Source organism: Nothobranchius furzeri, chromosome 9 (assembly GCF_043380555.1).
Source record: "Nothobranchius furzeri strain GRZ-AD chromosome 9, NfurGRZ-RIMD1, whole genome shotgun sequence".
Classification (NCBI taxonomy): domain Eukaryota; kingdom Metazoa; phylum Chordata; class Actinopteri; order Cyprinodontiformes; family Nothobranchiidae; genus Nothobranchius; species Nothobranchius furzeri.
The window spans coordinates 49,094,511-49,166,599 of NC_091749.1; the positions used below are offsets into that span (position 1 = coordinate 49,094,511).

General features: G+C 41.1%; 1 protein-coding gene across 1 annotated transcript; it reads left to right on the forward strand.

Annotated features, from left to right (window-relative positions):
• Positions 1-17,103: 17,103 nt before the first annotated feature.
• LOC129153153 (E3 SUMO-protein ligase ZBED1-like) lies at positions 17,104-19,251 on the forward strand. The gene is made up of 3 exons (XM_054732227.2): positions 17,104-17,211; positions 17,288-17,427; positions 17,762-19,251. The coding sequence occupies exons 1-3, from the start codon at positions 17,202-17,204 to the stop codon at positions 18,092-18,094; spliced, it is 483 nt and encodes a 160-aa protein (XP_054588202.2). The 5' UTR covers positions 17,104-17,201; the 3' UTR covers positions 18,095-19,251.
• The last annotated feature ends 52,838 nt before the right edge of the window (positions 19,252-72,089 follow it).

Genomic DNA, 72,089 nt, shown 5'->3' on the forward strand with positions numbered 1-72,089 from the left:
TGGAGATCATATATCAGATGCTCAAAACACCTCAGCTAGTGAATTCCATCATGAAGGACCAGATGTTCTCCTCTGAGCTCAGGATGACAGAGCCCATTGTCTGATGTGTAACTCTGAGTCCAAAAACTCAACAAAGTGCTAATTTCCAATGCTTGAATCTGGAAGATTATACTTTTGCTCACAATTCAAATCTCATTCCCATTGAGAAGCATTATAAACAGTAAATCAACATCTTTAACCTTTTGTCATGGCTTCTTGCTTTGAAAACAAAGTCTAAATGTGTCAGTCCAACACTTGTTCCATCCTAAAATTTCTCGTGACTAAAATACCAGGATTCTCTAGCAGAAAGGCCTTGGAGAGACTTCCTTCATTCCAGTTTATTCCAGTTAAAAACCATGACCTTAGACTTAGAGGATCTGAATATCATTTCACACACTGCACTCTCAAGCTGCAAACCACATCACATTTAGCTAAGGTCATGGTTTGAAAACACTAACACTCTTTCTGCAACAAGCAGTGATTAAACCCCAATGTGCTCAAATCAAGCACGCTCCTTTATCTTGACAGCCAAAACAAAAAACAGGGTCATAGAAGAGGGGCTGCATAGGAGTTCAACAAGACAGACTTTGTTCCAAGATTGTGACCCTGGCTGGCACCCTGTAGACCCACCTACTCTTTGTAAGATAAAACCTGTCCTCGTTGATATTAAATGTGACACATGTAAGAATGAATTCAGAATGACTTGTTTGATCACATTTGGTTTCTGCAATCACTTTCTCTCTGCCGTTCTGTAGGTTTCGTGGCAGTTTCCAGGTGGGATCAGAGCCAGAAGATTCTAAATGACAAGTAAAGATGAGACATACACAGTAAATTGATAAGTAGATACATTCATTGTCATATCTGGTGTTAGCACTCTTGGGTGTTTTACGGTAGGAAGCACTTACTACACCTATTATGTTGATATTTCTCTGACATAAAAGAAATGTGGTTATTTTCCGTCCTGCTGTTATTGCTCTGAATGACTCATTAAAAAACACGATTGACTCATTATTTACTTCACACACAAATTTCACATTCACTAATATATATATATATATATATATATATATATATGTATATATATATATATATATGTATATATATGTATATGTATATATATATGTATATATATATATATATATATATATATATATATATATATATATATATATATATATATATATATATAAGTAATGTTAATTCAAGGTATAATTCGTATACCTTGAATTAACATGTCCCTTTTATTCTGAATAAATACCATTTTATTTGTAAAATAAGAAAAATCACAGGAGTGTGGTTATTTCTTTTCAATGGGATGTTATATTATTGGAAAATTTATTAAAAATAAACCGAAATCTATCTAAAAAATATTACTTGTACTTTTATTGTCATTCTGTTGTGGACATTCTGTTGAAATTTTAAATGAAGACTCTGACAAACTGATTAAACCTGCACATTTTTTATTGAATTTGACTTACATTTTAAAAAAATGATTTCACTGTTTTAAAATGATTATAGCTAAACTTACTCAGAGCCACTGTAGAAGAGCCTGCGTTAACTTGGAACTGTCAAACAGCGTGAAAGCTTTTGCTGTTTAAGTTGAATTCAAATGAAATATATAATGATAATAACAATATTTACATGCATGTAACAGTGATGTTGAAAGGCAGGATACAACATTTTCACTTATGTCTGTACTTCATTTCGTTGCATTGGAATTTCATGATGTCCCACATTAAGTAGTCTCTGTCCCAAACACTGACCGAGTTACTGCTGGTAAATAAATCCTGGAGCCTCCCATGCAGATAACCCAGTACAGGAGGATCAGGACCCCCCACAAAAGAAAGTCCAAGCTGTAAGCCCAAAACTGCAGGACATATACTAAGAAATCATTGAGGAGAATGAACCCAGTGAAAAAGCAGCTACAGGGGAGATGGCGTCCGAGGTGAGTCAATAATAAATTGTATTAGTAAAATGACTACACGGTAATTCACATGAACATTTCACATGACGGTCAGTTCTTTGAGGACAGCAATACAGTTCTGTTTTTGTTTTGTACATTTGTCTCTCTTTAGGTGTGTGCACACCTGAGAAAAGCCTCCATTTTCAAAAAGAAGTGCCCTATCAAGTACTGGAGTTCCAACTGTTCAGTTGGCCGATGAAGTAATATCATGTTGAGGCAGCTTGACTCCAGGATGAAAGACACCACACTTCTATCTCCGAACATCCCGTGCTTTATTTAATATGCCCCCCCACCCCCCCAGCACATTCGATTCACACCACGGTTCCTACCTAGGTGTTTCGCCAACACTACATCCCCCTTTCTGAGATAAGCTCTGACTGCAGATAAGTGCTTAACCAGTAACTCTCATAATGAACCACATCAGTTAACATTCCCCCATTGCTTAATTTCTTACTTAACTTGTAAACAAGCTATGGACAAAACAAACTATAACTCTTGTTTCTCACCTAATTTATCCAACATGTGTTTCACCTTTTAGTAGCAGGCACACCGAACGGTAAATAATACACAAAACATGTATCACAATTCTTTTCTTTTCCTTTCGCTTATGTGTGTGTGTGGTAGTGTGTGTATGTTGGTGTATGGGTGTGGTTGGGGGTAGACTGCCCCATGCCACCTCTGAGTGAGGGGATTATTCTGCCCCGTCTTCACCCAGTTTCTAGTCTATGAACAAAGTATGTAAGGTGCTTGGGTGGTACTCTGATTCTAGGAGAGCGTCTCTCCGATGAAGAAGACTGCTGTCCCGAGTCCTTCTGGACTGCAGTAGTGTCAGACACTTCTTGGGTGGAAGAAGGAATGTCATCAGAACTTGACTCCTGCATGGTGGTGAGAGGATCAGGTGAACTGGGTGTCGACGAAAGGTGACCTCTGTTTTTTGCAGGGTGCTTCTTTGTGTATCAATAATATATGACCTTGGTGTCCCAGCAGAAGAGACCACTGTGCCTCTCTCGGGTTTATCCTTCACCCACACATAGTCGCCCGGTTTCAGAGTCGGCAGGTCTCGGGCCCTGTGTCTGATGTTGTAGTTCTGGGCCTGCTTTTGCCTGTATTTTTGCTTGGTCACTCTCAGCTCCTTCATGTCTGGCCACTTCAGGTTGAGGCGGGATGCAACGATAGGAAGTGGTGTTCTTATTTTCCTTCCCATTAGGAGTTCTGTAGGACTGTCCATTTCCCAACGGAGCCGCTCGGTAAGCCATGAGCGCCAGGTAAGGATTGCCCCCTTTCTTCAGAAGCTCTTTTATCGTCCTTACTGCACACTCCGCCTCCCTGTTGCTCTTTGGAAAGTGGGGGCTGGATGTCACGTGACTGAAGCCCCACTCGTGAGCAAACCTCCTGAAAGACTCAGATGCAAACTGAGGTCCGTTGTCTGAGCGAACCACTTCTGGTATTCCATGACGGGCAAAGATTGACTTAAAGTGGTCAATTACAGCTTCAGATGTGGTATGTGTAGCGGAATATAGTTGGTATATTCTTACACTTTATTAAGGTACAGAGATTAATCTTACCTTAGAATCAGAAGAGGTTGTTTTTACCACAGGGAATTTCATTCAAACACTTTGTATTGACTTAGAGACAAGAAAAGAGAGAGAGAGAGATGGGACGTTTAATAATATTTATTTTATAATTATTCAAAACAATCACCAGGACTAACTCTCTAATGATGGATGCAGATGAATGTGAGCTGAAGTGTTGGTGTGTGCGTGTCAGTTCAGAATCTCCATCTGATGCAGGCGAGTCTGAGTGTAAGATGTTGTTTTGACTAACTAACCACGAGGGACTTCAGGAGGAAGAGACATGAAACGCCATCTATGCCAAACTACGTACCGTTTCGGAGACCCCCGTGTAAGATCCGGATGCCAGGTCCTTGGACCCTCTTTTGGTGCTGGAACCGGTGAAACAGCGTCGCAGCACGACAGACCAGTCTAAGGAACGTCTCCCGGTACAACGGCAGGTTTCAGCGTCACGTAGAGAGTTCAGCTTTTATTCTGAAGGAACCGTCGTCTTGTTGATAAAACGACAGAGTTTTCCAGCTTGACAGTTCTCCGCTTAAAAGTAGAAAATACAGCTGGCCAGTCTGTACTTCACTTAGCGATGATGGATTTGAGAGCTGGTCGAGTACTTGGTTGGAACTGCGTTGAACCAAGTTGAACTACGTTGAATGCTTTGTTGGAACTTCGGTGGAACTGAATTAAAATGGCGTTGTTCTGCTTTATTAAGCTTAGTTGTTTATGAATCTTAACCAATCGGAGTGGACAGATTAACTAAACACCACAGAACTCTGCTCCGCAACAGAGAGGAAGTTCTGATTGGATGAGTGAACAATGTGTCATGTGTTTATCTTATGTGGATCAGGGTGTCTAGCTCAGTTAGTCCTGTTATTCATTAAACACATAGATCATAACATTGTGATTTCACAGATCAGTCACCTGATTATTATTGACCAACAGTTGTTTTGATTAGCTTTATTAGAAATAAAGTTCTTTGATTAACTAATGAAAAGCATTCTTTGTCCTTCTGTCTTCTTTGCTGGAATGTAAACATCACAAGCAAGCGCATGACCTTGTCAATTTATGCACACTGTCACTGTGTCAAAGGGCAGCTGTTAAGGGCAGAAATGGCATATTCATAACGCTACATATGCATAAGTTTAGCCACTTCAAAGTATCTAGAAAAGTAGGCCACAATGACTAAGTATGTATGGTTCCCCACATGGAACAGTTCCAACAGTTGACCATGGTCGGAGGGAGAACTCCGTGGGTTGCAGGGTTTCTTTAAAATAGGTTCTTTCCAGGCTGCAAATGTCGCAGTTCTCCACAAGCTTTGTCAGTTCCTTGTTTAACCCAGGCCACCAAACGGACTGTTAAGCCCTTCTTCTACATTTGGTGACGCCCAGATGTCCCTGATGAAGTTTGTTCAGCATGTCTTCTCTGAGCGAAAGTGGGATTACAATCCTGCACCCATACAGAAGTAGGCCATGCTTTACAGTGAGCTCACCAGCAAATGCCAAATAAGGCTGGTGTGTCCTGTCGACGGAAAATTTGTCTGGCCAGCTTTCCCCGGAAAACGTCTTCAGCTGATGAATGGTGGCATCTCTGTCCTGATGTATCTGTATCTCTTCTAGCCGGGCCTCTATAGCAGGAAGGCTCACCATCACAGAGTCTAAATACAATTTGATTTCCTCCTCCGGGAGACCAGCTGTTGTGTTGCTGACAGGAGCTCTAAAGAGCACATCTGCAGTTGCAATGTCCTTGCCTGCCACGTGTGATATTGTATATGAGAACCTCGTGAGCTGCCTGCAAAGTCGTTGTATTTGCGGTGGAAGTTCATCCAGACTCTTTGAACCCAGTAAGTGAATCAAGGGTTTATGATCCGTTTCAATCTTGAACCATTTTCCCAGCAGGAACTCTGAAAATCTTTCACATGCCCATGTTGTCGCCAGTGCCTCCTTCTCAACCTGAGCATAACCCTGTTCAGTCTCCGTCAGTGTCCGAGACGCATATGCCACAGGCTTCCATTCTGTCCCATCCTGCCACTGAGAAGATCTCTGAGTGGGCGTGTCTTCTCAGCCAGGTGGGGTAGAAATTTCCCCAGGTCGTTTGTCATCCCCAGAAAATGCCTCACTTCACTAACATTTGTGGGCTCTGGCATGGCTCTGACAGTGCTCACTTTGTCGGGGTCTGCGCTGACTCCAGATGCCTCGATCACTTGTCCTAAAAACTTTATCTTACTTTTTGAGAACTCACACTTGTCATTGAGAGTGACTCCAGCCCCCTGTAGTCTTGCCAGTGCTTGTCTTAATCTTTTGTGTTCTGTTTGTGTTGACTCCCAAATAAGTACACCATCCATCTGGCATACGACACCTTCCACACTCTTCAGGATGCGTGTCATGCGTTTTTGGAAGTGTTCCGGTGCAGATGAGATCCCGAAACACAATCGATTATAGCAGTAGTGTCCAAATGGTGTTATGAAGGTGGTAAGCAGAGAGGAGTCCTTGGACAACAGGATCTGCCAGAACCCAGTATTAGCGCCAAGTTTGGAGAAGACTTTAGCACCTGCTAACTGTTCTAGGGTGTGTTCAACCGAAGGCAATGGATGTTTCTCCCTCATGACGGATTTGTTGAGTTTAGTAAGGTCTGTGCAGATTCTCACCCTGCCCGTTTTTTTTCAGCACCACCACCATGGGAGCACACCACTCTGTGGGTTCCTCTACCTTCATGATTACGCCCTGCTGCTCCGTGCGATCCAGTTCCTCCTTTACTTTTGGCAGAAGAGGAAGAGAGCTCCGCCTGGGTGTTGAGAGAGAAAAGGGCTTTGCATCTGGCTTTAACACAATACTACATTCTCCCTCCATTTTCCCAAGGCCTGAAAAAAGTCTGGGAAACTCTTTTTTCACACTCTCTTTAAAGTCAAGCTTGAGATTATTCAATCTAGCTACCAGTTGCTAGTCCACTTAGCAGTGGCATGCGAAGTCCATCAACCACATAGACCTCCTCTTTCGTGGTTCTATTGTTTTTACTGAGATTAGCTGTAAACTTGCCTGTCACATTTAATGGGGACCCCCCTGGACCACAGTGAATCTTGGACGCGCTCATCAGTTTGTTGAACTGGCTTCGAACATACATTTGGCTGTAATTGCTGTAACATCTGCTCCTGTATCGATTTTGAACACTGTACTGTAATTGTCCATAAGTAGTTATGTCGTCCATTGGCTACCCGCTGTGTCCTCCAACACAGAACCAAGGAATGCAATGTCTTCCTTGCTGTCTGCAGTCACTATGGCAACGCTGGCTTCGCTCATTTTTTTCGTTCGGCAGACTCTGGCATAATGTCCATTTTTTTGCAATAATTGTAGTCTGCCTCTTTTGCTGGACATTGTTGTGGTGGATGTCCCTTAGTGTCCCCACATTTGTGACATTGAGTTGTTTTCCTTTATGGTGTCTTCTGAAAAGCTGAGCTGCTCTGCCTTTTGTACTGCTTAGTTTTGGTACCGCAGTGCTCTCGTACATGCACTCTGTCGAGCTGAGCATTCACAATTTCAGTTTTAAAGTTGGTTTTAAGCATTCCCTGCTGCTTTTTCACCTGTTCGCTTTGTCGAGCTCTGGTAATAGCTTTCTCCAAAGTTAACTCCGAGTCCATCTGTAGTTGTTCAGATAACCCTTTGTCTCTCAAGCCTACAACCAGTCTGTCTCTCACCATCTCATCATGAAGAGCGCCATATCCACAGTGCTCCGCCAGGCAGTGGAGTGCCGGGTGAAAACTATCTGCTGACTCGCCAGGTTCCTGATGTCTCAGATTAAATGTAGTTCTCTCAAAAATCACATTTCGGTGCACCACAAAGTGGTCATCCAGTTTCTTCATGACAATTTCTTACTCACACGCTTCCTGTGGGCGAAGATGGAGGGAAACCAGGATGTTCTCCGCCTCCTCTCCCATACAGTAGATTAAGGCATTAACCTGGTTCTTCGTCAGCCTGTGTCTCCAGGCCCGACACGATGCGGTATCTGTCGAAGCGCTTACTCCACTTCGCCCAGTCGTCCGCTCTGAATGAGAACCTCTCCGGCGGAGAAACCTGGAACTGGGACATGCTGCAGCCGTCAGTTAGCTTCCCGCGCTAACTCGTCATCCTCTTGCTGGAGAGCAAAACAATCACGCCCCGACCGTGTGACACTGTGTCGCCACGTCTCGTGAGCTTACATGCACATAACCGCCACTACTTCTGACACCATGTTCAGTTGGCCGATGAAGATATATCACGTTGAGGCAGCTTGACTCCAGGATGAAAGACACCACGCTTCTATCTCTGACTGTCCCCGTGCTTTGTTTAATATGTCCCCCCAGCACATGCCACTCACACCAAGGTTCCTACAGGTGTTTCCCCAACACTACACCAACCAGAACTGCTTCCATGCTGTTTCTTGAGTAGCACATAAGTACTTAACTGCACCCAGCATCTGTGTCACCCAAGTCATGGGTGAGAAGCGGAACCAAGTTTGTAGCGATAATGCTGAAATGTATTAAGCATGAGTGAAAAATAGTACAGGGACCCTGTCACATAGCCCAGTTGGTTTTTCCTTTAACTTTATTTTTTTGCACTTTATGAGAGGGTTATTTTTGTTTACTGGACACTTGTTTTAATTTGCATGTTTGCTTACTTGAAAGAGTAGGGCTGATTGAGCTTAGTATGTTACTTTACTGATTGTATTAATCAAGTTATGGCTACTAGCCAGTTTCATGTAGAGCTCAATTAGAGCAGGGCTTGAGCCCAGTTTATTTTAAAAGTTACTCCAAGTAGGCTAATTACTGGCCCTGCTGAAATGTATGCTGGAGTCTTTTATTTAACCCTTTGCACTTGTTTACCTTACAGTTGTAAAGTTATGTTTACAGTTTAAGGTTCAGCTGCAGTTGGAGAAAAAAAAATATGGCATTTTTTTCCATAGCCTAATTGTCATATTTTGCATAGATAATGTTTAAGTACGTGGCTAATCCAAGTTCCAACTGCTACAAGGCATGGCCGAGAGAGCGATACTTTTGCAACCTACAGCCACAGCCCTGCTAGGTAATGGTGCACCCAGCTACATTGGACTGTACAGTCTCAGCCATTGGCTAACGTGAATTCAACCCAGCTCAAAATAAATGTATTCCATAGTTTTGCGCTAAAGAGGGCACTAGACTGATGTTTTTAGGCAGAATTTTGAGTTTTCAAAGTAAATGCATCAAAATACAAAAATAATGACTACACATTATTTAAACACACTCATTTATACAAGTTGTCAGCAAGAACATTTTGCTTTTGGTGTGACTTGCTCTTTAAAGGAGCATGACAGGACGTTTGTGATGTTGGTTACATTAATTATTTTAGTTTAAATTTTTTTCATTATGGGGGACCTCGCATAAATCGGTATCAGTTTATCTCAGTACAGAAATGAAGAGTTAGTCAATATCCGATGTCGGTAAAAAAAAAAAAAAAAAAAAAAGCCAATATTGAGCATCCCTAATATATCTATCCAAATAGTGAAATAGTTACTTGGAAAGCAGGAAAACAGGTTCCAATATGTGAGTATTAATAATATGAAATCTAAACTTAGAAAAGTAACTTGTGGAGTTCCGCAAGGATCGGTGTGGGACCTAAGCTATTTTTATATTATATAAATGACATTTGTACAGCTAGTGATATTTTAAAATATGTGATGTTTGCTGATGATACAAACTTATTTTGTTCTGGGGATATTATAATGGAATTACAGAAAACTGTGGAGACACAATTGCGTCATGACTGTGGGGAGTTTCCTGACCCAAGACATGCAGAATCAAGGAGACATAGGTAGGAGAAAACAAATATTTATTAAAGGCAACTGAGGGTGCACTGCCAGACGTGGCAGTGATGCTGAGCACAGCTCCGGGACTGGTTCTGTAGAGATAAACACTGGTGAGGGGTTGGGCAGAGGAACAGAACTAGGAGGACTCAGTCTCTGTGGTTCTTACTGTGGGCAGAAATCCTGGAGCTTGGGAGGGCAGGCAGGACTGGGGTGGGCAGTGTCTGTGGTTATCCGAAATCCAATGGGGGTGAGCGGTGGTAGAGCGGGTTGGTCCAGGCGTGGAGGGAGATCTGACTTGAAGGTGATGTCCAGGTTATAGCAGAGGTGGTCTGAGGCGAGAGTTCCTGGCGAGGACAAGGTGGAGTAAATTCAACAGCAATTACTAATGTGGGCACAAAAACAAGGACTATGGCTCTAGTTATCTCAAGTACACGAGAGCAACCCAAAGTGAGTAATCATCCGGGGAAGTGAAGTGATCTCTCAGCTCCTTATAAATGCTGGACCGGTTGATTAGGAATAGCCTGCAGCTGGCCACTCTCCGGAACCGCCCACCTGCAGAGACTTGAGGCATAATGTACAGACTGGTGCTGACTCACCCTAGATCCTGACAATTTGATGAAGTTAAATAGATGGTTTGTATTTAATAAACTATCACTGAATGAAAGTAAAAAAAAAAAGTGTTGTTTGGAGGAATTAAGAGTAATATTGAAGTAAAATTGAATTTAAATAATGTTGAAATTGAAAGAGTGTATGAGACTAAATTTTTAGGAGTAATTATTGATGATAAACTTTGTTGGAAGTCTCACATAGATCATATGAAACAGAAATTATCTAAGTCCATTTCTATTCTTTATAAAACAAGAGATTTATTGCACAAGAGCTGCCTTTATTTACTGTACACTTCCCTTTGTTTGACTTATGAGTTATTGTGTGGAAATTTGGGGGAAAACATACAAAACATATTTAGATTCAATTTTTAAATTGCAAAAAAGAGCTATTAGAATAATAAATTAAACTGGATATAGGGAGTCCACAAACCAAATTTTTGTAAGATCTATGTTAAAATTTAAGGACATTTTATATCTTAAAACTTAAGATATGATGTATGGAGTGGTGAAAAAGAATGTTCCAATTTGTATTTTAAGTATGTTCAAATTAAGAGATAGAAAATATGATTTGAGGGGGTCTTATATGTTTGAAATACCTAAAGTCAGATCTCTTGCTAAGTACAGATGTTGTCGGTTTTGGGAGTGAAGTTATGGAATGGACTTAATGATGAACTGAAGATGTGTTATTCTTTGTCATTTTTCAAAAAAAATTAAAAAAATTGCATCTTCCGAAGTTATAGAAACTTAGTTTGATGTCTAACCTTGTGTTGATTTGATTTCTTGATTTATCATTGATTTTTCTTTAAAATGTTATGCATCTTATCAGCCCTACTTTTTTTTCTCTCTTTGTTAAGGATTTGATTATCTCTGTGGGAGTTAAGGATAGGCTAATTATAAGCCACTAGGCTTCAACCTATTCCTTTTCGGCTGCTTGATTACTTTAATGTAAAATTGATAAATTGTTGTTGTTGACCGAATAAAATATCCATCTATCTATCTATCTATCTATCTATCTATCTATCTATCTATCTATCTATCTATCTATCTATCTATCTATCTATCTATCTATCTATCTATCTATCTATCTATCTATCTATCTATCTATCTATCTATCTATCTATCTATCTATCTATCTATCTATCTATCTATCTATCTATCCATCCATCCATCCATCCATCCATCCATCCATCCATCCATCCATCCATCCATCTATCTATCTATCTATCTATCTATCTATCTATCTATCTATCTATCTATCTATCTATCTATCTATCTATCTATCTATCTATCTATCTATCTATCTATCTATCTATCTATCTATCGTAGTGAAATAGAGTGATGTAACAATCTAGAGTTGTATTTTAATATACTGTAAGTAGATCTAGTTTTATAATCAGAAGATGGGCTGTTTTTATCATCAGGGAGTTTAATTAAACACTCTGTATTGACTTTGAGACAAGAAGAGAGAGAGAGTTGGGATCGTTTAAGAATCTTTAATTTCTTAATTATAAATTCTTAACAATCTACCAGGACTAACTCTGTGATGGATGAAAATGGATTTGGATGTTGTGTTGGTGCGTGTGTGTGTGTGTTGTTCAGGATCTTTAGGCTGACGGAGCGTATCTGGTTGTTATGACTACGGACCACGAGGCTTCGGAAGCTGATGACATGAGCAGCTATTTTGCCGTGTACGTACCCTGTGGAGTCTCCCAGGTAGATCAGGAAATGCCAGGTCCTAGGACCTCGGATGTGTACTGGAGCTGGTTGAAGCAGCGGTCACAGCACGTCAAAGCCTGTCTGAAGGGTCGCCCCCGGTACCATCGGCAGCGTCAGCTAGTGGTGCTCTTATTTTGAAGGGACGTCGTCTTGTTGGTAAACAACGGAACTCTCCAGTAGCTTCACAGTTCTCAGTTAAAGAAGAAAGCACATCTGGCCAGGCTGTACTTCTCTTTTGATGACGGTGGAACCCCGTAGGACTTCCAACTGAACAGAACTGAAGTCAAAATGGAACTGCCCATAAAATGGCGTTGCCTTGTTTTTATATCTCTGATTTGTTTTAAGTTTCAGTAAACGGGATTGGACACTTTAATTCAACAAGCCAGATTCTCTTACGGCAGCCGAAAGCTCTGATTGGTTGGAACAATGTGTCATGCGTTTCTATGGAGATGAGGGTCAGTCTGTCTGTGCAGTAGTCCTGTTTTCATTAAACACTTAAATCATGACATCTTTATTCCACAGATCATTCACTTGATTATTATTGATCAACATCTGTTTCGATTAGCTTTAATCACAAATTAAGTACTTTGATTATTGAAAAGCGTTCTTCTTCTCCTTCTGGCTCTTCTCCTGGAATGTAAACAGTCTGAGGAACACCCGACCTTGGCGTTTTCTACACGGGTGTTACTGTGTACAGGGGCAGCTGTGTGGAGCTGAAAATTATGTACTTCATAACGTTACACTATCCATCTATCCATCTATCTATCTATCTATCTATCTATCTATCTGTCTATCTGTCTATCTGTCTATCTATCTATCTATCTATCTATCTATCTATCTATCTATCCATCCATCCATCCATCCATCCATCCATCCATCCATCCATCCATCCATCCATCCATCCATCCATCCATCTATCCATCTATCTATCTATCTATCTATCTATCGATCTAACCATCCATCTATCGATCTATCGATCTATCTATGCTTTGTTGAAAGTCACAATTGCAGGTTTAAATGCTTTCACACATGTTATATACTGTAGAACACTATTTTAGCACTTTGAATCCACCAAGTCCACCTCTTTTACCTAAAGATGATCATTTGTATGTGTTTCCTCAACTAAGAAGATGCATTGAAGACAACTCAAACATGCCACTCAGGTAGCACAGACAAAATGACCAGCTTACTCTGTCCTTTGTTATCATCAGGATTGCACAGAGAGCTGGGGAGCTTGCTCGACTGAATGTCCACAAATCGCTTTTGTAGCCTGGTGAAATGTGACACTGATGGCTGAGCAGGGAAAGCGATATCACAGACGAATCTTTTAGCCTGGTTGTCACAGCTTCGCCATTCAGGAAGTGTCTCAGAAAGAAGATTAATGAATACATCCCTCATCTCACCATCATGCCACTCTGAAGCCAGATTCTCTGTTGTCGTTTGTGGTGTTCTCACATGAAAAACACATTAAATATATGTATTTTTTATCAGCATAAAAATCTAGTATTTAAAAAAACTTTCCTGAGTTGACATAAAATGCTAGGTATAGGTTTATTTTTATTCATGTTAATTAGCCGATTGTCTTTTTGGGGGGTCTTCTCATTCTGACTTATATACTTTGATACAAAATACCCCCCAAGGAACATTCACTATTAAAAAGATTCTTTATTAATTAGCAGCATTATCAACTCCTTAATGACATATTCTCCTCAACTCGTGAAGCTAAAACCTTCTCTATCACCCTGTTAATAAAGATTAAATTAAAATCCCATCTAATTTCACAACTTTTCTGCTCTACTAAATGTTAATTCTAAGGGAAGCTATATGAATCCATCTAAGAACTGATCCTTGGGTAAGTAACTTGACTAAGGAGGTTCATTCTTGGATACACAAAAGAGGAATGGTGAACAGCGATGTAATCAAACAAGGTCAGTGAAGGGCCATATATTTCTGGAACAGAATGGAGTTTGTCACCGGTTTACTAATGGACTCTGGACTGAAAGTGGAGGGGTTGGGAATTTTTGTCTGGCAGACGAATTCAATTATAACCAGGGCTAGCAGATCTGAATATTCCATTAAAAACCCACAATCAGTTCCACTATATATTGTGTTCCATTTTGAATATCAAGAGGAGTGTGAACAAAGGACTTTAGATTACTCACGATACTGTATGCCCTCTTGTTATGCCGGTTTGTGTAAAATCATGGTGTGGCATTTCTTCTCAATGAAGCAGTGTTGGAATAATAAATAAATAAATAAATGAACGCCCAAATTAAGGTTTATTTTATCACTACAGGAAGGTATTCTAGTGTCTACAACAACCATAACCTAATTTGGTTTTACAAATTAATATATTTCGCTGAATGGTGATACATTTGACAGCAATGTTCCCCCTTAGTGAGAAGGTTGCAGTTTCGAATACCAGCGCAGCATTAGCATGCTCTTTCTATGCAAATATGGGTTTTATGAGGGTACACTAGCTTCCTCCCACATACCCAAAACATGAAAGTTTAGGTTGATTGGGTACCCTAAATTGTCCCTTGGTAAGATTGAGTGTGTGGGTACCCTAAATTGTCCCTTGGTAAGATTGAGTGTGTGAAAGGTTATTTGTTGCTATTGCCCCTTTTGCAATATCAATAATCAGCATAACTCAATCAAATCATCAATCAAAGATCCTTTATTAATCCCAGAGGGAAATTAGAATTTCAGTACACACAATTCAGAGATCAGACAAACATGGGCAAGACACGTAACAAGAATTGGTGACTGTGGTCATTCACAACCCTGAGTCACGCTACCTTAATAGAGATAAGAGGGTTACATGAGGATTGGTTCAGGCGGAGGGAAAAAAAGGCACTTCAGAGTTACCCTCCACCGGGAGGGCAGCCTTGCTCTGCAAAAAAAAAAACACCTCAGACAGATATGCAACAGGAACATCAACAGTTCACAACATGAGACTCCAATAGGAAGGCCGGGGGCGGGGGGCGGGGGGGGTCATCTACTGTACAGTCACAGGTGGGAAGGAGATCTTGGGAGAAGCTAAGAGCACATTGACTCCTCCAGCTGATGACCTCGCCAGGCTGAAGTCCACCAATCCGAAGGCGGGGGTGGGTAGGTCGGGTTTTCACAGCTTCTTTCTGCATTCCTTCATGGGGTTTTTTGTTTCTTGCAGCTCAAGGCTACCAGGACGTCGGATTCAGATACCAATAATCTGTTAGGGTCAGGCTCAGATCATTTCCTCTCTGCCTTCAGTTTTTAAACTGATCATTTCCTGTCCCTTTTCCAACAACACGGGTCCATAATTCCCCCCACTTTTTCAGTACTTGCTTTGTTGTGGTTCTTGACGCACAGAGTCGCTCCAAAAACACAACGTCAGCAACTTTCGGCCACTGATTGGCTAAGGGGTGGAGTCACAGGTTGTTCCAGAGCATAGGGAGCCTAAGTCCAACCCATCTACTTCCAGACCATGGGTCCCCGGAAGAACAAAGCAATGAATGCAAGTCATTGGGGCTAAAAACGCTATTTTCTAATTCCACATGTAATGTTCCATGCATTTCACGTAATGTCTGTGAATTTTAGAAAAGCTTTTTCATACCAAGAACTTGCTTATTTTCGAACGGGGGGAAATGCTATATTAGGTTTTGTGTGAAAATAAATCCAGGAATACAAATGCACCTCACGAAAGTGACTTCATTAAATCAGACACGGAGAAAAACAGGGAAAATGGCGAACTTCAAATGGTTCCCACAGGAGGAAAAGAACCATCATAAATCTGGCCATTTGGTAAGTAGCAGCTGCGCTAGAAGAGAGGAGATTATGTGGTGATGTCATACATGCGACGTGCCAATGTAGCCATGCTAGTAACTAACTTTTACAAGCTGATAAATCTCAATGTACGTGACTGGCCTGGTCGAAACACCCCTCGTTACTTTTCATTTAAATTGCAGTACAACATGTGCGATCCAGGGTGTAAGGCTACATGGATTAGAAAATAGCTCTTTTAGCCCCGTTGACTTGCATTCATGCTTTCATTCTTCCGGGGACCCATGAGCCGACTGGAAAGAAAGGAGACTTAGGCCCCCTATTCTGTCTGATACCTTGCTGCCTGCAGCCATTTCTGGCTTCAGGGTCTGACAAAAAACCAAAGACTGAGTGGAACATCACCGCACTTGTTCAACTGTGTTTTTGTTTGGCATACAGATCCCCTTGCACTACTTTTGTGTCAGGTAAATATTGCGAGTGCCCCTGACTGCACCCTCTCACGTAATGACAAGCACGCCAACTAGAGCTGTGTCTCAGTTTGACTTGGAAAAGCAGCCCAGACTAGCCTGAGCTTAGTCAAGTGTTGGATTATGTGTGTAATATGTGGCCGTGGTCACTCTGATAATGATTTCTACCTGACCTTTGAATTCTGGTTAAAACAGGCTGGAATTGCCTTGATCATATTCCACAACCAGACTGTACACAGCAATGGGTTTCACATCTTCTTATAGGAGAATATATGTGACTCACACAGATCTTGACACATGCACTGATCCACAGCTACATATATTAGATGATGCCATCAGTCACTTAATCACTTTTTGGACATTCCTGAGAGTCCAGGCCTGTCATTGTGTTTTTATGTTTGTACTATTTTCTCAGCTTTTTATATATAAACCCAGATAAAATTGAATCACTGCCTCATCATTTTTATTGAAGTATTGCTGTGTTAAGGTTAGCTGATTCATGAATCAACTGAACAATGGTCAACAAGGAAAAGAGACATATATGGCCTGTGATGTCCTGGCAACCTGCCAAGGGTGCCCACTAACCAATGACTGCTTGAGATAGGCAACAGATCCTTACAAACCAACTGAGGAAGAAGTAGTTGTACAAAAATATTATCTTGTATTAGAGCATTTTTCATGTTGTTATTGGAGCATCAAATAACTAATTGCTGCTTAGAGGGATCTTATAGCCTTTACCTAGTGATGGGTGCAGCAACACCGACACACCGGCGCATGTGTCAAGCTCATGGAGCGAAACCTGTGTCGATGTGTGTGCTGCTTTAAGAAAAAGTCACGTGACTGACACTGCTGCTGTGTCGCTCATTGCCAAGGCGCCAAACTGTGTTTATAAGGTATCGACTCTGCATCTGTCAACGGGATGAGTCGCCGTGAAAAGAAGAAAATTACCATTTCAAAGATAAAACAAGACATCCCTCTCTCCATCAAGAAAATGGAGCCAGAGAGAAAAAGAAAAGTTTCTGTTGTGTGGGATCATTTTGATCTTTTAACTGCAAATAAGGTGCGTGTTTGTCTTTCCTTGTTTCTGCGCATCTGTCAGAGTTGAATACAGCAATGTGACTGACTCTTAGTGTAAATTATTTATTTAATTTTATTTAGGTTAAATGTTGCATCTGCTCAGCGGAGTTGTCTTATACAAACAAGAGCACTTCCTCAATGCTGAGACATTACAGTCGAGCATGAAAACGAAGAGGAAGCAAATACACCAAGAATGAACACAGGTAGACCTATATAGACACTGGGCGTGCTTTGTCACAGTTGTTTTACTAATATATGTTTTATTATTTTGAAATCTAGAATCTAGGAAGATTGCTCTGGACCAAGCAGTCCTGAATTTTATTATAAAGGACTGCCAACCCCTGAGCATTGTGGAGAGTGAGGGGTTCAGGGGGTTGATTCAGGTCCTTGATCCATCTTATGCTTTGCCAACCAGAAAGGTTTGTATACACAATGTCTCAGATAGCTGCTGCTACTCATGTAATATATACAGTGCTTAACAAATGTATTAGACCATCGTCTGATTTAAGGTTTATGACACAGCAAACAAAAATAAACACTTGTGATTCAAACATCATGCATGCTTGAATAATTTCCGTCCAGTGTGTCAGCTCACATTTGGGTATAAAACTGGATTTAGTTTTTAATTCCTACCTTCTATTCAACAGGGCAAAACACAGAGAACTTCATTGCTGGATGCTTTCTTGCTTTAATGACAGGTGGTCTAATAAATGTGTTAAGTACTAGACTGATTTGATTTTGATTCATTTTCAGACGGTTAAGGAAATGATGGCCAAAAAGCATGCAGAGGAACTCGAGCGAGTAAAAAGGGAAGTACAGCAAGCTGTGGCAGTGAGTATAACAGCTGACATGTGGACCTCCTTGAGCATAGAGGCTAACTTAGCTCTTACCTGTCACTACATCAATGATAATATGCAGTTGTGTACATCTGTGTTGCGAGTCAAACATTTTCCACAAAGTCACACTGCTGACAATCTGGCCCAAGTCAAAAGGGGCATGATGGATGACTGGGCCATAACAAATAAGGTAAGGTGTCTTGTGACCGACACAGCACCAAACATGATAGCAGCAACACGAACTCTTTAAATTCGACATTCAATCTGCATTGCACACAAACTAAATTTAATAGTCAGAAGATCCTGTGATCAGATCCCTGAACTTTCATCCATAAGACACAAATCTAGGCAGATTGTATCATTCTTCAGATCCAGCACCACAGCAAAAGAGAAGCTTGCTCAAGTGCAGCAACAGATGGGACGGCCCACCTTGAAACTTGTCACTGAGGTACCAACACGTTGGAACAGCACATATCCGATGCTTTCACAGCTACATGATGAGAAAGAACCAGTGTGGGTGTCTCTTGCCTCTCTCCAAACAGATTTAACTCCACTCACAGCTGATGAGTTTAACATCTTAAGGGAAGCACTTCTTGTGCTGGCCCCTTTCCATCAGGCCACAGTGGAGTTGTCTGAGGAGAGGAGAGTTTCAGGATCAAAGGTCATCCCGATGATGAAAATGCTAAATTGTGCACTTGAGCGGAACTCTACATCTACACACACAAGCAGCCACACATCTCCATGATCAACTTAGACGTTGCGTCACAGACACTGCTTCCAATCTGGAGTCATTAAGTGTGTTGACCCTATCAACACTTTTAGACCCCAGATTTAAAACACTTGGATTTCGTAGTTCCTCCAAGTGTAGTGAGGCTGTCAATCACCTGAGAATGGAGTGTGCTGCAATAATTGCTCACACAACATTTGAGCCACAGCCTGGACCTTCATCAGAGCAAGTTACCCACTTCAGGCAAGTTGTTCAGTATTATCAGCTTATTTTCACATTTGTTTTGTTGCTAATGTGTATTAATACAGAATAGATCACAAAAACTAAAACTTCTATGTATTTTTTATTATTTCAGATAATCTGTGGCAGCAGCTTGATCAAGAGGTTGGCAGACAAACCACCAATGCAACAGCTGACTCTATCCTTGAGGTCCAGCGCTACTTAGCAGAGGGAAACATTTCAAGACAAGAAAATCCATTAACATACTGGGGGAACCGGAAGACATCCTACCCAAACCTTTTCCACCTGGCTTTACAGTTTTTGTATACCCCAGCTTCTTCTGTGCCCTGTGAACGCGTGTTTTCAAAAGCTGGTGAAATGGTGTCCAAAAAACGCAATAGACTCAATGCCAAAACATTGGATGAATATTTTTCTGAAAAAATAAATAAATAAATAAACAAATAACAACAACTTTTTAGTCAATGACACTGAAATGGGTAATATCGCATTCACAACACTGTCACTTTAATTGTCACTTGGTATCATTCACAGAATATTTTGAGGTGCATATATTTTAAATTTTGAAGTAATACCATATGAAGTAGGCCTACAATAGCTTACAGTGTATACAAGTATGATTAGGTCATTGAATCAGTGTCTGTTGTGTCTCCAGTATGCTGACTGCAAATATATTTAAAGTCCAGTAGGTGTCAGTATAGAGCAAACAGCAGCACTGTGTCGACACAGTATCAATACTATTTGGGGAATGTGCTGAAACGCTTCATGAGGCTTCATCTACCATCACTACCTTTACCTTTAACATGCTTGTGTATAATCTTCTTTCTAATCTGCTGAGACAACTCTTTCCTTTGCTTCCTCTCATCCATAAACACAGTGACTACCTGGAACCGTATATGTTGGCCCACTGACTGATTACATGATTGTAGTCACCTGTGATGGTAATTAGTGAACACACCTTGAATTAACATGTCTCTTTGGACACATTATTTTTGGTCTTTCCTAGGGGTACCATCATTTTTGTCCCAGACTGTTCCATGAGTTTCATTTTTAACCAATTCCACTGAAGCATGGTTGAAAAGCAACATCTGACTGTCCCTGGTTACATTTCATAGAATTTATATTTATTATTACTTTTGTCACATTCAAGTTATTTCTGTGACTATTGTGGGTTTTTCTTTCATTGGCTAAAGGGTACCATCATTTTTTTCGTTGTCTGTATACGTTACTTCCCCAGCAATAAACACTGATCTAAGATCAGTGAAGAGCGTCCATAAACACCAAACACTGTTTAAAACAGAATTTTAAACTAGACTGGTGATATTAAGAAATCTGTTTGCAGAATCAACAAGACAAGCTCTTTGATCTGTAGACAGTGTCTCCCTGAAGAGTAATCCTCTACATAAACTCGTGCATTCATTGTTCAACTATCTCTCACCTAATGTATCCTCTGTAATCTCCAACCTTCGAGTAAAAATGGACCAGGCTCTGAAGATGGATGCCCAGGTCAATAACACAGTTAAATCATGTTTTTTCCAACTAAGACGCATTTCGAAACTAAAGCACATCCTGAGTGTCCGTCTTCTGAAATCTGTGGTCCACACTTTCATCACCTCAAGGCTGGATTACTCTAACTCCTGCTTATACGGCATCAGTAAATCAGCTCTTTCTAGACTTCAGCTGGTCCAGAACTCAGCAGCTAGGTTGCTGACTGGAGCTGACAGAAGACAACACATTTCTCCAATTCTGAAATCTCTCCACTGGTTGCCCGTGCAGTTTAGGATAAATTTCAAAATTATGCTTCTGACTGGGTGGCTTGCCACCTCCGGGTCGGGGGAGAGGTCCTACCTCAAGTGGAGGAGTTTAAGTATCTCGGGGTCTTGTTCACGAGTGAGGGTAGGAGGGATCGGGAGATCGACAGGCGGATTGGTTCGGCGTCTGCAGTGATGCGGACGCTGAGCCGATCTGTCGTGGGGAAGAGGGAGCTGAGCCAGAAAGCCAGGCTCTCGATTTACCGGTCGATCTACGTCCCAGTCCTCACCTATGGTCATGAGCTTTGGGTAATGACCGAAAGAACGAGATTGCGGATACAAGCGGCCGAAATGAGTTTCCTCCGTAGGATGGCCGGGCTCAGCCTTAGAGATAGGGTGAGGAGCTCGGACATTCGGGAGGGACTCGGAGAAGAACCGCTGCTCCTCCGGATCGAAAGGAGCCAGTTGAGGTGGTTTGGGCATCTGGTCAGGATGCCTCCTGGACGCCTCCCCGGGGAGGTGTTTCGGGCATGTCCTGCCGGCAGAAGGCCCCCGGGTCGACACAGGACACGTTGGAGAGGTTACATCTCCAATCTGGTCCGGGAACGCCTTGGGGTCCTGCCAGAGGAGCTGGTGGACAAGGCCGGGGAGAGGACGGCCTGGAGCTCCCTAATTGGGATGCTGCCCCCGCGACCCGGACCCGGATAAGCGGAGGAAGACGAAGACGAATGCTTCTGACTTACAAATCCTTGAACCATCAAGCTCCTCCATATCTGTGTTGTCCATTACTACAACCCGCCGCGTGCTCTCAGGTCTGAAGATAAGCTCCTCCTAGCTGTTCCGAATGCACGTTTAAAAAGCCGTGGAGAAAGGGCTTTCTCTATCTGTGCACCGAAGCTGTGGAACGCATTACCGCTGCTAGTGAGGCAAGCAACAACAGCTAGCATTTTTAAATCACGCTTGAAAACTCACTACTTTAACCTAGCTTATACAACATAATTATGACCATCACTTACATCTGCATTGTTTAAAAATGGACTTCACAATATCAACTTCTGTACTATTGAGGTTCTTTTTTTAAAATGTTTTTCTAATTTTTTTTATTCTCCCTGTGTCTTATTGATTTTTAGCTGTTAGTTTTTGGGAATTTTGTTGTATTTCCTTTTTATCTTTTATCTGTGTTTGACATGTTTGTATATCGCCTGTTTAATTAACTAACATTTTTAGTGTACAGCGCCTTGTTTGGTTGTAATGCCTTGTGAATGCGCTTTATAAATAAAATTGGATTGGATTGTTGATAACTTTAATGTCCATATGGTCTGTGGTTAAAAAAAAAAACAATGCTGTAAAACAGCCAAACAAAAAAGCAAAATAGCTCAAGACCCTGATAGTGGCTCGGTTTCAGAATGTAGATAATCATAAATGACTCAGATCAGTATCTGAAGGAGACCGAACAGCAGGAGGTGCCTAATAATTACAACCAAACCCATTACGAAAAGGAATATTTAAAATTACAACGGCAAAATGAGAAACATGTGGAAAGTCAACAACGACCCCACTGATAAAATGCCTTATTTGTTTCTAACTGTAAATTCTATTAATTACAGTCCAGAAACAAATGATGCAGTTTACTGTTCAGAGGTTTTTTTTTCAGTGAAAGAAATCCTGCAAATCAAGATAAATGAAAGAAAAAACAAACAAACAAACAAAAAAACACTTGTCATAAGCCATATCTGTGTTGTAGCACTAGTAATTTGGCCCGTTTCCCTACTAAAAGTCTCACTGTGTAAGAAATGTAATGTTTTTGGTGAATTTGTTTTGATCATTTGAATTTAAAACAAATTACTGTGTGATTATAACTTTAACAATAGATAGGTGAGACACTGAGACTCAATATTGTTGTGTCCTCCATAAAAATTTCTACTTCCAATAGTTTCAGAGGCATCACCTATCATGTCAGCTACATTACTCATCTCATCTATTTTGGAATGAACCTTGTTAGGCTACAGAGCAGAAACATCAGCCTAAAATAAAAAAAATAATTTACATCAGGTTGAGTTCCTGTCAGTGCCGTAAACATAGTGTGTAAGCTGAATCAGAGAAATTGTTCATTGATAGAAGAGCTGTAAGTGCGTAGGTGAAGCCTTCAGAAGCCCAGTCAGCGTCTCACTGGAGGTAGCAGCCAGCATATTCCGACGAATGTCAGAGAGCGTCTTAACGAGGAGTAGAAACAAGGTAACTTTTTCAACAGAGACAGGATCAGATTTGGCCAGACCTCAAAAGTTTACCTCCGGTGTAAACAACACTCTGACATTGAGTGGAAAGACGTCCAGGGGAGATACACTGCCAGGCTGGGTGATTAGATGCTGTGCAGGTAAGAGGGCCTGCCTAGAAGAAGACATGCCCTGCACACAAACACACTAAAACAAAAGAGAAACTAAAAAAAAGGCAAGGAAACAGAGTCACAGACAACACTCTGAGGGGTTTAACCACTAATAAAGAGAGGTCGAAAAGCAAAACCTGCTGGAACACAAGGTGCATTGGTGCTCGGTTGGGGAAGAAAGAAAGTCGTGTCGGGAACAAAGCTGAAATATCAAAAACCAAGTCAAGACACTGGATGAATCAAACACTGTGTTAACTGTTCAGTCAGCATTTTCAGTTTAATTTTGACACGTTTGTCTTGTACACATTTTTCCCACAACATGATTATTATGTTGTTATATTTTGATAGAAGGTGACAGACATTGCTAATGAATTAGACAAAAAGTGGGATGTAGATATAGACAGTACAAGCATCAGTGATGCAGAATCGCTGTAAAAAATAAAAAAAGCACTAAAAACTCACCTTTTTATGCAAGCATTCAAATCACATTAACCTGTTCTCTTTGCATTTGTTTGTCGTGTCTGTCTCTTAGTTGTACACCATATTTGAGTTGTTGAGAAAAGTGCTTTATAAAACCTATGTATTATTATTATTATTATTATTATTATTATTATTATTATTATGAATAAACAACATCCTCATTCTAACATAAAACTACCTTCCATAATATGTCAGAAGCATGCTGCGTTAATTCCTGTTTTTACTAAGACTTGGGTTCAAACGAGTGTGTTTGAATCTCTGACAAAAAACATATTAGATCAAAAGTCTCTGCCTTCTGTTGTTCGAAAGTGATCAAACATTCCATTTTGACATGTTGCCATGTTGTATTTTTGGAGTGAGAATCTGTGCTTTGAAAATGTGGAGCTAAAAGTCCTGCCAGCTCAACTGCATACAGTCTCGTGCTCAGAAAAATCCACATTTTCAAAAATATTTACATTTGTTTTTATGCACATAAATAGAAGTTAACATCAAATCTTTTAGGTGTATTTTATATTTTTGGTAGGGACAACATTCCATTAGTTTACAAGGAGTGAGTGGACGTTGGACTGCAGCCAGCCTCTAGAGGGCATTTCAAACCTCTGCTCATTTCTATAACACTTATTCCTCAGTACGGTTGAGGGAAGCTGGTGCCTTCTCCAGCAATCAAAGGGTGAGAAGCAAGAGTCACCCACGACAAGTTGCTTGTCTATTGTGGCGCCACAGAGGCAAACAAGGCATGCTTTTAGACACATAATAAAGTAGAAGAAGAAACAATCTTTTATATAAGACCTCTCACGATAAAATTCAAGAAGCGCTTCACAAATGCAAAAAATTTAAATACAAAAAAACTGACATCTAAGGACCGATTAACCTAAAGCTCAGATCACACTGTGTGTTTTGGCCGTCTTAAGCAAATCTCTTGTCTTTAACAGAATTGTGACAAAAAACGGGGAACTGCAAGTCTGTGGCCATCCAGTGTCACTGGCTCCGCGACAGCTTGTTGAGCACCCTCACGACCAAAGTCAGCCTCCAACAGTCTTCAACCTACACTGCAGTCTGCAATCGACCAATGAAGATACACCCAAGGGGTGACGCGAATGACTTGGGATTGGAGTACAATACAAGAGTAGAATTAACAACAATTTAAGCTACATGCAGGAACAAGTGGTCTGCTCCCCTCTGGAGTTTGGTTTGGTGTTTAAGTGTTAACAGCAGTGTTTTTTTCGCTTTTCAGCTTTTTTGTTTTGGTTAGCTATCATATATTAATGACGTATGCTTTTCGGGGGGTGCTCGTGATGTTAGCTTGTCCTGCTAGAGTGAGACATTGTGCAGTTTGGTTCAATGCCAAAAAATGGCACAGTGTGGCCCACACTTTAAAATGCATGGGCAGAGCATGCAAATTTTGCGCAGAAAGGTTTCAGTCAGTAACATACAACCTTCTTGATGCTTCTACAGCGCTACCAAGTGCATCATCATGGAGTTCTGGCTTCAACTTCCACGGTCCATCCTTCTGTCTAGTTCTTAGGACAATGCACTTAGCACATTGGTAAACACAGGGTTTGCTAAAAGGCTATACACGTACTAGTCATGTTGTATAAAAATATCTTGACAGCAGGAGTCATGTTGCGGCAGACAAATCCGAGGTTCTGGTGACACCCCGGCGAAGACAAAATCAATGTGACTTGAAGCCTAAATGTCTGTTCATGCAACAATAGAAAAATCAGCTAAATAATACAGAAAATAGCCGATAGCATAAAAGAGTATTGCTCATAATTGCATACCTTTGTTAAAGATTAAAAAAGGACTGCTTGAGTGTTGACCATCGTTTGTTCATCGTTTTTTTTTTTTTTTTTACAAAAGATTTACAATGGGAAATTCTCCAAGGATTTAAAGACATCTATGAAATTAAATTAAGTGGAAACAGCCCACGTGTTAGTGGGAATTATTATTATTATTAATTTTTTTTGTAGATTACAGTTTTGGAGCCTAACTTGAATCAATAATATGATTCCTTCATTTTGTGTATTTTTACACACACACACACACACACAAATACACACACACACACACACACACACACACACACACACACACACAAGGAGAGAAAGAAAACGATCTTTTATATAGCGCCTCTCAAGATAAAAATCACAAGTTGCTTTCCAAGAACAAAAAAACAATATAACAAAGATTTCTTTTTTAATTGTTTAAACTACGGTTAAGATGAAGGGACAAAAGGAAATTTAAAAAAAATGGGATTCAAAGTGTAAGGAAAGGGAACGAGATAATGGAGAGGAAAGAGGGACATCACCAGAGTCTGTGGGCCACAGCAGCAACTGATCTGTCACCTTTGGTCTTTAGCCTGGTGCACTGCACAACCAGTAGGCTTTGATCACTGGACCTCAGGGACCTGCTGGGGGTGTAGGGACTGAGCAGATCACCAATGTATAATGGTACTTGTCCCTGTAAGGCCCTAAAAACCAGAAGCAGGATCTTGAAAGGGACCCTGAAGTTAACCGGCAGCCAGTGATCCAACTGCAAATATGTCATCTTTTTCTATTTTACTTACTCCAGAAGTAAACTTGAAGCCTTTTCTGAAAAGAAACATTCTAGCCTCTAGAAAGTACTCATCAGCAGTAGTTTGACTTTTACTATACAAAAGCTCTAAATGTGAGTTTGGGGAAGCCACGCATCTGAAGTTCAGAGGAAAGAAACCAGGTCACAGAGTAAAGTTCTGACCACTGGAGCCCAAAATTAAAGCACATCGTGGAACAGTGTGTGAGCAGCTTATTTCATGGGCTGGTAGCAGACAGTTTTAGGACTTCCTTCCTACTGGAGTGTGTGTGTGCATGTGTGTGGGTGAAATTGCGTGAAATAGAATGGGCGTGTATGGCATCAAGTTGTTTTAACGGCCTTTTCCTCACATTTCCATCTGTCACACTCGGCTTGGTTGCAGTGAGAAAAAAAAAACGGTATCACTCAATAGTAGTTGCAAGGGATACGGTTGTTATCAGGCTCACAGCTGTCCAACACAAGCCTCTAAGTGGAGACTGACCATGGCCGTGTAAAACTGATTTGCTCAGTGAACTGTTCGTTTTGCTCTTCAAGGTTGTGGTAAATATATAGGTTAGCTCATTTGTCATTCGTTTCCTAACTTTATTTGCCTTTCAGCAACTGAAAGGAGACCAGAGTTGACTGATCATGCAATGTCTCTATTTTTATTTTTCTTCCACCTACAGTATATTAGCCAGTTTAGTGTTGTGGGGTAATTTTATAGCCATAGTCTCAGTTTCACTTCGTTCTGCTGGAAGAATTATTTTGTGCAGAACCATCAGAGAGGACTGTAATGTATTCCACTTATAAAAAAAAACCTTTTTATTTCAACGTCACTCAAATTTTCATTGTCTTTCATGTGCAGAACTCATTTTCTGCTTTTTACTTTTACGTTACAGTTCTACGTTCTGTTTGACTCTTACTTTTGTTCTTAAGACAGAATATTTTATCACTGCCCTCTCTCTTAATGGGGCACGCCCCTTTCTGACTCGTGTTCTAGTGAATCAAAGAGCTTAATCATCAACATAACCATTCAGTCTGCCTCAACTGCCAGAAATGGACTGATACAAACACTAGCTCAATCATGCCAGGAAGGTATTTCAGTTGTGTTTTATTTAGCAAAGGTAAAACAAAACAGTTTTATAGATTTTCTTCCTTAAAGAGAGTGGGGCAGCTCTTTTTTCATTAGTTTCTCTGCTAAGCTATGTTATCCACCTGCTTTGAACTGTGTTCTCTGCAATCTCTGTATTTTAAATAATAGTTTAAATGTATTTAAAATTTAATGCACTGGATTAAATTAATGTAAAGCCAGGATGTTGAAAACTGATAAAAAGCAGAGTGAAAACCGTATTTTTGCTTGAAAATGTTATACATTTTGAATGTATTAAAAGCCATTTTATTCCATGCAATACTTTGGATAGTAGAATAACATTTTCTCTCCCTTGCTTAGAAAGTGTTGGGTGATGTTGTGTTGATGCATAGTGCATTTTCTGTTTGTTTGTTTTTTTTTCTGTGCCAGAATTTGCCCATTTCACCAGAGACTCCTCACACCTTCATTACTGCAAGCATGCTGATGGGAGGCACAGATCTTTATGGCTGGAAAAAAAAATCACGACACAACAAGCCATCTGCAGTCAGAATTAAAACAGGACATCTACTATTCCAAACTGGCAACAAGACCGAGGACATGGTATGATTTCAGCAATATAAAAGAGTGTGAAAACAAGAGAGAAGTGCTGACATTCCAGACTGGTAGCTTGTCCTAAAGTTGAAATTGTAGCAGCCGGCTGTTTCTCCTCCTCTGACATTACAGTGCAGACAACCTCTCCAACACAGTCTCGGTTAACGGGAAGTTTAGAATGAGAAACTGGGTTAAGGTAAGGATGTAGTTGAGGGGAGGTTAAAGGGGTCGTCAATCCTGCCTCAGAGTTCTTTTCCACCCACATATCAATTTAGAAAATTGCAACATTAGTAGGCGTGGCCTGGCGGACTGAGAGGGCAAGAGCCACGGCAGTGACGTAGACGGATGGGTAACGAGATGAAGCTAGCTTTTTTTTCACTCTGAGCAGTCATTACACGTGGAGGACGTTTCTCCCCCTCCTTACCCAGACAATCGAGAAGAAAGGGGCCTAGTCTATTTGGAGGAGACAAGCGGACCTGAGCCTTATTGTTTTGAGCTTGTGAGTTGCCTGAAACTACCGCAGCCGACCCAACAGAACCAGCTCTGAATGGTAAGTAGCCGTTAGCCATAGCATTAGATTAGCTGCAGGTTTCGGCCCCACGGCCTTAGAGAGCTATTATCAATCATGTTTTAAAGGGTTATCTGCTTCAACACACCTGGTTTTAATCAGCAGCAAATAGCTGAGCTGCTGAACAGCTTATCTAACATGTTAAAGCAGGGAAACCACTGAAATGTGTCGATTGCAGCTGTCTAGTTTGAAGAGCATTTCACAAATTAGTCCAAGCCTTTCCAGTAATTAGCTGGATCCTTCCAACTGCTGCTTCCTCAAAACGGAGACATTGGGCCCAATTTGAGGTGAGTAAGCTAAATAATTACTTTTGACAGCTTCTAAAGATCGTTCGCTACCTGTAATTTTGCAGCTATATTTGTTATATTTATAAATGCAAAGTAAGAGAGATGTGGGCGTGGTTTACGTAATTTAGACAATCAGTTCCCACTGCCACAGGCTCGAAGCAAGTGTTGTGTGTGGTATAATGTCACAGGCTGGTTCAGGTTAAGTTTTTGTACCAGTTAGTAATATCAGCGCTGATGAGGAGCAGGAGGGACACTGACGAGCAGCTCCTCCTTCTGCTAAAAAGCTGACCCGGTTCTGAACTGGTGCTTGTCATGGTCTGCGTCTCCCCTCATGTGTCTCCTTGTGTTCTCCATCCCTCTCTAGGTTCTCCTTTTGTGTCTCCTAGTGCCCACATGTGTCCTTGTCTGCGTCTTCCTCATGTGTCTCCTGTTGTTCCCCATTTGCCCCAGATCTTCAGCCCTCTAGGTTTCCCTCCTCAGGCATCCCCCTGCCAGGTCCTCTTCTCCCTTGGCCCCCTTTAGTCACATCCCTGTAGTTTTTCTTTCTGTAGTGTTTTCCTGTAGTTTCAGCTTCCCCCTTAGAATATTAGTTATGTTTGCTGCCCTTTTGGTCTTTAGGTTTTTCCCTTATGTCATTTTCCTTTAGTTACAGCCGTTCATGTTATAAGTCTCTTTAATGTGTTTTTCCCACCTGTGTTTGTGGTTTTTCTTTTTAAAATGTTTTTCTTATTTTTTTATTCTCCCTGTGTTTTATTGATTTTTAACTGTTAGTTTTAGGAATTTTGTTGTATTTCCTTTTTATCTTTTATCTCTGTTCTACATGACTGTATAACGCCAGTTTAATTAACTAACATTTTTAGTGTACAGCGCCTTGATTGGTTGTAATGCCTTGTTGAATGCGCTTTACAAATAAAATTGGAATTGGAATTCCCCCCCCCCCCCCCTAGATTATTAGTTATGTTTCCTGCTCTTCTTGTCTTTAGGTTTTATTCTTAGGTTATTTTAGTTTCCTTCCTGATTAGTAATTGAGTTCACCTGGTCTCTCTCTCTCTCCACACACCTGCTGTCCATCTTCCTCTCATCCTCTCCAGTATATAAAACCCTGTCTGTGCCTCTATGTTTTGTCGGCCCATTGTTTGTGTCAGTCTTGTCTCGTTCCTGTTGTCTCGTTCCTAGCTTCTAGTGATTCCAGTGTTTCTAGTTCTCTAGTATTTTTGATTACTCAGTTTAGATATTTGGATTTTTGGTTTTGGCTCCCTGCCTCTTGGACTACTTCTAAATAAAGGATTTTATTTTCATCATCCACCTCCTGCCTCGTTCATCTGGTTATCTGCATCTTGGGTCCTAAACATCGTCCTACATCAACTCGTGACAGTGCTGAGTCCGGTTCTCATTAGAACATGTCTGATTCTGGACCCTGAGTTAGCTCTGAGAGCAGTCAGATCACTCACTAGCAATGTTATAAAGCACATATATTAGACAGTTTGTTTTGCACATGATCTAAGTTACTAAACTCCCACAACAACGTGATAATATTTTTTTCAGACTAAATCTTCTGGCAGACTGATGTAGTCCTGCACCGGTCCAGACTAGAAGCCTTGCAGGTGAGTTATTTTTAACCATCTGTCTCCCTTTACCTTGTTTTAACATGCAATTATTTTAGCTTATTGTTACACACGTGTGTTGCTGCTCTTAAAAACAACTATAAATATATTTGCTGTTTCTTTTAATTTCACATAGCCTCCCAGCAGCAGTGTGTCCGACACAGGGACCATGATGGGAATTCCACCCAGAGCAGCTTCTACACTCCTGAACAGACCCAGGTGTGGTGGAGAGCTTCTGAGCAGCTTCCATCTGAATGACTTGACAAGCTCTATGAACTGATCCAGGTAAAAACATTCTAATTAATAATATTGTACTCTGTATTCTGTTTTTTTTTCCTTACATCGCAGCCTGGCTGGTTACCACTGGAAAGGAGTAGCTTCCCAGACTCACATTAACATCCCGTTTTACCTCAGGGCCTCCTGATCGAACAGAAAAACCTGTAGCTCCATCCTTGCTCTGCTTTCCACATGTTTCTCATCATCTCTGGAAGTGGCCTTCCACAACACTGTGCTGTTATATATAATTTTTTTTCAGGCTAAATGAACCCCAGAAATCTGATGTCAGACTGATTGTTGCAGCTATAAATGGTCCAGACTAACATGAAGCCTTGCAGGTGTAGTAAAGGTGAGTTGTTTTTAATCATCATGTGATCTTCATTGCAACCTTTGAGTTTTAACATCATCTATTGTTTTGTTTCATAGCTTATTGCTACACGTGTGTTGCTGCTGTGCGCTTGGAGGTAGATTACATCATGACATCATGGAGGCGACTGATTCTGATCCTGTGACACTTCGTGACGTGTGAGCTGATTCACCTGGTAAATAAATTTGACATTAAATATTTTGTTTTTTGCTATCAAAAGTAAATTAACTAATAACCTGCATTATTGTAGGACACTCAGCAAAATATGGACGCTACACCATGAGGCAGGCATGCGTTCATATTCTATAAGAGCACATAAGGTGAGCAACACCACAGATTATTATTATTATTATTATTATTATTATTATTATGTAGCATGATGAAGGTTCTCTAATTTGTGGCAAAGGTCACATTTACCCAGCTGGGTCAAGCTGGGTCAGACAGTAACTTTTAAATCCACAGATTAACCCAGGAGTCATGATGTCTGAAGAACATATCATTATCTGCTGCTTTTCCGTCCCAGAAGGACACAAAGTTCACAATAATAATTAAATAATAATATTAATAAACTCTTTGACTTTATTACTGTTTATTATAATCATCATAAATAATCACTTGGTTCAGTATAAATGCATTTTAATTACTGAAATTAATTATATTATGCTTTGGGTATAATAATTATTACTATGATTATGGTTAGTAATGTGTGTTCAGCAAATCAGAAGGACAACTTCCACTTATCCATCTAACACAGTGAGTTTATCCAGAGTAAAGGGTAACTGCCATCACATGTTTTGATGCATGACCAAAGCTTTCTTGCTGAGAGTGGGTGTGTTCTGAGGACTTTGTAAAACTAACTTCTCGCAGCTTTCAAAGTCAAAGTCAGTTTAATTGTCACTTCTGCCACATGTACAGGACATACAGAGAAATGAAATTACGTTACTCTCAAACTCTCGCTAGATAGAAAATAAACATTTAGTATAAAAACAGTAACCAAATTCAGAGAGACTGTGGGGGAAAACAAAGGAGAGCTGGGAGGGAGTTTAGCTTCCTAACTGCCTGATGGATAAAGCTGTCCTTCAGTCTGTTGGTCCTGGCCTTGAGACTCCGCAGTCTCCTCCCTGACGGCAGCAGCTCGAAGAGGCTTTGCATTGGGTGAGTGGGATCAGCCGCAATGCGAAGGGCCTTTTTTGTGAGGCGGGCACTGTAAATGTCTGATAGGGAGGGGAGAGAGACCCCAATGACCTTCTCTGCTGCTCTCACTATACGTTGGAGGGCAACATCATCTATCACGCCAGTTCGTGAACCCACCTAGCCTGGCAAGCCAGACTAAATAAATGTATTATTTAGTCTGGCCATGCTCCATTGACGGCTCTCAGTTGTGGGGCGGGTTCTACCGTTGTCTTTCAAATGATTTCCGCATTCCACTTGACAATGAATGTGACATACTCTTGTTTCACTCTGTTGCATCATCCCACCCACCAGGCATATAGAGTGCCCTGATTGGCCCACAAAGCAGATAAAGCTCTGTGATTTGTTCACTAAGCAGATAGAGCACTATGACTGGCCCACCATTATGGACCAATCACAACTCTTTATGTGTTTGAAACCCCTCTAGAGAGCTGTGATTGGCTAGCCAGAGTCCTGGTAGGAGCTGCTGAGGTTCCAATGGAGCATGCCTAGACCCAGTGTTGCCAGATGTACGATAATTATCGTATTTGTACCATAATTTTGGGCTCTGTACGATGTACGATCAATAGTTTCAAAAATCCTCAAATGTACGATAATTTCACATTGTATCTAGTAACACCATCTTTTGCTGTGGCTTTCCCAAGTCCATTACATAATTTTAAACTGTTCTGAAGTCAGATTTCACCTCAGTGCTTACAGGTTTATAAATGTCTCCTACAAACTAATGAAAAAGAGAAGTTTGAAAATGATGTGAAAAACGCTGAAATCAAGCTATGTGGCTTTTTAGTCCAGCACAACATTGCAATGAGAAGCACAGACCACTTAGTACAGGTGATTAAAGGCATTCTGCTGTGACAGACAGTGAATCAGATGAGGAGATCGAGATCAGCAACTAGGTGAGACGGCTGCTTTGTCATTTATTGGGTCAGTTTTCTACTGCTGTGATGTTTTGTTGCGTGCTTTTAACCTATGTAGAAATGACATAAATAAGACTGCGCAAATGTGCATACTGTGTCAATGCGTGGAGGTCGGAGTGGTGCCGACACACTCTGCACGTTTATAAGCATTATATTACTGGTTTTAAAGATGTTTATTTAAACAGGGCAATATAAAACACCTTCTTTGTTATATTATATTGGAGTGAGAAGTCGTTTATAGAACGTTATTATCAAATTTATAATGTACGATAATTTGTACTGAAAAACGATAATTTAAGCCTCTCTGTACGATATTGTGGGATTTTGGATCTGGCAACACTGCCTAGACCAAACTTTGCAAAGCAAGAATTTGGTCTAGTTCACTAGGCTAGAACCCACCACCATCACTGGAGGATCAGGGAACGGCCGTCCCTAACCTTCACCTGCTGTTCTGTCACGCTGATAGAATAAGCTTTGAATAAACGTAACTGTAGCCAGCTGACGCAAAAACTCCTTCCAGAGTTATTGATTTTTGAGTTAAGACGAGAAACTCCTTCAGATTTAAGCCAAACGCTCGACACTGTGTACCCGGTGACCAGAGCCAGATTAACGCAAAGGCAAAGTAGGCACGTGCCTAGGGCCTGATTGGCTGGATGGGGCCCAGACAGAGGAACAAAATTATAAATAAATAAATTAAAAATTAAATGTACAAATGTCCTATGATAGAATTTGTAGCTAGGACTCCTATCTACAATTTGTTTCAATAATTTATCAATTAACTAAAAATAGTAACAATGTTTATCTTAACCATAGATCGTTTCATTGGCTACGTCACATTAAACCTCTGGGGTCCACGGACAAGTATACGCGTCTTTTGAACAGGTCTGATTTGGGACGCTGTAGCAGCAAGACTCCGCCTCCCTGAGTTTCGGTTTCAATTCAGCTTTAAAAAGGAGATTATAAACTACACCCCAGTTTTTAAATTTTCTTAATAGGCAACGTAAAAGCGGAGTTATACTAAACTAAAAAATGACCTATTTTTAGATAATCTGATAACTTGTCAAAACAGCGGTTTAGTAATCTGTGAGCGGAAATGTGCTTGTGAACATTAAAAACCCACAAAAACACGAGATCCTTTTGCTGTTGGTGGAAGTCTCACATATTCAGTTGACAAAAAGCATCATTATGTAGCTGAGAGAGAGAAAGGAAGGCTGCACGAGTAACGAGATGTGCGCAAAAAGGAGCCGCTTCGCAGGGAAAGTAGTGGCGCGAACGGAGTAACAACAAACAATTAGACAGATATTGACGGTAAACTTTGTATTTTGGAGCGATCCGGACAGATATATTGTCTCTGCAGTTTAGTAGGCTTTTATTATGCTTATATAAAGGATGATGAGAAGGATAAATGTCCACCAGGCAGTTCAGATAGTACGGCTGTTTTTTGAACTGGAAGCAGAGGAAGTGGACGGAGACTCGCAGCCAGAGTCTGAGGCAAATAGCGAGGATGTTGATGATGTGGCAGATCCATCCTTCCTCATAGAAGAGTTGGGTCATGATGAGGTAGAGGATGAAGGCAGAGATCCAGCTCCTCGGAGATCCAACAAGAGGAGTGGGCGGCGCCGCGCAGCTGTCAGATCTCGGCGTGAGACGGAGCCACTCTTCTCTCTCCAAAATCCATGTACATTATTGCCAAATTAATAAAATAAGTATAAATTCAGATAGTCCAGGTTGTCCTGAAATTAATGATACCCCATAAGGCAATATTTATTGTTTTTATTAGAAAATACAAAAGAAAAACCAAAATGAGTCAAACTGTGATTTACACTCTGGATCCCAGAGAGCTAATAATTTTTTTAATTAGTTATTTGCTATATTTAGTCATATTTTTTATAAATGTACAGTCTAGATTACCATTGTAAATGATAAAAAACATTCGTCATAAATGTTTGTTGGTTTCACAGTAAAATAAACAACTTTTTTCCTATTCAAATTTTATGTTTTTGAGTGATTTAAGGTCTAATATGCAACCCCTTTATGTCCAAATATAAAAAATAAGTATAGATTCATAAAGTCCAGGTTGTGCTGAAAAGATTGATACCACATAAGTCAGTGGTTATGGTTTTTATTTTGGAAATACAAAGGAAAACTCACGGCAAATTACACCCTGGACCCCAGAGGGTTAAGGCGCCACCCAATTAAGGACTTCAGAGAAGCGGTCAGAGTTAGAGCGGGACACAACAAAGCTAGCAGGTGTTTTTGAGTAGGCTAACCTTCACGATGCTTTCAGGTGCGGCAAAACGTAAAAAAATAAAATAAAATGAAGAGGAACTAAAGAAGAGACAGTGGGGGGGCTTTACAGAAGTTTCTGTCGGGCTGCTCGGGCAGCCGTCCGACAGCTGTGAACCTGCTCGAGTCAGCAGAGCCAGAGGCCGGGCCCAAGTCAGACCCGGAGGAGACACAACCCGAAGACGCAGTGGAAGATGCGGCGGAAGACGCTGTAGCGCCAACGCCGTCAACATCAGCGCCTTCACAGAAGGACAAACTGGAAGAACAGCAGCCAGCCAGAAGTGAGCCCAATATAGTCTTACAGGAGCCTCTAGACCCAGACAGGGTATTAACAACTAGCTACCCATCTGATCCTGCAAAGTGGTACCAAACTGATGAGTACTTTGCACTAAACACTCCCTCTCAAAATATTGGATATTCTTCTGCATCACAGAGGAAATCTGGAGACATAAACTGAAGCTTAACCAAGGAACATTTCTTTAGACGTGTTTCTGCTGTGATTGAGGCCTGTGATGCTGGAAGGCTGAAGATTATCCCGGAGTAGATAATGCTAAATGGTTTCCTTGGTAAGTGTTGCTGGTTTTATTAATTATTTGTCAAATAATTTTATTAATGTTCAAATAGCAAAACAATAAGTTCACACTCAGAAAATTGACAGAATTTCTGATTCAGCAGAGGCAATAGCCTACAACACATGACTTATTTTGGCATACAAACAACCAATTTGTAACCAAAAACTAGGCTATGTAAAATGTGAATGAACTTTTATAAGTAAATTTGGTGAGTTTAAGATTTAAATTCATTACATAACATCGATGGAGTGGGGGAGGGGCTAAAAATGCAGCCTGCCTAGTGTAGTCTATTTATTTAATCCGGCTCTGCCGGTGACATCTCTGTACCAGAGGATCGGTTCACTCGCGTCTTCTCTACATCCTCCTTGATCTCTGGATCCACACAGAGGGTCTCCTGTTGGGTGAGGTAGCACACAGAATGTGTTTGATGCTGTTTTCTCTAAGTAAAAAAACAGTAAGCTGCAAAAACCATCATTTCCAACCCAGAATGCGTTCCTCTCTCTGAAAGAAACCTGAGAAATCCATTCACGCATCCAAACTCGTATTTTCATTTAGCTTTCATTCAGCCACAGGTTTGCCTTTTAAAACAAGTTTAATATCAAAGTTGTTAATTGTCATTAAATTGTCATCCATGAATTGTCACTTATAATTGTTGTTGAAGTTTAGAAATTGTTGGTAATAAATTCTTCATTTTTAAACTTGCCTCATTCTTTGAAATGAAACACAGAAAGGTATAATTATTTCTGGTTATTGAAAAAGCAAAGATTCCTAACTTCTGATTCAAAAATAAACGTTTGCTATTACATTTAATTACCTTAAATTAAACATTAATCTTTGGATTAAAAATAGACCAAACAGGTTGGGGTATGAACTTAGATCGATTATATAAGTATCCTGGATATTTATACATGATATAAGCTTCATAGATTAATCTGCTTGGTCATTCTCAGAATTAACAGCTGATCGCAAACAGTGTTGATTCTAGTATGTAGTAAAACCCTACAATTATTATTATTATTATTATTATTATTATTGTACACTGTCCTGGATTTGTTTTCTTTCTGCATCTCATCATTAGCCTGGCTGATCACCTGATAACTCCTGTCATCTGGTTATGACAGCAAGAGTATGTCCTCACACACCTGTCCTCACACACCTGTAACCTATCAGCTCATCTGGCAGAATAGAGAGGAGAGACAACAATCTCCTGTTCCTGGAAAACCTTCAGCCGTCCTTCGATGACTGAGAACCTCCATCCAGCTCTGTCTCCGGTCTGCTAACAATTATTAGAATAAATATTGTGTTTGACAAGTTCTTTGTGCTGCCAAAATGTCTCATTTTAATTCCAGTTTTTATACTTTAAAGGATATTTATGAATTACATTTGAATTATCACATTGTTGCACATTTAACTAGCTCTATTGTGATTAATTTCATCAGCACCTCACTGTTAAAAGTTCATTTTAAATTCAAGCGAGTTTAAATATTTATGGACATGAACAAAAACATGAAATGTATAAATTGATACTTATTTAATTAATATAACAAATAACCGTTCAGAGGAGGAAGGAATCATTCAAAGGCAAAATCTTCTGGAAACTCCTGACCCTGACAACACCACCAGAGGATCACCTACGACCAAGAGAACAGCTGGTATCAGTAAATTATGAAATCAGGGCAGTTTTAGGTGGATGTTTGTGTTGTGTAACATGAATGAAGACATTACAGAATACTTTTCTCATGGGGTATTTTTATAACTTGCTCTACAGCAGACAGTAACTTTACCCAGGGTAGGTGGCCGTGTCCTAAGGAGCTGCAATTGATACATTTCAGTGGTTTTTCCTGCTTTAACAGGTTAGATTAGCTGTTAAGCAGCTCAGTTATTTGCTGCTGATTAAAACCAGGTGTGTTGAAGCAGATAAACCTCTAAAACATGCTGGATAAAAGGCTCTCTAAGGCCGTGGTGCAGAACCCTGCAGCTAAACTGATGCTATGGCTAACGGCTACCTACCATTCAGAGCTGGTTCTGTTGGGTCGGCTCCGGTAGTTTCAGGCAACTCACAAGCTCAAAACAATAAGGCTCAGGTCTGCTTGTCTCCTCCAAATAGACGTGGTCCCTTCCTTCTTGACTGCCTGGGTAAGAAAGAGGAGAAACGTCCTCCACTTCTAATGACTGCTCAGAGTGAAGGGAGCTAGCATCGTCTAGTTAGCCATAGTCTTCATCACTGCAGCGGCTCTGCCCTCTCGGTCCGTCAGGCAACGCCTACTAATGTTAAAGTTTTCAAAATTTATATGTGGGTGGAAAAGGACTCTGCATGGCTGCATGGTGGCACAGTGGTTAGCACTGTTGCCTCGCAGCATTAAGGTTGCAGGTTCGAAACTAGGCTTGGCTGCGGCCTTTCTGCGTGGAGTTGCGTGTTCTCCCCATGCATGCGTGGGTTTCATCCAGGTACTCTGGTTTCCCCCACAGATCACAACATGCCCTATAGGTTATAAATTGTAAGTCGCTTTGGATAAAAGCATCTGCTAAATAAACATGAACATAAACTTAAGGACTCTGAGGCAGGGTTGACGACCCTTTAAATGGGTCTGGCCTTTATGGCATTAAAGCCACACTGAAGTAAAGTAATGCATTTTTTTAATTAAAAATCATAATGGCTTTGTACAATCAGCAATTTCTACTCATTTACTTGCAAATAAATAATGTACACAGGGAAGTGTCGTTTTTCGATTCTGTCCTCAATAAAAGTTTGTCTCGACAGCTTTTGCATAATCTTGCAGGCAGAAAAAAAACTTCCCAACAAGCTTCCTAAATATACCTGTGTGCCTCTCACTAGAAACCTCTAACTGTGATTAGCAGGGATTTAATGAGAGTTCATTTATTTAGATCTTAATCAAATGGATTCCTTTCATTTCCATGTTTTAGGAAAGAACATGCTGATAAAGTAGAACATAACAAACTCAGTAATCTGTATAAACTACTTAAGAGTAACACTAGATAGTACAGGCATGAGCTTTAACTATAGAACAGCATGAATTCTCTAATGTGGATCAGAAATGGGCCCCTTCCTCTCAGTTCCCGCTAACATCGTCTCTATTATGCTCTTATCTCTGACAATGACGTGGCAGAGAAATGAACTTACTTATCTTTAACTTCATTAGCTCTCTTATCTTTGCTGAGACACATATCAAACAGAATTTCTCTTAAAGTTATTCATCCACTCCATTTCTATGCAGAACGGTCAGATGAAATGTAGCGGTGAAGAGCTGAATTCGATTTTATTTGTCTGAAATGTAGAATGTCCAGTTTTCAAGGGTGTTAGTCACAGATCAATTATTTATTTGTGGTTTCCTATATGGATTTCAAAGGAAACGCCCATCCTTTTTTAAACATTTTGAATAAATTTGATCAGAGCATAGTGATTTTTGTGTCACTGTTCTGAACATATTTAACATAAGTGGAGAAAAGGGTAAATTGTTGTAGAGTTGAATTAATGTGAGCTACTAGATAGTTGAAGGCCAACACTTTTAGATGGGAAGAGAAAACGCATCTTCTTCCATGGCCAATGCCTAGCTTAATCTAATTTACATATTTAAAGTCATGCTGGCAGTGCATCACAAGCTTTAATGCTAGAAAAAATAAAGAAAAAAAACACGTAACCATCCTTAAATTTGTTATGCTTTAGCACCTCTTCCATGTCCACTGAAAGCTCCTGTGTCTTCATAGCCGCTTCTTTAAGTGTTGTCTACTTTGGCTAGTTTCCTCAAAAATGACAGCATGTGGTGCAGATGCTCAGTTGTTGTTTGAAGGTGTGCCAAATGAGCCACCAGGCTGGTAATATGCAAACAAGAATTACAGCAATGACTGCAAGGAAGCAAACTGTCAAGAAAGTTTGAGGTAGGAAAAACAAAGCTAGAAAAAAGTGGTCAACTTTGAATGTGTGTTGGGTTGTTTTCTGCAAAAACTTTATGAGCAATTAACACTGTGTAGAGTTCTTTAAACATTAAAAAGACACTTTTTTCTGATTTTACTATCAGCATATTTAACATGTCTGGAAGAACATGAACCAATACAAAATGAATATTGTTAGCTTTATTTCATTGTTTTCATCATTGCTTTGATTAAAGAGCGGCTGTCCTAAATCAACTGTTTTTGCTGATAACCTGTATAAATGAGCAGGGCCACCTTAACCAGCTGATAGGCTCCTGGCAGAGAGGCTCAGTGGGTCCCCCACAGGGGGAAATAGGTGTGCAATTGTGGAGGAGGTTAACTGCTTTTGTCAGTTGATTGTATTGTATTTTTGCAAGTTGTCCTTTCCTTTCTTTTTCTGCCCCTGAAACCCTTATTCATGCATTCACATATCCACTAATACAATAGTATCTTATATGGTACCCCATCCAAAACCCTTACCAAACTTCTTTCAAATGCCAAAAGGGCAGAGGCAAAACGAAACCCAAATTATCTTTAGCACAGGGGTTCTAACAAGCCAGACACACAACCCCAAATTAACTAAATTCCCTATTGAACAGACAAGTGCAATAACCAAAAATTGTCTCTGAATTAACGAAAATATTGTTCTAAAGGGTAGCTGAAACAAGTATTTTCTAAAAGGCCAACAAACTGAAAATACTAAACTCCCAGGACTTATCACCAACAACCTAAAGACTACAAAAGCACTAAACTAACTTGAGTTACAAGTTACTTAGAAGCTTTTCACAGGGTCGCTGGGTTCCGGGCTCAGCCGGTTTAGGGGTGGGAGGCTGCGGGCGGGCCTTTGGGCTTGCCGCTGATATCTCCAGGGACTCTGCTGGCTGCTGGTTGTGGCTCCCCGGGGCAATCCTCTGTGCCTCTTAAGAGGGGGCTGGGGCTTTTCTGGTTGTAGTCTCCCTGGGGTCCCTGCACTCTGGGGCACCTTCTGGGTCTCTGAGACTTGGAGCTCCCTCCATCTCCTACACATCTTTGGGGGGCAGATCTGTGGCCCCTCACACTCTCTATTGGACGCTCCTATAGAGAAACCTTACATATACAAGCGCGTGTACGCACACAGGTGCTCACATGGTGCTCTCATAAGTTTGGACTTGGGCGTTTTCAACACGTCTTAAGGCTGTGGTTGGCACTAAATGCACTGTGTAGGGTTAGGTAAACTGAGTACTGTAGAAGCTCAATATATATATTAACTCTACTTGTGACCAATAAGCTGTGATACTCTTAATATAGAATAAATATAGAATATCACCCTGCCTGGTCTTCATTGTGTTTAATCAGAAGATTCTAGGATTCTTTATTTATTAGGGGATTGTACACACTTTGATTTTATTCAGAAAACAGTCAGGTTTACAAAAGTAAGAATTTATTTCACAAACAATTAAAACTTGACAATTTAACTAAGCATTTAATGTGATGGATGAAACTACAGGTGATGTCTGGAACCTATGTGTGGATGCGATGTTGGTCAGAACTTCTGTATCTCAGAGAGCTGCGTTCTGTATGTAAAAGAGTTTGGTTTGCGTTAAGCTATGAGGTTGATTGTTATCAAAAACCCACATCAGACTCTATCTGTGTCTACATTTCCCTTTTTCAGAGACCCTCTTGGTGGATCCGAAAGTCAGAGAGGTCGGATGACCGCTGGCACTGGAGGGCTGTAAAATACCGTGGTACTGATCCTTTCAGTCCAGAGATGTCTCGGGTCACGACAGACGGATGCAACCGAGCATCTGGGACTCTTAATGAGTCTAAACAATATCAGCTTATTCTGCAGGAACTATTTTGTTGCATCACCTTTGCAGGTGCGAAAAGATTTTGACGACATGTCAAAATCTTTGGTGGGTTAAAGAGGTGTGCTTCAGGTGGCTGGTCTGAAGCTTCTCTAGAACTAAAGAATCACCAGCGTGATCTGGTTTTAATGTCCTCATGTTATGATTGTGTAGCCAACCAAAGGTTGACAAGTTTGAATGTTACCAAGAATCTCAGAAACACACGCCTTCTTTGATCGCCTGCTCGTTGTGCTGATTTATCGGCCTCCAAAGACTGACTCTAACTTCCTTAATGATTTCTGTGATCTTGTGGCAGACTGCATCCTAAAATATGACTATGTCCTATTTTTTGGTGATTTTAACATCCATATCTGCTGTCCTGATAATGTGCTTGCTAAAGGTTTTTTTTTTATTTGCTAGAGTCATTCAATCTAACTCAATGGGTATCATCCCCAACTCATGCCAGTGGTCACACCCTGGACCTGGTTATCTCTTATGGTCTACCCATCATGAACCTTGTGACTTTGCCTCCTGTGTTCTCTGACCACTCTCCAATACTCTGTGATGTTACGTTGCCATGTCCTGTCCCTGTGTGTGAAGCTCCAGCTACTAGGTTCAGAGCCCTGGATGCAGAAACAATTTCAAAGTTTGTGGACTGTATGTCTGTAAGGTTAGAGACCTTTAACCCTGATCCATCTAACGTTGATCACTATTCACAACACTTTGATGTACTTTGTAATCAGGTCCTGGACGTGGTTTCCCCTCTCAAGCTTTGCAAGTCTCGGCCTAGGAGGGAGCCTTGGCTCTCTGATGTCACACGGGCTTGTAGGCGGGCGTATAGATCCTCTGAGAGAAAGTGGGAAAAGGATGGCCTACAGGTCTCGCGTGAGTTGTTCAGAGCATCTCTGGTTGCTTATCAGGATGCAGTGAGGGCCGCCAGAATGGCCTATTTTGCAGACATCATTGAGAGAAACTCCAATAATCCTAAGATTCTCTTCAAAACGCTAAACTCAGTTCTGGTGTATCAGGAGCCTAGCACCATGTCTCCTACAGCTGCTGGAAACTCTGAAGCTTTTCACAAATTCTTTGTTGATAAAGTGTCGGGCATTAGAGCAGTCATTTCTGGTAACTCTGTTGACCCTGTTCCAGTTCCTCCATTACCACCCACCCTGAGCTCCCTCAATACAGTTTCATACTCTGAGCTGAGTAAGCTAGTTGCGAGGCAGAAGCCATCTGGCTCTCCACTTGATGTTCTACCGCCTCGTCTCTGGAAGGCTGCCTTTCCGTGCCTTGGCCCTTCACTTGGTCAGATTATCAATGGGAGCCTCAGCACAGGTGTGGTCCCAGCTGCTTTGAAAGCAGCAGTTATTCGGCCGACCCTGAAGAAACCTGGTGCTGATGTCTCTGTGATCGAAAATTACAGGCCTATCTCTACCCTGCCCTTTACATCTAAACTGCTTGAGAAAGTCGTTTATCAGCAGCTGGTCTCACATTTAGCTGACTCTGATCTGTTTGAGGTTTTCCAATCAGGGTTCAGGTCTGGCCATAGCACAGAGTCTGCTCTACTGAGGGTCCTAAATGACATCTATCTATCACTAGATCAGGGAACATCTGTGCTGCTTCTGTTATTAGACCTGACAGCAGCCTTCGACACAGTTGACCACGTGATTCTACTCGATTGCTTGGAACGATGGGTTGGGATCAAAGGGTCAGCTCTGGACTGGTTTAGATCGTATCTCCAAAACAGGACATTCTGTGTTAAACTGGGTGATGTTTTTTCTTCTTGGGAGGGGCTCCGGTGGGGGGTCCCGCAGGGGTCGATCCTTGGTCCACTTTTGTTTGCCATTTATCTGCTACCTCTGGGGTCAATCTTTCGTAAACATGGCCTATCATTCCATCTGTATGCTGACGATTGCCAGATTTACTCTCCATTGTGTCAGGAGAAAGGTCACTCTATTCAGTCCTTTGTCTCCTGTGTTAAGGAGGTGAAGTCTTGGCTAATGTCCAACTATACATCTGAATGAGGGAAAGACAGAGCTCATTGTTTTTCACCCCAACAGCAGGAATGTGGATCTTTATGCTGATCTTGGCCCTCTTTCTCCCTACTCAAAACCAGTTGTTACCAGTTTGGGGGTGAAACTTGATGTAGGACTTAAATTTGATGCTCACATCAATTCTGTGATCCGGTCCAGTTTCTTTCACCTGAGACGCCTTGCTAAAATCAAGCATATGCTGTCGAGAGCCCACCTGGAGCGGGTACTGCATGCCTTTGTAATTTCTCGGCTTGACTACTGCAGCTCTCTCTACGCAGGGTTGTGTCAGTCAACACTGCGTCGCCTACAGGTTGTGCAGAACAGCGCTGCCAGGTTCCTGACTGGGACCAGGAAACGGTACCACATCAGTCCAGTTCTGGCCTCCCTGCACTGGCTTCCGATTTCCTATCGCTCACAATTCAAAATACTCGTCTTTGTTTATCATTTCTTCCAGGGTGGTGCTCCCCCCTATCTGGCCACACTCCTGAACAGACATTCCCCATCACGCGCTCTGCGCTCCTCTGACCAAGGCCTGCTCGCTGTCCCTCGGTCTAGGTGTCGTACCCGTGGGGACCAGGCTTTCTCAGTCCTAGCACCGTTACTCTGGAACCAGTTGCCACCCTCAGTTAGGCTGTCCCCTTCTCTGCCAGTCTTTAAGAATCACCTAAAAACACACCTCCTCCGCTTGGCGTTTCCAGAACATGTTTGATTATGGTCCTCTATTATGTTGAATCCATTCCACAGTTTTCATTGGTACACTCAATCCATCCACTCAATCCAATTGTGTTTCACACATTTGTATTTTACCGGAATGTTTCATCTGTCTTGTTATTTCCATTTTGTATTTTGTAATTTGTATTTTGTAATTTGAATTTCTTTTATTGTTGATTTATTCAGTATAATTACTTACAACTGTACCATGTTCAGCGCTTTGGGCTTCCTGACAGGGTTGCGGAAGGCGCTTTATAAATAAAGCTTTGATTGATTGATTGATTGATCCAGAGGCTCTGATCTGGGTGAAAGGTTAATTATGTGTCATGGATTTAACTTTACCTTACTTTGTTCTTGTTTGAGTGCAAATGTTATGACCTTGTCAAGTAAACATGCCGAAACAATCATTGAGCACATATTAATGAAACATAGATAAAAAGGGGTGCTCTGTGAGGGACCTTGGAAAGAACAGGATGTCAACAAGCAGTTCAGGATCTTGTTGCGTGCTGGCAGCTAGAATATACAATCCACCTCATAGGATTGAATTAGGTCTGTAGATGGCTGATAACCTGTAGGTCATCTGTAGGTGAAAACTGACCATTTGTGGAGATTACAACTGTGATTTATTATTATGTGATTGTTCAGTAAAATAATGTTGATTTTATATTTCCTCATCAGGTTGACACAGTGATAGCTTGCTCTTGTTGTATTGTTGTGTGTCCCTTTTTTTGTTTTGTTTTTCTCCTTCTGCAGGTCTAGAAGCAGACTCTTGTTCATCATTGATTGTTTATGGACCCCCCCCCCCCCCCCCCCTTTGTTTCTTCCTTTCTCTTTCACCTCTGTCTCCGTGTCTGGTCGGATTTATAAAGCATTCAAAAAACAATAACAATAAAGTTTTAATTATTAGGCGTGACATTAAAGCAGACACTTTGATGCTCCACCTGAGAGTAAATCTGTAAGGCTTGTCACCAGCATTCAGACACTAATTCTGTTTGCTTCACAGCCAGACAAGACACGGGAAAAAAAAAGCTTTTTACAGTCACAGACCAAAGTCAAGAATCAAGGGGGAAGAAGCAAGCACAAGTTACTACCAAACAATTATTTTCTACCCCAGATGAGCTGCAGCTGGCTGCTTTAAAAGAGGCTGATGAAGGGAATGCAGCCCAGCAGTGTCTCCTTTTTTGGAGCTGTTCATGATCCTGGAAGAGCTGGGAGCCTTCAGGGAGCAGCTGTCCGAGGTGCTGCACAGGAAAGTGGTGGATGCACAACTCAGCAGCTCTTAGTGGAATACAGCATTTAAATTTGGTTGAACTTCTTAGAGTAGTAGCAGATAGGATGATCAATACCATCTGAATCGTCCTGAATCAATACACCACCAGCAGCTATTGTGTTGGCGTCAACTTGAGGTTTGAATGGCCTGGTCAGGTTGAAGAGCACAGCAACAGCTTCGCTGCCTCGAAAGAGGCCTGAAACATTGAAGTCCATTCAAACTTGGTCTTGGGACTTAATTGATCTGTAAGAGGGAGAACCACAGCAGAAATGTTTTGACAAAGTCCTCTACAATAACCAACCATAACCAAGAATCCTCTCAGCTCCCGGCGAGTAGAAGGTGGAGGAAAGTTCATCATGGCCTTTACTTTTTCATTTAAGACTTTTACCTTCCCCTGTCCAACTTCTTTCCCCAAATATGTGACTGTAGCCTTAACAAAATCACATTTAGCCAAAATCAAGGTCAGATTTGCCTGAGCAAGATGATCAAATAACTGTGTGAGTGTGGAGATCTTCCCAAGTGACTGTGTAAACCACAATATCGTTAAGGTATGCACTACAATGGGAGAGGCCAGAAGTAGCAGTATTAAATAACCTCTGGAATGTAGCAGGGGCATTCTTCATACCAAATGGCAACACTTGTGTATTGAAGAAATGCATCAGGGGTGAAAAAAGCAGACATAAGTGAAGCTTGTTCCTGCCAATATCCTTTTAACAGGTCCAATTTTGTCACAAGCCTGGAAGATCCCACACCATCAATATAATAATCTATGCGTCAAAGTGGATGCAAGTCAGAGATGGTAACCGCATTTAACTTTCTATAATCTGAACCGAGGGGTTCCATCAGGTTTCCTCACAACCAGACATGACAAACTTCATGGGCTCCTGCTGGGAATAGCAAAGCCATTTTTCAACAAATCTTCAGTTTCCACTTTTATAAGTTTCACTTTCTCAGGACTAGCATGGTAAATATGTTGCCTGATAGGTTTAGTGTCACTTACTTCAACATGATGGGCTACCAAGGTAGTTTGGGTGGGCATATCAGTAAACAAACTCGTCCTGGAGTGAATCAACTTCACTAGATCACCAGCTGATTAAGGTTACAAATGCTTTAACTGTTCTTCCAGTTCATTAAGTGCCTCGAAATTTTTTAATCAAGGACTACAACTAGAGGGGAAGTCTTCTCCGACTGCTCGCTTCCTCTGGAACAGGAGAAGGTACAGGGGTGTCTGGTACCACTACACAAGTTACAGATTGAGACAGAGATGAACATCCTTCGTAGAGTTTTACCATGTTCAAATGACAGACTTGACTTTTCTGTCTTTTGACAGCTTTGTGTAGCACATAATTGGTATCTCCAAGTTTACTCGTGATTGCAAAGGGCCCTTCAGGCTTGGTGCTGAGGGCAGAAGTAGACATAGGCAGCAGGACCAGGGGTCTCATTTATAAAACATTGCGTAAAATCCTTACTAAAACCGTACTTGAGCTTAGCAAAAGAAAAGGTACTGACGCCAAGTAGGTTTGTGACCTATAAAACATGGAGTATGCACAACTTCACGATATCTCCGCTTTAAAAATCAGAGACTAACTAGAAAGGTTCTCAGGTGTTTTTTGATCACATCCTGCCCTCAACACCCCCACTTTCTGCCATAAATTGAGCCTCTAGTTTCTGGTCAGGTCCCTGCTTATTTTAAGAACACTGTAATCTACTTAAAAGGAAGAGTCTTGACCCCTCTCTCCATAGCAGCTTCAGACCCATCTCGAAACTTCTGTTCATCTCCAAGATCTTGGAAAAGTTTGTGGCTAAATAACTCACAGCTGCTCTTGATGAACATAACATCTATGATAGCTTCCAGTCAGGTTTCCGTAGAGCTCATTCTACTGAAACAGCTCTTCTTAGGGTCTCTAATAACCTTCTGACTCACAGTGATGCAGGGAACTGTTCTGTTCTGATCCTGCTGGACCTGACTGCAGCCTTTGGCACTGTTGACCATCATCTGCTACTGGAGAGGCTGAGTGGCTGGGTAGCCTTATCAGGATCTGTTCTGAAGTAGTTCTCCTCTTATCTTTCTGAGCACTCCTTCTCCATGGCCATCTCCAAGTTTAGGTCCTCCACCTCCTGCACCCATGGTGTCCCACAAGGTTCTGTGCTGGGGCCTCTGCTCTTCCTCCTCTATCTGCTTCCTCTTCAGCACATCCTGAGCTCCTTCAAAATAATCTCATACCATCTTTAAGCAGATGACATCCAACTGTACATCTCCTTTAAGCCCCATGAGATGTCTACGCTGCAGCTGTTCCACACCTGCTTAGAATCTATTAAAACCTGGATGGCTGGGAACTTTCTACAGCTGGATGAAGATAAGACTGAGATCCTCATCTGTGCCCCAGACAAGCTAGTTCCTACAGTTAGAGACTCTCTTGGTCAGCTTTCTTCTTGTAGGAGCCGAAACTGTATACGTGAGAATCAGCATCCTGTTTTTCAGTCCAGCTTATATAATTTCCAGTAAGACTAATATTATCAGGAGTGTGTACCGGACGCCAGCTGTCTTGTTGCATGGGAAAGTCTCCCCAAACAGTTTCCCAATTCATGTGTATGTGAGGCCCGTTTCCTGAGATATGCAGGAGTGACATCAGTAAAGGGTATAACTGAGTTGCATTCTCGCAGTAAACGGGGCTTGCTGGAAGATTACAGCCAGAGGCTCATTGTGTCCTGGCTGAACGCTGCCTCAAAGTTCCTGGTGATGTATTGCTGAACTGTTCAAATAAAAAGCCCCACGCTGTTGACAAAGTTGTCTCATTCTCTTGTGTTTTGATAAGGAAAAGAACCACATTCTCACACCAAACCCTCTGTCAGGAATCTTGGTGTGACCTTTGACTCAGCTCTCACCTTGGATTCTCATGTCAGTTCTCTTGTTCGCTCTTCCTTCTTCCATCTCAGGAGCATTGCTACACTGAGTCCCATTCTGTCCCGCTCTGAACTTGAGATTGTTATCCACACCTTCATCTCCTCACTCTTAGACTACTGCAACTCTTTTTCACGTGTCTGAGCAAATCTCCCTGAACCATCTACAGGTGGTTCAGAATGCCTGTGCTCGGCTTCTGACCAAGCCCTCCAAACACCCCCACATCACCCCGCTTCTCCTCCAGCTTCACTGGCCACCAGTCAACTTCAGAGTTCATTTCAAGACCCTGGTTCTGGTCTTTAGGGCCTTATATGGACAAGCACCATCACACATTGGTGATCTTCTCAGTCCCTACACCACCAGCAGGTCCCTGAGGTCCAGTGATCAAAGCCTACTGGTTATGGGCTCGACACACGGGAAATGACAAACGACCGCAATCAGCGAAATTTGTTGCTGTCACTTTTATTACCTGACACACGGGAGGCGACCCGCGGCAGCGGCCAAGCCGTCTACGCGTTCTGTTCCATGGCGAAATCGAAACTTCCGTTGTTTTGTTTGGCTGCGTCAGGTTGGAGGGAATTAAGGTTATTTAAGCGATTCAGAGTTAATAAAGTGGTAGATATGATGTTTCACAAGGTGCTGCTAGAGTCATGTGAAATCTTACTTCTGATTTTACTATATAAAACATAATAATAATCAACTTCTCCATGTTTGCTCAGAGATGTACAGAGCATCCTGTCCGCCCATTGGTCAGTGAATGAAACCTCCGTTGATTGGTCCTCGTCCGAGCGACAGCGATGAAAAGTTGAAAATGTTTCAACTTTCTGGGATCGCTTCGCTGGGTTGCCTGTGCACGACACGTGCACGAGCGCAAAATTTCACATGCATGTTTTTCGCGTTTCGCTTGGTAGGAGGGAAACCCGCGATTATCGCTTTGTCACACATGTCTCATTGTAAATGAATGGAGGAGAGGCGATGTCGCCTCCCGTGTGTCGAGCCCATTATGCAGCGCACCAGGCTGAAGACCAAAGGTGACAGATCATTTGCTGTGGCCTCCAGACTCTGGAACTCTCTCCCCCTGAGCCTGAGATCAGTGGACTCAGTGGTCTCCTTCAAGAAGTAGCGGAAAACTCACCTGTTCAAGCTGGTCCAAGCACCTACAAACCCAGCCTTGATTAACAGTAACACACATATCGGACTTGGACCCTGCCAAACCAACCACATTCCTGTCATTATCAGCAGAGAGCGGCCAATCAAACATAAATCTAGCAAACCCAACTTCAACAACCTTAAACAGCTACCAAAAACCTCAAGTTCAGTAAATCACACAGCCACTCTACCTCCAGCATCTGCTAATATGGCTCTTTTTAATGTTCGCTCTCTGCTGAACAAAACTTTTATTATAAATGACTTGATTTTAGATTTTAATCTTCAGTGTTTATTTTTAACTGAAACATGGCTGAGTTGAATGCCTCTGTTGTTCTCACAGAGGCCTCCCCACCTGATTTTAATTTCAAATTTTCAACAAGGAATGGGAAAAGGGGAGGCAGGACTGCTTTTATAAGTTCGTCAACACTTTTAGCAAAACCTGTTTTATTTGATCATTTTAACACTTTGAATATACTGCAGCCGCTTTTAGCATTCCTCAGATTTTATGTGTCACTGTTTACAGGCCTCCTAAACAGAGTGCACCTTTTGTTCAAGAGTTTTCAGTTTTTATCAATTTTACACAACTCCTTTGATAGGATTATTTTAGCTGGAGATTTTAATCTGCACGTGGATAACCTTTTAGACCCTTTAGCCACAGATTTTTTAAACATCTTGAATTATATGGATTTTACCCGACATGTCACGCAGCCAACTCACAACAGAGGACACACCCTGGACTTGGTCATCACGTATGGCCTGTCCACTGGTGTGCCCTCCTATTGTCGACATGGCAGTGTCCGATCACTATTTCGTATTTTTTAACTTCACCAGTGTTATCCAGTGTTCCTCTGTGAGAACTGTAAGGAAGCGCCATCTAAACCCTGAAGTGGCTGCTGGTTTTCTTGAAGCTTTTAACAATATCCCTCCAAGTAACATCTCTGCCCCTTGTGATTTTATTATCAATGATTTTAACAGGAGACTTGAGTCAGCTCTTAACTTGCTTGCTCCACTCAAGTGTTGTGAAGGGTTTTTTATTGTCAAACTGTTTTTAAAATTCTGGAGATGGGGGGGGGGGGGGAATGTGGGTATGCGGGGCCTTTTTACATTTGTTAAGTACTTTGAGTTGCATGTATTGCATGATTGCGTGCTATATAAAGTTTGATCGATTGATCGATTGATTGATTGGCTTTTGTGTGACATTCATCACCACCCTCTCCTTATTCTGCTCTCCTTACCTATTCCACCTTCCACAGGATCTACTGATTTCCACCTTTCCCATTCACTCTCTCTCTCTACCTCATTAAATTTTGTAATCACAATTGTCTATTTTGGTAGTTTATTGTAGCAGTTTTTACCGCCTTAGATATATTCATCTCACTCTTAGTAATTCCTGGTCAGCTTTTTAGCTACTCAACGTATTGAATTCCTGTTGGTTTTCTACTGTTAGACATCAGTGTTTTCTGTAGTTCATTGTACCAGTTCACTGCCTTGTTTTAGTCTCCTGACATCTTCAGCTTATTTTTTTTCTCATACTTAGTAATTCCTGGCTGAACACATTTAGTTCTCTTCTCGATGTTTTATTGATATAATGTCAGTCTTCTAGTTTTGTGTTATATAAATAAAGCTGTCTTGTCTTACTGTGTTGTTCCATGAAGGCATTTAAACCCCCCAGACCCCAACAAGGTGGCAATGCCTCAGGAGGAAAAGTAAAAAGTAAAAAACAAATAAGATAAAAAATTTCTCATCAGGTTTTAGTAATTCAAAACATGCAGACACACACATGTGCTGTGCTTATGTTGTTGTCTTCTGCACACAAACACCACAGAACATCAGGAGGCAAAGCTAAACAGCTGATATCCAGCTGCTGGTTTTAGAGCATGAATAAAGTAAAAAAAAAAAAAAAAAGAAAAGCAAAATATAGTCTGCCAGAACACTAAATTGCTATGCAGGTCCATAAGTGCATCTGCAAAGTTGGGTGTGTGCACTCACGCGCACACACACACACACACACACACACACACACACACACACACACACACACACACACACACACACACCTACACACACACACACACACACACACACACACACACACACACACACACACACACACACACACACACACACACACACACACACACTTTTTTTTCAGAATCATTCACAGGGATTATTTAATGAGTAAAACAAGTTCCTCTGTATGCTGGTTCTTTAAAAATAAGCATAAAAATGAATTTGCCTTTTTAAGGACGAATATGTACACACACACTGCACCAACAGATTAATATTAGATTGAACTCGCCAAATTAGATTTTAATCCCATGCAACAAACTTGATGGGGGGGTGGGGGGTGGGGGTGGGGGTTGGGGTTGGGGCTGATCCAAAATTCCCCTTCAACTGCCATTGTCGAAGGGGAATTTTGAGACTTTTTATTTTACCAGAGAAGTTTAGGAGTTGTCTGGTCTGAGTTTGGCCGGGTCAGATGTACCAGAACTACTGAAGATACACCTGTTATCCCTCCAAAGCTGAAGTGTAGAGTTGTGCACACATCTTCCTGTTATTCTTTACTTTGTGCACCAAACATCAGCACTGAACTAAAAAGTCTGAGCTTTTCTCCACTAAAATGTTACCTAAACTTGAACTTGTTGTGATGATGTTTTAAACAGATTGGATCAACAGACTTGAAATATTTACTTATCCTTTTTTTACCTGACAAAACCAGTTATCCAGAGCACCTCATACACTGACCTATTTATTTCTAGCTTCCTTACATCTACAGGAACATGCCCTGAGATAACCTAAATTGTTTGATTGGTGAGTTTATGGAGCAGAGGTCACGTGGGTGAGTAGGTCACTTGTAATTTAGACCAGTCAGCAGCCTTAAAGGAGCTGATTGACTGAAACCTGACAAATAAAACTGTGGGTTTATTTATTTATTTGTGTTTAACCTGAAACAATGGGCCCCTAAACATCATAGAACCCTGGCCATGGCCCCGGTTGGCCCGTGCATCAAGGCAACCTTGTAGATGAGTGTCTAATAGTGCTGTAGACATGTGTTATCATTATTTTGGTAGTTTAGTGCAACTTACTTTAAATGTAATATTTCAGCCCCAAACTGTAATTATATCTCCATCTCCAGGTTAAAACGCTGCTCCACATTCATTTAGACTCAGCCACAGCTGATTGCTGTAGGGTGACGTCTGTGCAGTACTACGTGGCTGCCAGTGGAGGCTGGTGAAAAATATTTTTGGTGGGGTTGTGCTATTTTTTTTTAAACAAACTTGTGCTTTCTGAGCTTTGTGCACAACTTCACTATTTCCTGAATTAAGCACAGCTCTTTTATTTCCTGTCTTACATTATTGGACAAACTGATTAATCCAGGTGTGTCTGACTATTGGCAAACTGCCTTGCGGACCAAGGTTGAAAAATACTGCATTAAATTGCACATAAAATAACATGACCATAAATGGTAAATAGGCAATGCAAGAGGCAAGTAACAAAAAATTTTGTTTAATTTCAACATTTGAGTGAACACCAAAAATTATGAGCAGGTCACTGTTACAGTAATGGTAGTAAACACTACTTAGACAAAATGCCAGAAATTTACACTGTTAGGACTTATGGAAAGTGGAAACACTTTCATAGGAAATAATGTAATCAGTATCCTCTTACAAATGTCATATTTCCCACTTTTTGGGACAAATCAGAAATGTTTTATTGTCCCAAAAGCTGGGAATTTTTTTTTTTGCTGCAGCAGAAGTGTAACAAGTAAAATGGAATCAGATTGATGTATGTACAAATTTACTTGAAATACACATTTACATGATTAAATATGTATAATAGGTATGTGTGTTGAAATGAGTTTTTAGTTACTGCACATTAAACACTGTACATGTTATTAAACAAATGTCCCGGTTTGTGGGACAACCAAGGATTTCTGATTCTGATTGTCTTGTTTACAGAAATGTAATGTACAGCTTACCTCTGCACCCAGCTGCTGTTCTCCCTGTCCAAACGTCCTCCGTTTCTGTGTTGGCTGCTGCACTGATGCGCTGCATTCCTCAGTCAGAGAATGAATGGAGTCCCCAATGAGACACAAGTTCCACATCCACCTTCTGTGGATCCCAGCCGTTTTGAATAACAAACACAGAAAGCAAAATAACGGATTAGCGTGATTGCATCCAGCTAGCCACTGCTTCCTGGTGTACCAATTTTGGGAGAAGCGTCGTGTGTACAGTTTACCCTTCTCCTTGTCCTGCTGGCTTATCTTTACGTCGGGCTGATCTGGTCCAAGCTCTTTGACATTAAGTTTTTCCACCATAGTTCTCCTCTCGAACGGATACTGGAGAAGAGACCAAACTGAATTAAGTGGCTGCTGAGATCCGGTATCCTGGTTGTAGGCTCACTGGCGTCCATGTCTGCGTCTGCTCCATGTGCGTCACGAGTCACGACCAAAAACGTGCTGGAGTCGAGACTCTCCGAGTTCTACCGAACATCAACGAAAGCCTTGGCGGTGGCTCTATCGCCCATCATGCTTCTGAAACGTTCTGAAACAACGTCGACGCTGATTGGGTACATTCCCATTCCTACCCTTTGATTTTCTTGTCAGCAATTGGACAGCTGGTCTCGTCTTGTTTGGGCGATTGAAAAACAGCACACAGCCTCCACCGCTTGGCAGAGACCGGCAGAGATCGGCAGAGATCGGCAGAGACCGGCAAAGACCAATATATATATATATATATATATATATATATATATATATATATATATATATATATATGATTTATTTTTGTTACAAAACACACAATTAACTTAGAATATGTGATTATTGTTAATTTTATTTATTTATTTTTTTAAATAAAAATTAAAAACAGTGGGGAAACTGGGAGGGCGGCGCCCTATCGCCCTCTACTGGCCAGCCACCACTGGTGGCTGCACTGCACTGGACTCCTGCTGAGTCTCAAAGGCACCCCCACCTGGCTCAACCACTCACCGGCTGATATAACACTCTGGCGCCCGGAGCTGCTGACCTTAGAAAAAATATCCTCTCTTTCTCCTAGTGATCTCAGTAAACAGGAAACCCTCCTTCCTGCAGTCAGTTACTGTGTCTGCTCTTCTCCTGAGTGGTGAGTTTGCTTTCTGTGTGTGCTCAAGTACACGGGCGAGTGTGTGCGCACAGGCTAACGACTCGTTTTTCCGACAGGGAAACTCTGAGAGCGCATACTAGGGGGTTGAGGGGGGTGCTGTCAATCATTGCCTCCGTGCTGCTCTCTCAGTCTTCCAGGAGAAGCCTTTTTTTTCAGATATTTTTTCTATCAGGAAATCTGGTGGAAATAAGTCTCCACCCACGATGTTACTCCCCCTTTAATGAGTTACAACAACACCTAATTTCCCTCTGGGATTATTAAATATTTTTAATTGAATTAAATTTGCCTTGATTGAAAATCATAGGGGCAAGTTACAGAAAGCGACTGCCACCTAAAACAACAATAATCTCTAAATTCCACCACCAGAAATTTCACCAGGGGTGCACAGATAGTGAAGTTGTGAGTTCCTCTACGACTATTAAAATGTTAGCATTATCATATGGCAGCGTAGGCTGTTGGTGCCGATTGAAACCTAATAAACAAACAAACAAATAAAGCATTCATTCAAACAGTTAACTTGTTTATTAGGTTATTGTTGGATTTTAATAAAAAATATTGTCTATAAATACTGTTGACACCTCTGACCTGCAAAAACCCTTAAACAAATTTTTTTCTTCCATAAAAATAAATCTTTATCCAACATTTTAAGCGTTAACTGATACTTTCCTTATAAAGCAACTTGTGTGTGCATGTTAAAGAGATAAAGGAAGAAGAAAAGTATCATGTAAGTAGGCCTGCCTTTTTTAGCAAGTAATCATTCTTGGGAGAGGTGTTGTGTGGCACTGGGTCGATTGCTGAGAAAACTTCAATATGGAAAAACGCTGTGAGAAATCCCACTGAGTTTATCCTCTCTAGTCCATTGGGAAATCACTTGGCAGTTTACCCTGGCTCCTTTTAAACCCCACCTTTTTTATCTTCTCCACATAGTCGATGATGTAGGTGGTTGTTGCTGGCTTATGGGGTTCTGAACATTTATTACTAAGGGATGAACAAATGGTTTGTTTCATACAGACATTTGAGACCAAAGCAATGCACCGCGGCTTTATGATCTAGAAATACAAACTGTCACGTTGTGGGTTAGGATCCAAGATGCAGACAACACCAGATGACACGAGGCAGGAGCGGTTTAAAAGTAAAATCATTTTATTAGGATGATGAACCAAAAATCCAAAAGGGCAGGAAGCAAAAAAACCAAAGTCCTGAGTACCAGGAGAACGAAAGCTCACATAGAGCACAAACCAAGGGATGAGGCAAAAAAGCTCACAGAGCACAAGACAACGCTGACACAAAATGGACCGAAAAGACACTGAGACAAGACAGGGCTTATATACACTGGGGCATGATGCGAGGCAGATGGGCTGCAGGTGTGTGGAGAGAGAACCAGGTGAAAGCAATTAACTAATCAGGGAGGAAGCTAACATGACCTAAGAGTAAAGAGTAAAAAACCTAAAGACAAGATGAGCAGCAAAATAAACTAAAATTCTAAGGGGAAGGGAAACTACAAAAACCTGTGGAAAAAAAAACATACTAAAGAGACTAATAAAATGAGAAGCTGGACCTATAAAAAAATGCAGAGGGGTGACTGGGGGGAGATTGAAGGAACACAGGACCTGAGAGGGAATATCTGGAGGGCTGAAGACCAGGGGACACACAAGGAACACAAAGAGACACATAAGGGGGATTCTTAGGGGGGAATGGAGCACACAAGGAGACACATGAGGGAGACGCAGACACAGATCATGACAGTTACACCCCCCTCTAAGGGGCGGATACCAGACACCCACAAGACAGACAAACAACACCACAAGCAAAAGACAAGACAAAAACAGGACACGAGAAACCACAGGGCAGGAGAGGAGGGACCAAAACAAAAAACAACCCACAAGGGCGGGCGAGGAGGGACCAGGAGACTCTGGGGGGCCGGCGACGGGGAACCAGGAGCCGGGAAATCTAACCCCAACACACAGGCAGAGAGTCTTGGGGCTAACAAACCAGATAAAAACCAGATAAATAGTTATACAAACTTCAGATATTTAGAAACTTCTAAAAAAGTATTTTTGTCAGTTAAGTTGATGCATTTGAGACTATTATTGTAGTTCTTCCCTGGATGCTGCTGGAGTAAAGACCAAACATTCAACAGGGGTGGGGTAGGAGACGTGGTAGTGGAGGCAGAGGAAGCACTGCCTCCTTTGCCATTGTGGCAAGTTAAATACTAATAATGATTTAATATAAAGTCAATGTGTCCACTGACTGCTACGTGTTCTGCATTATTTAATCGTGTTTATGGTCAAAATCGCTGAAGTAACCTGCTTCCTGATCAAATATTCATGCAGAAGCGAGAGAGGAGAGACAGAGACAAGCCTACCTCCGCTCTCTTTGAGCTACCTCGCACACACTAATTGATTCAGGCAGAGTGCATGTGCCAACTCCCTGTATCAAGTTTGTGCAGCGCTGCATCCTCAGGAGGCAGAAAGGAGTCCTGCCTCTATCCTCACAGAGCAGCACCCCTGAAACAGGAAGTTGGCACATGCTCAATGTGCAAACTGGCTGCTGGCACGAAGAACCCACAATGCGGCTCAAAAAATGAGGCCAACCCAGAAATACCCAAAATTGCAGTTCCACCCTCATCCGCTGGGGGCTGGTGTCAGAAGCGAGCAAATCCTCATTGACTCCCATGTTAAAAATACCAATTTCACAGCAGAAATAAACATGTTTACAGCCTGGTACCAAAACATGTTTTTTTTTTGTTTAAATGATCTAGTTTACACTCATGACAACTCTGAAGGGGGTGAATTTTTTTCTCACTCTTCTGTTTAAGTGTATTAAAAGCCTAAAATGCTGTATAATTAATGAGCATCAGACTCACGTGACCACAGAGCTAGCTCCGTGGAAAGGCCTCAGTAGAGCCTCGGTCTGGCTTGGAAACTGCTCGGGGATTTTGAGTCTCTCTGTTTGTGTATTCTTTTTTGGATATTTTTGTGCAATTGTTGGACAAAATGACTTGCTGTGGCATTAATTGCACTAATAGAGCGTCCAAGGCATCTCCTCTTCATTTTTTTGTAAGTAAAATTATATCCATGTATTTTAGGTCACTGCCGAGCTGAGCTTAGATTTTAACATGTACTGTTTAACCATGAAATTTAAATGTAATAGGGTAAAACCCAGTGCATTTAACATAATGCTGCACTTTAGAAAATGGGTTGAAATATAACATGTTGGTGGAGCTGGGTTCCGACTATCGGCTTGTGGAGCTCTCGGGAGACCGATGTTTTCCACCCGTTTCTCCCCTTCCAGCAGCTCAGCGCATCCCTGTCTGATCACGGCTTCTGTCTGCTGCGCGGGCTGACGGCTGGTTCTCCCCGCAGCTCGGCGCATCTCTGTCTGATCGCGGCTTCTGTCTGCTGCGCGGGCTGACGGCTGGTTCTCCCCTCCCTGCAGCTCGGCGCATCTCTGTCTGATCGCAGCTTCTGTCTGCTGCGCGGGCTGACGGCTGGTTCTCCCCGCAGCTCGGCGCATCTCTGTCTGATCGCGGCTTCTGTCTGCTGCGCGGGCTGACGGCTGGTTCTCCCCGCAGCTCGGCGCATCTCTGTCTGATCGCGGCTTCTGTCTGCTGCGCGGGCTGACGGCTGGTTCTCCCCTCCCTGCAGCTCGGCACATCTCTGTCTGATCGCAGCTTCTGTCTGCTGCGTAGGCTGCCGGCTTTCAGCAGCTTTCAGGAGACCTCTGTGTTCCACCCGGTTTTACCCAGCGGTCAGCCCAGCGTATCTCTGACTCAGAAGCTCTGGTGTTGTGCACAGTTAACTCCGGTTGTAGCTAGGTTGCTACCTCCGTTAGCTTAGCTCCCACCTCCGCGTTAGCTTTGGGTTAGCTTGTAGCTATAGTTCGACCAGGTGTCGTCAGTTGATCCCAGCCTTACAGCCCCATCCTCAGCTCCACCTCTCTTCCCTTTTGTGGAATTGTCTGGGCTTGACGGAACCTGTGACACAGTCAAAATGGTGGTGGTGGCCACCTCCCATTTAGTCTCAAAAACGTGTTATTGGAGTCGATGGAAATGAATTGTCCAGTATATATGTCGATGGCTGGCACACACAGGGTGGGGCTGTGTAGCTAACAGGTCTGTAAGGGTGAAATAGCTTAAATTTCCTCTGAGTAAATGGAAGATTTATGGCTAAAAACTGAATGATTTATTTAAACTGGATTTTCAGTCAGAAGAGGCGATATTAGAGGCTGATTTTTACAACAGAGCGATCATGGAAATGTCAGGTTCCTAAACTTCATTAAAGGTAAGACCACATGCTTTTCAACTGTAATAAAAGTGCTTGCCAACAACTATGAATAACATTTTAAGTCAAATTTGCCCAAATATTAAATATTATTTTACTTTCTTTTGTTATTGTTTTGTCGAATAGTATGGAATTGATTAAATCATAAGCAATAACTTTTAAAACAACAAAATGTTTTATTTCATGGTCAAAAATAAAATGCAAGTTTTTATTACAGGATCATATATTTGTATGTCTGACTCTAGAGCAGCCAGTGCTTTCCCAGTCATGAACTTCACCGCACGTCTCTGGGTGAGGTTAGGGGTGGCTACTTGGGCTCAAGCTGAAAAGCCCTGAATATGATTTTTACCTTTTAAGGGTGGAAAAACATGTCTGGTAGTGACATGCAGTATCAACTTCCAGAAGCCACTGCTGCGAAAAGAGGCCTGCATGCATCCAGCGAGAGTCTCTGCTAAAGAAGAAGAATATATTTTTTATATATATATTGGCTCTCAGGATAAAAATCTATAGGCACTTAAGAAAAAAAAATGCACACACATATGTATATATATATATATATATATATATATATATATATATATATATATATATATATATATATATACAGTGATGACTGACTAATCATAAAAAATATTGAAATGTTTTGATGGCCTCTTTACTCTTGACATTTTGACTAAATAAATTTGAAAATAAAACAAAGCAGAAAGAAAAAGAAATACTCCACTCTTCTCCTCATTGGCCCTAATAAATGTGTGCAGTTATTAGGGCTGCAACTAACGATTATTTTCATAATCGATTAATCTGTCCATTATTTTTTCGATTAATCGGTTTATTATTGTTTAGCTGTTTAACCTATACAAGTGATGAATACATTTCAGTTAAGAAAAAGAAAAACATAGGAGAATTGTGCAGTTGACTGCAATCTAGTTTATTGCACATGAACACAGTCAGCGGTGTAAAAATGAGCTAAACAGTGCAAAATATCAGTCCAGAATAATTTTTTGGCATCAAAATATAAGAGGTAAATTCCATAAAAAATAATGTAGAATCTAGAATAGAGTTTGTAAGTGGTATGCATTGCTGGGGGGTGAGTGTCTTGTTCCCCATGTAGTTGTCCATCGTTGCTTGTTTTTTTTCTGCATAAGAAACACAAATAGAATGAAATAAGTACACATATAAAATAAAGCAGCACACACACTACAACACTAAAACAATTTTACATTATTTGAATTAATTAACAATATACAGTGATCATTTATTTTGACAAAAATGTGTTGTGAGGCGTTTTACAGCGTTAGACAGTAAAACAGCCTTTTAATAGTAAAAAAAATGACTTTCTGAATTTCTCCTGTATTTAAAAATTGAAAGCGTACAACTATGTCGCGTTATATTCACCTGGACAAAGCTCGTCTGTATATTTTTCTCCGCGGAGTTGTCCTTTTTTGAATGAGGAACATAGTTATGGGTTTGTGCCGTTTTTCTCTTAACGAGAACATTCTTATGAACAGACGTGCTAAATTTGGCAAGCGCATGATACACAACACGGAGGAGATTCACGATTGCATTTAGTCAATCAGTAGTAGAACACACTGACGTGGCAAAAAAACATGTTTAACATCCACTATAACGAACTCCGCTCCCAAATTTGATCTGCGTTAGCTTGTTTATTTTCTGTTACTTACCGGATTTACCGGACTTTCCTCTGCTGCATCAGCCCCCATATGTTTTCATCTCAAATGTTCACTTAGGGACGTCGTGCTTCCGTGCCATGCTAGATGGTTTTTGCATATTTTGCAGGTCACCGGTCTTTTCATGGCATCTAGAGTGAAGTGCTCCCATACTCGTGAGCTTTTTGTCCAGGGTTTCTCTTCAGTTTTGTCGCTTCTATTTTTCTTCCGTATTTCTTCTTGTTCTGCCATCTCTCACAGCAAGATGCGCGTCAGTAACGTGTTACGTCGTGAAAACCGAGGGCACTTATTGGCTCATTTCTTCTTCTACGGCTCCACTGGTAGATCAGTGGCTCATTACTGCCACACACTGGCGGCAAATTTAACAGATTGTAACCGATGTCAGATTGTGGTAAAAAAAATAGACTTTATGCGGTAAAATATGATTATTAAACAACAAATCGATGACTAAAAAAGTTGTTAACTATTTAAATAATCAATTATAATCGATTAAATCGATTAGTTGTTTCAGCTCTAGCAGTTATAATTTCAAATATGGTAAAAATGCAAAAAATATTCTAGGCACTTGTGATCTCATTTGAGACCTACACATTTCCAGCATTTCCAAAGCTCATCAATACAGTGTGCTGGCCACTACAGAACCAATGAAGCTCTTTAGTTTCAATGTGTTAAACTTTACTCAGTGTGTGTTTTTCCTTGCAGACTGCATGAATTTGTTTCCTACTGACCTCGCACATTAAATCGTTTGATTGTCTTTTCATACTTTGTTGAGAATGCCTTCATTCAAATTATTGAAATATGCTAAAATAGGATTTCCTCTGGCAGTTTGATAGATTATTTGAGTCGCCTCCACCACTGCTCTTTCTCAGAGCTTGAATACATTCCACCATAATAAGATTTATTTAAATCAATTTCATGTTTATTTCTCCTGAGGTCTGCTGTTTTGTTTATCTAATAAATCCACTCCTACAATCTCTTTCACACCCTCATATGAAAAGGATTATCACTTGAAAGCAGCAGAACTTCCAAAGATTATGAAAGAGGATTTTATGACAGACAGACAGACAGACAGACAGACAGACAGACAGACAGACAGACAGACAGACAGACAGATAGATAGATAGATAGATAGATAGATAGATAGATAGATAGATAGACCATCCTATCTATCCATCTAAACAGTTGGTTAGGTTACCATGACATTCCTTAACCGTGACACTTTTAACCCTTTAACCCCTAATACTTTGCTTTCGTCTGCTTTGAAGCTACACGCTTCTGAAACTTTAAAATGAAAATAAATTTGGCATGATGATCAGAGGGTACATTTTGCTCCTTATCCAAGTCCATGTCTAAAAGTGGGATCCCAAAGGATGTCACCAATCCACCTGTCAATCTCCTGCTCCTTCACTTATGAACAAGATTAACAAGAAAAAAAATTACTTTACTTGAAGTAGGACCTCTCCCTTAAGCCCAAAATCAGTCACTTTTATCCAGTCCTTCTCACAGAAATATTTTAAAAGAGGATTCTCTTTCCAACTGACTCACACTCCCTGGGTAATCTTGATTATGCCATGGCGCGGCACTATAATTCAGCTAATCATGGATTGGTAACATCTTTAAGATTTTGGGGTATAGAAGCTGTTTACCCTTCTAAAGGTGGTAATATTATTAATCACCTTTTAGGTAGAGAAGCTTTCTGGATTTATACCAGGGGTGTCATACTCATTTTAGCTCAGGGGCCACATTGAGGGAAATCTAGTCCCAAGTGGGCCGGACCGGTAAATAAATTAAAAAAAAACTTCAGATTGTTTTCTTTGTTTTAATACAATCAATATGAAACAAGGCTGGAGCCTGAGGACGGTGTAGTACAAGTACAACACCTGAAGTGTACTTGAAAACTTGAAAAAAATAAAAAATCAATAAATAAAAAAAACATTCCTTAGTGATTCAAAGAGCTTACAGATCACATGTCTAGATCAGTTCCATGCAGCACTTAAAGTATATTTGACTCATTTTACTTAACATCTTTTAGCTTTCACCAGCACATCAATATCAGAAGTCACATTCTGAGTGGCGTCCAACTTCAGGATGGGATTCAAGTTCTTGTGTGAGCCTTGAGCGCAGCTTTGTTTTATTTATACTCATTACAGAGAAAACTTGCTCACAATGATAAGTTTATTTTCACTCTACATTGTAAAGTATGAAAATAAAGTTTTCACAACCATCTCACGGGCCGGATTTAACCTGCTTGTGGGCCGCATCCGGCCCGCGGGCCGCATGTTTGACACCCCTGATCTATACCCTTAACATTGTAGAACCACATGGACTTAATAATGCACTGAGCCTGTCTTGTTTTGTTTAAAGGGTAGTTGCATTTTCATTAGTCTTTTTTTATACACTGTTATTTAGCTCTATTGTATTTATTTGTTTTTAATCTGACTCTGCTATGTGTTGCTTATGATATGGGTGGATGTTTTACTATCAATGAGCTAATTATGAATTTATTGTCATTTTTGTCACTGATTGGTAATATATTAACTTGGCTCCTCCCCCTGTTTGTTTGACTAATGAAGAACACACGTTTTCGTTTAATTAACCAGCCAACACTTGTGTATACATATACTGTAGATCTCAGAAAACAGGGAATGGTAACTCTGCAGAAGACATAATCTACATAAACATCAGTTCTATTTGTTTTGCACCTATTAAAGTATTGAGGACCAGTTTGCTCCAGCAATACTTTATCCTCTACATTTGATGTCCCATGGGCTGTTGAAGCACCTGATGTACTCTGGATGATGCGCAATGTTCTCTTCTATTACTAAATATCAAATGTGAGCTTGCATTAAATATTGTTGTATTTTATCACACTAGACTGAGTTTATATCTGTTGGTTCTATTGGGGCTATATTAGACTATCTTATGTCTTCACTTTAATAAGTTAAGGCTGTTTACAAGTTAGAGCACATCTCTCATCATCTATTTAAAGAGCAAGTCACCCAAAAATCAAATTTTTGCTAATAAACTATTTAAACGAGTCTCTAATCATGCTGTAGACACATGTAGTCAGTTATGTGGCACATTAGTGCATCTTTGTTAAACTTTAAATATTCTGCCTTAAACTGTCAGTGTTGCGCGGTCTTCAGATAAAAACTCTGCACTGCATTTGAATTTAAATCTGCCATCGCTATTGGCTAAGTGGTACTCTATGACATTAGCTGGTACCATATGATGTCACAATGTCGTTGTGAGCCTGTGTGTGTGTGTTTGTTTGTTAGCGGCTCCGCCCTCTTGGTCCACCAGGCATCAGTGTTTGTTACATTTGTGAGTTGCTCTTTAAATGTGTATAATTTAATCAAAATTTTATTCAAAGTTGATTATGATTTAGATCTATTTTTCACAAGTTTTCAGTGTTCTAGAGGAGAAACAGCACACAGCTGCACACAGTTGGGCAAAATAGGGCTGCTTTATTATTTTTCATATCTGATTATAGCACACACATATCCTATGTACTCTGTTTTAATAAGATAACCTCAATGCCTGAGAGCCAAGATATATAAAGGAAGTCCAAGAGTGTGATAAATGTAACAAAATGTATTAAAATTGTTTGCAAAACAGGACAGAAAAGGTATTATAGAGATAACTTCACATTTTCTTTACAAAACTCCCCAAAACAACTATTCTATTGGTGGCAGTAGGACAGTCTGCACTTAGCAAGGGAAGAAGGTTTGCTGCTAAATGAATCAGCCAATCGTAGTAGAGCCATTCCAGCCAATTAGAGGCGAGAAAGGCGGGATCTTCCTTAGACATCCGACGATTCCAAATGACGTTGTGGTTTACCATCACCGGCAGTGTGTGAATAATGCAAGTGCTGATAAAACACTATATAAATGAAATTCATTATTATTATTGTTATCATCATCATCATTGTTATTATTATTAAAATATAGTGATGAGATCCTCTTGCCAACAAATTTGACATGCCCCATCCCATGTCATCACCTGGAAAAACTGTCCATAAAAGTACAAAAAAAAAACAGCCAGGAACAATTCCAATTCACTGCTGGCTACTGCCTCTAAAAATTCCTTGGTGTCCGGGTCAGAAACTGGGTTTGACTACTTGTGGTGGTGTTACCCAAATGCAGCATTAGGAACCTTTCAGATCATGTATTCTACCCGTGATCTTCATGTGTTCTGCACTCATCAGAGATAATCTGAAAGCATCAACACACTCATCTGTCATTAATGTGACGAGAATGAAAAGCCTGACACACATTTCATTCAACCATTTACAGCCCCGCACCCTTTTGGCTCCACAACCCAGGCTGCATGTTTTGAAAGCACAAACTATCCCAGATTTACCGAACTGACATGTGTGATGTGAAAAATGAATGATGGTTACTTTTTAAGTGTATACCACACTATTGTGATATAGAATTGTACATTGAAAATAGTCTAAAGGCAGGGAGGGCATGCAAATTATGAAGCTTGTTTCAAAAACCAAAAGTGTCAAAGTGGTGAGGAGAAAAGGTCAGGAGGTAGAAGTGAATAAAATGTTGTTTTGTGTGTTCAGAGAATTAAAGCAGAAATGATTTTTATCGTTTGGAGCTCTTTGAAAATAGAAAACATGAATAAATACATCAGAAAAAATTAAATGAAGTAAAATTATTTTTTATGTACGTATGTAAAGGATGCCAATCAAACAGGAAAATATGACTCCAGAAGCTATTTTAAAGATGCTCAAAAAGGGCTGACACCAGTGTAACCACAGGTCCTTAAGAGTTAATAATGATGCAGGACAAACAGTTCTGTGTTTTGCAACGTTAATTACATTTGTACATAATGTCATGTGTCAGAAACCAAAGGCTAATTAAAATAAACTAAGGAAAAGACAAAAAGACCTGAATGAATGAAAGAGAAGCACAAACTGAATGACAAAAATCTGAAATTAATGAAACAAAAGTAAACGCATTACCAAAACCAATAAAAACAATAAACCATGTTTGCTCAATCCATCATCACATGCCAGTGTTATCAAGGCACCACTTTTTTTCTCCACTGTTAAAAGTAAAACACATTTGAGAATTTTGCAGTGAGAATAATTTACATCACATTTTTCCTCCAAACTACTTAGAGTATAAAATCCTAACAGTAAAAGGTAGGAGCCAGACATATGGCAAAGTGCAGAGGCTATGATGAGTGCAGAATAATGGCACTGAGAGCCTATGCTCCTTAAGTGGCTGGAATAATGTACAGGAACTGATCTGTGCAGAGTCTAGGTTATGAGTCCTTAAGCCCAAAAAGGGGCACAGCACTAATGTTCATTGGGAGCTTTGGATTGCTACGGGCCAAGAAGCAGGGCCTGATTTACAATGATCAGAAGCTGGGATAGCGACGTTTACAAAGAAAATTCAAATAAAGGGTAAGAAATACTCCCTGAAGAATAAAATCTGAATTTTAGCATGCTTAATTGATAGGTAACCCCCAAAACATATGGGGAATCTTTTTTAGAATAAACTACAATCCGGTAAATGTCCATGAAACACCCTGGCTGGTGGAAGATTACACACCAGGGATCTCATTTATCAAACATTGCGTAGAATCCTTACTAAAACCGTACTTAAGCTCAGCAAAAAAAAAAGTACTTACGCCAAGTAGGTTTGTGATCTATCAAACATGGAGTACGCACAGCTGCACGCAATTTCCGCTTCATAAATCTGAGACTAACGAGAATGTTTCTCAGCTGCATTTTAGTCACATCCCGCCCTCACCACACCCAGTTACTGCCATAAATAGTCCATGCAAAGTGCCTTGTGGATCTCATGCATATACATAAGCCGGCTTGTTGCAGCATTTCGATCACAACCGCAGATCAAGGAAGCGTTATTTCACACGCAGAAATTCAGGTACTTGTGGGTGAGGTGGAGAAATGAAATGAAGTGCTTTTGCAAAACAAATAAGAGAAAATCCAAAGTGGCACAGCATTGCTGAAGCCATCAATGCTGAGTTCCTCAGAGAGATCTGGGGCAGATATAAAAAAAAAAAAGATCCAATCAGGACTCAATCCACAGACTCCCGGGTGAAATTCACGCGTGCTAACCAGTCAGCCAAATGGAGATCTCCCTTGTTCAAGTAGCCAGGGCGCAGGATCAATCAGGTCACAGTGACAGGACACACACTGTCACAGACGCATAGCATTTTGTCTCAACCTGAACCCCTGCTCATATTCTGCATTCCGTATTCTGGCTTCAGGCTGTGTGTGTGTGTGTGTGTGTGTGTGTGTGTGTGTGTGTGTGTGTGTGTGTGTGTGTGTGTGTGTGTGTGTGTGTGCGTGCATGTGGGGGGTCTTGTTCTGTGTGAAAACGAAGCAGTAGAAGTGATAATGCTGCAGGATTTCATAATTGTATCCTTCTCAGCAGCAGCACTGCAGGTGCTCTCCATGTCCAAAATGTGCATAAGCAAGGTCCTTAGTCAATTTAAAGTTGCGCACATTTTTCCGCTAAGTTTTCTTTCATAAATCCCAAAGTTTGCGTGGAAAGTTACTTACGCAGTATTCCGACCCCTCTGTGCGTAAACAAGCTTGATAAATGAGACCCCAGCCCAATAGCTTACTGATGATCAATCTGGCATTGTAACTTGAATCAACAGGTTCTCAGTTGTAAAGGCAATCATCCTATGAGCACAGTGAACACATTAACTCATAAGCTTCGTGGTTGGATGCAACTCTCTCAGCAAGCTCTTCGGAAACTTAAATATGGCCCTTTTGTTTCAGAAGGTTAAATATTTTGAAAGAAAGTGAAATAAACTAGTATACTTAAGTGTTGTTTCGTGTCCGCTCTCTCTAAAAGTTTCCACAAATCTGAATTCACTTCTTTTGCATGCCAACCAGGGCAAAGTAGTATGAATGAGTTTCTATTGTTTTTCCAGATACTTAAAAATCTGTACTACCTTACTTTAACCCCTTTTTAGTCAGTTTTTAAATATTGCTCGATGGCAGACCCGTCGCCATGGGTGGGCCGTAGGGGGTGTACCCCCACCACTAAGTGCCTGTAAACCACCCATCAACTTGAGGCCCAGATCTCTAAAAACAATTTTTTTGTTATTATTATTATTCAGTGTTTCCCTTACGTAGGCGTAGCCATGGGGGGCCGCCATGGCTGAAATCCCAGCACCACGCCAACAAGATCCCAAGTTTTATTGATTTTTTTTTTTTGCGTCGTTTACTGAAGAAGCAGCGGGAACTACTCTGTTGTTGCTTGTGATCCCAGCCGGCAGGCAGCAAGGAGGAGGAGGCAGGGCAGGATGGTTACAGCTAGGGATGAGCCGGATACTCATTTCAGACTAGTATCCGGTACACAATGGCGGTTTTAAACGGGGGCCCAGAGGGGCCTGGGCCCCTGTAGAACCGGCCCTGGCCCCTGTTATGGCCCCTGTGCTGAAGAGATCGGATTTTTCCCCCCCCGCGCTGCCTCGGAGACGGGAACTAATGCGCTGCAGCATTTCACACGGATCCTTTAAAGCGCAGCACACTCTGTGGACAGAACTGTTTACCCGGTGGATTTTTGAATAAAAGATTAAAAATAGTTTAAATGGGACCCGAAGAAGTTCTTGAGAACGCCAAACGGAAAAGACGCTAAGAGACGAAGGTAAGCAATACAGTTTATTTTCCTGACATCAGTGTTTTGATCGTAGTCACGCGTTTCTGTCATTTACTTTTAAGTTCCTAACTGAGTCTATCCACAGTTAATACTGATTTGTTTTTCCTTTGTAACATTAACTGTAAAATAAACATGAAGTTGCTGCATTTAAGCCTTAGACACGTTGAGACTGGATCACAGTGTTCGTTTATCTATGACTTTCTCGCAGCACTGACTGGAAGCATCAGCGGCCATGCAAAGAAAAAGGGACATTTTGTCCTTTTTTACCGCTGTTAATAAAGAACAGCATAGACAGAGAGAGGATGAAAGTCACGAGGGAGCTGAGAAGCAGGATGAAAGAGAGAAGGAGGAGTTGGTTGGAGAGGAACCAGAGATGTCAGAGGCTGTCCACCCTGAGAGTGAGGAGGAAGATGTAGGCTGAGGGAGAGAGTGAGGAGCAAAAAGAGGGACATCTTATGTCATGTACACTACCGTCAGGTTTGTGGATGTTGAACAACCCCTCTGTGATTGCAGCTCACTTTGTGTGTAAAATGCATTTGAGGCATGCTGAGTCTGGACTAACATTTCTGTTGTTTATATTTAAAAAATAGATAAAATAAGACTCTGAATTAACTAATTATGACTTTTATCCTCATGCTAACATTTATTTTCTTTCAGATATCAGCAAGTGCAAGGATGACCCACCTACTCAGCATCATTTGAGGACATTTCCAGTGACATTAATAGGAGACAGAAGATGCAGCTTTCAGTCAAGCTGGTATGAAAGCCATCCTTGGGTTGAATATTCTCTTACTATGGACTCTGCTTATTGTCATGCATGCAGACATTTTAGCCCACCAAGTAGCGCAGGAAGTGTGTTTGACTCTCAGTGTGGATTTAGGAACTGGAAAAAAGCAACTGAGAGAGGAGGGGGGTTTTCAGTACATGCAAAGTCTGAAAGGCATAAGGATTCAATGATAGCGTGGAGGGACTACCAGAGGGCTGTGAAAGCTAATACAACATTGGCAAATATACTCGACAAGGAACTCAGTAAAAAGGTTAAAGAACATCGTGAGTATATCAAAACAATTGGTGGTGATTTTGCTTACGCGTGTGTGTGTGTGTGTGTGTGTGTGTGTGTGTGTGTGTGTGTGTGTGTGTGTGTTGACTACAAAAAGCAAATTGTATTGTGCAGATATTTAATTTGTTTGAATGTTTATTTTTCATATGTACAGTACATGTAATCTTCAAATAAAGTCACAAACTATAATAATCAACTATAATTATTTTTTTACTCAAGTCTCATTTTGCGGTGAAGCATTCAGAATTGTTATCTGAGTACCATAAAAACATGCCAGTTTTACTTTCACAAGTAAACCATTACTGCATTCGCTGTAATAGTTTACTTGTTCATTGTCTTTTAATATGAATTTATTTTTCTTGCGCCCCACTGTGGCCCCCCTGGAAAATTTGGTCTAGAACCGCCCCTGCCGGTACAGATAAAGCATTTTTGACAAATACGAGCATGAAACGAGTAAAACTCGTAAATATCTGTAATCGTGCTGAAGGAAAATCCTCATTGGGTAACTGACTGTCTTCATGCTCTGTGACTGGCTAGTCATATAGAGCGCCCGCCCCTCCCTGCACACAACTCTGCTCAGCACAGTCCGGCCCGTCCACGCACACACACACAGTAACGGATCTCTCTGTGCTTGCTTCATTGTTGCTCACGTTTCTTCAGTACTCCCTAGATTTTCTTCAGCTCGCCTCTTTTTCAGTTGAATATTTAAAGTTACTTTTTTCGTAACGTACGTGCATTTGACAAGACAGAGCTGAAAACGGCTCGTGCATGCACCGGTCACTGCCTCCACTCCGGCCGGGTTTTTAATTTTTTTTATTATTATTTTAACTCTCTCTCTCTCTCCCTCTCTCTCTCACACACACACCTCAATCAACATTGTTTTGTTTAACTGTGTGGTAAAAATGCCAACAACGTTAGGAAAAAATCAGTTTAATCAAATTAAAATAAAATGGTTCTAATATTTCATATTTCCTAGTTCCTACTGCATGAGTTCAGATGTATTACGTCAGGGATTCCCAAAGTGTGGTGCGCGCACCCCTAGGGGTGCGCGAGGTGAAAAGTGTAATGGCTGCGGAGCTCAGAGAAGTCTGTCATATGTCACCATTAGCGTAGCCAGAAACTCATTTGTGGGTGGGCCTAAGAAAAAGTAAGTGGGCACAATAAATGTAATTGAAAACAAGTATATTTTTGCGCGTGCGTGTGTGTGTGTGTGTGTCCTCCACATGTGCCCTAACTTCATAATAACAATGCGCCAAGCTTCAGCACTCTGGCCTGCGCACGCCGATATGTTCCGTATTTGATCCTTTTTATCGGTGTTGGAGAAATCTGAAGGTGAGTCTTTCTGGCAGATTGTAATTAACACGCTGTCTCATGCAGGTGTTCTGACATTGTAAACCTCACACACAGAACATTGTGGATGTAACAAAATAAATCAAGAAATGATTCCCATTCAGGCTATTGACAGCGTGCCGAAGATCTGAAGTTCAGAGTGCGTCTGTCAGAGGTCAGACGCGTTCCAGCGGAACCACGGCTCACGGTGCACATGTGAGCACATCTGGGCTGGGCAGAAGTCATTTTACAACATTGGTTTAAATAGCGCCAATAACGAGACGCGGTGACTTGAGCGGCTCATGGAGCTGTGCCGCGCGCACGCACACACACACACACAAAGATTCAATAAGCGCATACGCTGCACAAACTCCAGCGCGCCGTCAGCAACTTCTGATCATTCTATATCAATTTCAGATTTAAAATAATGTATTGATGTAAACCACACCCACTAATTTTCAAATAATAAGGTGCATTCATCTGTGTATGTCATTTGATCTGCATTAGTGATATTTTCAGCACCAGAACAATGAAGCAAAGAAACAGATTCCTGAGTTTGTTAGTAATTTTATTTATTAGGTGCATCTGATCTGTTCTATTTTTCTCTTAAATGAGATCAAATCAGTGCTTCTATAGGTTGTCTCCTCTCTGCACTAGAAACATGTACTTTATTATAATGTTCACTGTAATAAATCTTGATGTTATTAACAAATAAATTAAATCAAATATATCGGTGAGTAATGCCAAATATTTAAACTTGTGTTTCAGTCATTTTTATACTAACTTAAAAATACTTCATTAAGTCTACTGAGCAGGGGTGTAGAACGTTTTTTAATAGGGCCAGCCCAGTAATGATCTTGGACCAAAATAAAGGGGGCAGAACGAGATGGTTTTCCAGACGCCAAGAAAAATTAAATGCCAACCCCCCCCCCCCCGCAAAGTGTGTCACTGAGAGTTTAAAACAAAAATTATTTTTGTGCAAATAATGGTGTATTCACCTTAAATACTAGTTATTAAAATGCAGCAGTTGCTGGAATGGTGCAGTTCAAAGTGGAGTGCGTCTAATAAAACAATATTAACAAAGGTGAGACCTGTCATTCTGGTGATGAAAATGACTGATAGAAGACGTAAAATAGACTAGAGCCAACATGCTCAGTATACATTCAACTGTGCACTCCAAGAAATGCCGACTGTTGTTAGTGCATACAAGCTGGTCCTAACCTTAGGAGCATCAACAGCAGTATGTGAAAACTCTTTTTCCACTCTATAAAGCGTGTTCTCCGAGCATCGACACAGCACACTCCATAAAAGCAAGGCCCAGCTTATTCAACTCACTTTTGAAAAGGACCTCACACACAAGTTCAAGTCTGGGTGGAAGGATGCACTGA

Bases quoted from the DNA above. Each gene is read 5' to 3' on its own strand.
- LOC129153153 (XM_054732227.2), top strand. The intron at 17,428-17,761 runs GTTTGTATACAC...ATTCATTTTCAG, and splicing joins ATGCTTTGCCAACCAGAAAG to ACGGTTAAGGAAATGATGGC.